The 60,948-nt window shown below is 43.5% G+C and overlaps 1 protein-coding gene across 5 annotated transcripts; it reads left to right on the forward strand.

Moving 5' to 3' along the window:
* Positions 1-10,534: 10,534 nt before the first annotated feature.
* Positions 10,535-56,893, forward strand: SPATA13 (spermatogenesis associated 13). Of its 5 annotated transcripts, none has more exons than XM_032208055.1 (13): positions 10,535-10,591; positions 12,482-14,269; positions 25,949-26,311; positions 28,158-28,302; positions 38,521-38,657; positions 39,094-39,273; positions 40,316-40,501; positions 43,038-43,217; positions 43,915-44,147; positions 47,545-47,674; positions 48,376-48,748; positions 53,352-53,426; positions 55,832-56,893. In XM_032208055.1, exons 2-13 carry the CDS (start codon positions 12,641-12,643, stop codon positions 55,954-55,956), a joined length of 3,756 nt encoding a protein of 1,251 aa, XP_032063946.1. In that variant the 5' UTR covers positions 10,535-10,591; positions 12,482-12,640; the 3' UTR covers positions 55,957-56,893. The 5 variants fall into 5 exon arrangements, with proteins under 5 accessions (XP_032063946.1, XP_032063944.1, XP_032063947.1 ...); XM_032208053.1 differs by having other exon boundaries at positions 54,671-55,898; XM_032208054.1 differs by lacking the exon at positions 10,535-10,591 and adding an exon at positions 11,970-12,202 and having other exon boundaries at positions 54,671-55,898.
* The last annotated feature ends 4,055 nt before the right edge of the window (positions 56,894-60,948 follow it).

Raw genomic sequence — 60,948 nt, forward strand, 5'->3', positions numbered from 1 at the left:
AATAACAGGGTTTAGTTCCATCTGCAATCTGGGAAAATTACTTCCAAAAATGCACCCCCCACCTTCTCTGCTAAGCAGCTCAGCCATTGCTAAGCACACAAGTTCTTTGGTTTTGGTCCTGGAATCACTTGCAAATAGAGGCAATTCAGAGCTGCAGACAACCTGAGCCTGAGACCTGTACTTGAGGTTGGCCAAAGAACAAAGAACAGTTCTGATCTAGGGACTGTTGGAGGAATCTTTAATTCAAATATCAATCTGTGTTAATAGCTATCTTTTCGAAATAAGCTGTCACACTATTGGCCTTTGACCCCACTCCTTCTAGTTGTGTACACGCTTATCTGTGGATTATCTCGTGAGACAGGGATGATTTAAACATGCCAGAGCAAAGAATCGTGCATGTGAAATGTTTGCAAGACTGCAGCTACAGTGATGTACTTTAACTGAAGTCAAAGTATGAAATTGGACTGCAGAAGGAAAAAACTTGCTGACTGCCAGTTCTGTTTTCTCCGAGTAATGGCCAATAGTTCAGCTGCTGTGTGTTTCTGGGGTATAAGCAAAAAAAAAAAAAATTAAAAAAATTTTTTTTTGAGGTTTTAGGATATGGTTATAAACAAGAGAGGTTTCTGTGTAACTTCAAGCACAATTAGCCAAGCTAGCAATACTAAGAAGTTAAGAGTTGTTTACCCATTAAACAAAAATGGGGAAATAGGTAGAAGTTTATGTGACCAAGAGTGGACTGTTGGTGACAAAGAAGTATTTTCCAAGACTTGCAGCATAGGCTGAAGGCACCACATGATCCCCTATAAGAATATTGTGACAGAAAGTAGTCACAAGCACTCAATATCCTCCCTGGGAAAACAGCTCCTGTTTTGGGGTAAATGAGGCCAGGGTTGGTTGCATGATAATTCTCTTTCAGTACGACGTGTGAGCAAGTTTAATGCTTTTTGCAAAGCCTGGATTTCACTCTCATTTAATATCAGGTTAAATCTGCAATAATAAGCTCTCAAAAGCTTAGACCTTCCAGTAAAATGAGATTTGGCTATAAATTACATATTGGTTTCCACTGGTAACGTTGTTGTAGCTTTCTTTCTCTAAGCAATAGAAGCAAGACTGGTAAGAAAAGGGAATAAATATACTTTATTAGCACGTGGGATGATTTAGTAGAAGCTATGACCTCTTACTGCAGACCTTGGGAAGGATTTCTTTCTCCAGAGAGCCTCAACTCCCTCTGTCCCCTTTTCCTTAGACTTCAGCACAATGAAACACATAAGTCAATCAAAATGTTTTTATGCCATTTTTTGCTGAAGGGTTGGGAAATCGAGATGTAGAATATTGCGCGTGGCACACGGTGACAGTCAGCTGAATGTTTCTCAGGCAGCAAGATCTGTAGACCTGGATACTGAATGTGAGCAGTTTATCAGTTGAAAAATAGTAGGATTTCTGATAAATGAAACATCTCTCGGCCTGGTAGGGTACAGCATAAAGCTGATGGTACTGCAGTCACCTGAAACTGGCTTGTTAAAATGGAGCACCTCTGACCCGTTGGTTAAAAAAATATATATTCTGGAATGTATTTGTCTGTGGATCTTTGGGATTTTCAGAGTTAAAGCTTTCGTATAAATCTTGCCTGTGCTAGGAAAATTACCAGATGCTGACAGGGGGTGTCACCAGCAGCTCGGCTCAACATATGCTCCGTATGGCTTGGCTGCCAGGGCAGCACAGGAAGGCCCTGTTCCCTGCTGCTCCCCAGGCTGGTGGGAGCAGGTTTTAAACCACCTGATTTCAGCATCCTACTAAAGGTTAGCCTCTACACATTGCCTATCCGATTATCAGTGAGGCCAAAGAGCTATTCAAGCATAGATTGGCCTACCAAGTTTTCTTCTGTGTAAAGAAAAAGAGTTAGATGACATCTTTACTTTTGGGGGATGCGGTGATCTCAATATCCCTGCAATAAGACCATACTTGTATGATATTTGTGGTGAGGTGGGAATTGAAACTGAACCAGATTAAAATCTCTGTTTACTGTGATGACTGATTTTAATTTCTGAAGGTGACACAAAGGCACTTCATGAAAAAAATCGATTTATCATTTTCTGGAGAAAGTATTTTCCTTCTTTTCCAGAGAACACATTAAAAATATTTCCTGTTTGGGATGTGGCCATATAACTTTGCATGCCTTTGTGTTTTGATGCCTACCCACTCCAGAGCCTCACCCCCCCACACATACATGCACCCTATGGCTGCACAGCATAACACAGGGGGTCAGGCTGTGGGCATGTCCCACAGTCCTTCCCCAGTCCTTCCCAATTCACAGCACTCCTGGGCAGCTCCTGAGACAGATTTTGAGTCTAGAGTCATTTCAGGAGTCCCCTGGTTATGAAAGGTGGAGCTTCCACTTGCTGCCTATGCTTTCTTCCCTACTCTTGGATGCTCTGCTCCACTGCCTGCCCTGTATCAGATCTGATGCGCACAGAAGGGCTGAGGCTGGCAGGGCCCCTGGAGGCCCCTGGTGTCCCCCCTGCCCAAGCAGGGACACCCAGAGCAGGCTGCCCAGGCCCACGTCCAGGCGGCTTTTGGAGCTCCCCAAGGAGGAGACCCCACAGCCTCTCTGGGCAGCCTGTGCCAGGGCTCCGTCACCCGCCCAGCACAGCAGTGCTGCCTGGTGCTCAGAGGGAGCCTCCTGGGTGCCCGGCTGTGCCCATGGCCTCCTGTCCTGGCACTGGGCATCACTGAGCAGAGCCTGGCTCCGGCCTCTCTGCACCCTCCCGTCAGGGATTTAGGGACACGGATGAGATCCCCCTGAGCCTCCTCTTCTCCAGGCTGAGCAGCCCCAGCTCTCCCAGCCTCTGCTCACAGGAGAGGTGCTTCAGTCCCTGGAGGTGGTGGCATGCTCTTAGATTGCCTGAAGCCATCACTTTTGCCTCAGAGACCCAGGCAGATTGAAGATGATGATCCGAACAGCAGCAGGTGGTCCATGGGGAGCAATGGCATCTCTGGCTTGGTTTAGGATAACAGGAGGGAGTGAAGCAGCCATTTCACTCCTGGTACAGAAAGAGAAGGCTTGCCATGGAACAGGAGAGGTGGGGAGAGGTCTGACTCAGGTAGTGACTGTGTTCACCATCTCCTAGGCAAAAGATAGCCCTAGGACAGAATTGGTGCAGACTGGAGCTGGAAACGTAGCTCTCATCTCCAGCTTAGTATATTAATTGTGTGCCCCAGAGTGCTGAGGGAATGGCCACTAAGGTTTTTCTTATTAGAGCTTCTCAACCTGAACCTTAACAAAGCCTTTACAAAAGGGCCAGCGTGACTGACAGAACCCAAAGTGTCCGTGATGCCATTTGCAATGTTTAGGCAAGGACAGCTCACTGACGTAAATTAACTTCTGTAGCAAGGACGCGTGCAATCTTTCCGTTCGGAGCTATCCTGTGCTCTTACAAGACATAAATTGTTGGTCTGACCCGCAGGCTCTGGTTTGGAAGATTAATGGGATATCATCAAAATAGGCAACCGAGTCTCAAAACAGGCACTTTCGTCTGAACTCCTTTCAAAAAAATGGATGCTAGGGTTCGTCCTCTGCACGGGTAGATAATGGATTATTTTCTCCGTGTGTACACTTTTTACAGCTCTCATCACCGTAAGCATTAAAGTGCCAGAGAAGCATTGATGAATTTGTCCTTGCAGGCCCATAGGTTATAAGGTACTGCTCCTATCATCACTTATTTTACACATATGGCACTTAAGCTGAGAAAAGTATGCTGGACTGCCAAGGTCAGAGAGAAACAAAATCCAGAATCCCTCTTCCCCAGCCTCAGTTGGAAAGAGAGCTTTCCTGCCTGGGATGTGGGTTTAATTTCTTCAAGTGATGGACATTACTTTTAGGGCTGGTAAAAGCCCGAGTTATTTAACTGTGACTCGTAGGAACATGAGTCAATGGTCAGAAAGATATCCTGTGGCACTGGCTCCAGCCCCATTTTACCAATTATACCATTTGTACCTTGAGTATATACAGCAAAGTCCACCTCAAGCTATCTGAGTTAGATTTTTCTTCCACCAAAATCTTTATAAACCTTGTGCAGAGGTATGGAAGCTCAAGGAATATTTTCCTTCCTTTGCAGCTTGTCAGTTTTGAAATACTTAGGGTTTTTTGTTGTTGTTGTTGTTGTTTGTTTGTTTTGAATTAACACAAATGTAGGCACACATGGTTTTTAGGAACTCCAGAAGCACAAGTGAGCTGTGCCAATACTACCTAATGCCCTCCACTTGCCTCCTGAATAAAATGTGCAGCTGTAATAACTTACAGAGACGGTCAATATGTGTTATTTGTACTGCTGCCCAGAAACAGATTATAATATTAGAAATAATACCAGGTCGCAACAAGAGATTTCCTTGACAATCCTGCTGATCAAAGATCTAGTTTAGTATGTCTAACAGGACCAGGAAGCTAGCCCAAAATTTATAAACTCATATGTATCTGATTCCATGTCTGGACAAAAATGTTTTCTAGAATTATTGTGTGTTTTCTGCATCTTTAAAATTAATTTTTATTTATTTATTTTTTGTCCTGCCAAAATGAACAGCCAGTTAACTTAAATTTGATCATTCTTGTTTTTAAAAAATACTCCTGATTTTAGTGTTAATAGTGAAGACAGTAGTAAGTTACTACAGCACATAAGAAATAAAGGGATGGGTATTAGCTGACGGTTTATCATTACTTTGAAGTTCTCAGGCAGGTTAAATTCAGAGCACGCATTTCACTGAAAAAGCTTTAACATTACTATAGGAAATATTCCCATCACATAGATGCTGCTGTAGCACTTCATTGGTATCCACTTTGCTCAAATTGGTAGTTTTTATAGCTTTTCTATTCTATGGGATTTTTGATAGCGTAAATTAAAACAAAATCTAGAGGTTATTGACAAAGTAGAGATAAAGTTAGCATGAAGATTTCTCTTCTTTTTTTTTCTTTTCTGAAAGAGAAACATAGTGGAGATAGTAATTTAATCTTCTCACCAGAGATGCACCCATGAACACTAGTTTTAGTTCAGACAGTCACAAAGACAAGTCTGTCAGTGCAAAAAGAAACTAAACAAAGAAAAGTATTGATACTAATAGAAACAAACAAAACAAAGAAAGAAATGAACAAAAAACACATGTGGTTCTTGAAGAGCATGGGTAAAGACAGTCTAGAAGCCGCCACTAATCCACAAACCCCGATACTACCCCAGATTGCTACCTGGTCCTCCTTTCCTTAATCCCTGTGAGGTACTCTCTGCTCTCCCCTCAGGAACATACCAAAAGCTGTAATTGTTCAGGGCTTTCTGCCCTGGCCACCACAAAGGTAATGAAAGTAAACAGTGCCTATAAGCAGCTGGGTATTGCTGTTGCATCATGCTGGGCCAATTATTCTCCTTAAGCCTGTTATTTTATTATAATAAGCATCAGAAGATCTTATATAACTATGCAAAATTTTTCCTGATGTGGCATCGTTCCTGAGGAAGCGCGCCACTTGCTTCACTTTTAAAGCATCTCCACGTTTCCAGTGCCTGACGGACCCTGCATCCTTGTGGTGTTCCCACTCTCCTCAGGTCCCTTTCTGCACGTGATTGTTCTTCCATTCATTTATTTTGGCCTGGCTGCATAACAAGGCACCTCCAGATCCTTTGGAAGGCCGCAGTGTTAAGTAGAGAGGATGGGACGGCAGATGTCAGGAGAACTATGTGGGTGGGGAAAAAGGCTGAAAAAGAGCTCTTAACAGTCACTTTTCCATACTATTATTTCAAGCAAGGAAGATAAATACAGAATGGCTGCGTGGCTGTCAGACAGGACAGTGAGGGATGTGATGTATGAGGGCATGGCAGAAAAAGCAGAGGTGGAGGAGACAGTGAATGGCAGCAGTGTGGGACAATTGCAGCTCTCTGGGGTTGTACCCTTTCCTCTCAGCTAGCCCCTATCACTTCAATGTACTTCCACATAACAAAATCTAGAACTTTTTTCAACAACAGAAAAAAAAATAATATATATATATATATATGTTATAGAGAAAAAGCAAGTTTTTGACTAATCTCTTCTTTCCAATTTCCGTCTTCTTTCCATCTCCACAGTCACTTTCCTTCTTATCTCTTACACTTTGCATGACACCAAATAAAGGTGGAATCCGGCCTTCCTAATTGGTAACTGGGAGTCTTCTTTATGCCTCACACAATGATCTGTTCATTGGGAACTGCTCTTCTGTAGTACCAGCCATCTCTTCATGTCATGCTGGCTGAATAATGCCTCTTGAGGATGGCAAGAAAGAATAGCATCAGAGCTGGGCTGCTGGGGGTTATAAATAGCTTTCTGCCAGGCTGAAAGGCTGAGCCCGTCATTAAGTTGCCTGCAGCTGGAGTGGTGTAGGTGGGTGAGTAAGAGCAACTGGGAGATGGGACAATGGTAACCTGGTACACAAGGGTCATTTTTCCTTGGTGGCGTCATTCCACTGGGCTATTGTGCTCTCCCTAAATTGCATCTCTGTGTTTAATAGAGCTGAGCAAGCTCAGTGAAACGACCTCAGCAAAGCACAGTTAAAAGAAGATTGTGAATGATGAGGGGAAAAAGCACGGTTTGTTGTGCGTTGTGATTTAGACCAAGCCATGCTAAACTTCTGCTTTGCTCAGTAATTGCCTTTATTTGTATTGAACTGGCTGCGAGTTAAGGTCAAACAGAGGAGTAAATGCAGCAGGAACAGGCCTTTAGAAAGTAGTGTCCCAGCTTCCTACACGCTGGCAATGACAACTTTCATTGGGCAAAGGAAGAAGTTAATCCATCAGTTGAACCCAAGCTGTCCTTTGAGTGTTTTCCACAGCAACATGATTCATTTTCTGGAGTGGAATTTTTCAGTGCCAGGATGACAGAGCTCTTGAATCTGGAAAATCCCTTTCGATTTATTATTACTGATTTGGTGACAGATATACACAAATGGTACATTAATTTCCCGTACAGTTTATATATGTCAGACAAAAATAAGTTAGTTTGAGCCTGCTTACACAAGCATACAATTCTTTTCTCCTTTTCAAACTGTACAAGTTGAGATCTTGATCCTTCTCCTATTGAAGTCCGTGGGGGAGTTGTCTTTAACTTCAACAGATATATGGCTCAGTTTAATTCCCCCTGTGGGACCTATCAATGTATAGAGATTCCATGGAGGTTAATTGCTTGCAGGAGAGTCCTTGCCTGGGATGTACAAGGAAGGCACAAAATGCAAAACTGCAGCATTAGCTACATACAGCAGCCTGGGAAAGACCCTGTCATTGAAAGCAGAGAGATTTCTTGTTTCAGTAATTCTTCATCTTAATAATTAAATTCAATCACTCATTAATTTAGGAGATGTCTTAAGAGTGTAATTTCCTTTGCCAGTCTTGCCCAATAGCTGTTGAAGTACGACAAATATTTTTATTTTGTTTTCCTGAAACTATTCATTTTGGCTCTTTTTCATTATTCTTTCAAGAGTACATTTAAAAACAAAATACTATTTTAAAATCATCTTTTAAAAAGTATTTATAAATGAACCAGAAAATGAATAATAAAATTGTGGGACTGAAAAGGAGAATTTATAAACTAAGCAGAGAGAATCGTTCTCATTTAGACTTTTCAGATTTAAGTGAATGATTTTCTTACTACACGAATGTGTCCATTGCTATTCTGAGAAAGCCAGAGGTATCACTAACCTATTAAAAGTTTTTTTTGGTGGGGTGTTTCTTTATCATTAAATATGATGAAGAATATTTTTTCTCCCATGTCACATTTTTTTGTAATCCTTTCCCACCTGTATTACACTTAGAATAATCCTTCTCATTCCTTGTCACATGCCCATTAAACCTCTTTCCAGTTACAGACTTTGAGCTTCTGAAACAAGCATTTCATTTTTGTTGCAATAAGTGTGATGGCCATTGTCAAGTCATTATTAAAAATCTCATGCATATACCAACCCATTTTTTTTTTTCCCTTGGAGTTCTTCTCTTCATAAATTACTGTATGTGGTCAACTTCTCAGTCAGCTGCATCCTCTGTTACTCATCTGGGGTCAAACCATTAGCCTAAAAGTATCAGGGTTTATAGTTCAGTTTTTCAGAGGAAACTGTAAAACGCTATGCATTTGTTCTTATTTAATGTTATATTCCTCTAAGAATGTTTGAAAATATGTAATGTTCTCAAGAAGGGAAAAAGCTGTAAATTTCACTTCAAAAGCACCTTTTTTTCCATTAGAAATTTGGAGGAGTTTTTTTGTTTGTTTGGTTTGTTTTTTTTTTTTTTTTTTTTTTTTTTTTTTTTTTTTCAGGATTGTACAAAAGCCTTTAGGATTGTAGAAGAGCAGAACTAATTTAATGAACTTTTCTTTTGCAACTTTAATGAAACATTTTATCTTGATTTTCTTTGAATATTGGAAGATACAGAAAAGTGCTCTAGTTTATAATCGGATGAGTGATCTATCTGCCTTCTTTCTTGTGGCAGTCCTGTTGATAAACTTTGTTTTGCATCATTTCACTGAACCTTGGTGTGACTGCACTTGAGTACTAAATACAGTTGTAGCTCCCAGCCTTTAAAAAATAATTCAGATTAAGAAAAGATTTGGGTAATTATTTGTCTGCAGTACAGGAAGTTAATCCTGTCCTCAGACACAGCACACTCCTTTAGTGTGCTTCACACTGAATACATACAGAAGATTGTGATTCGATGATGCTGCAACAGTGACAAGTAGGTTTGAGCATGATACCAGTAAAATATCTATTACAAAAAGGTCTCAGAAGATGACAACTACAATATTTAATTTTTGTAACTTAACAAGAGATTAACTGACTGAATACTCTTATTCCTATAATTGTATTTTTCTACATATTCCCTTCATTAATGTAGTGACATTCAGGGAATGCAACATACAATTGTATTTTACCTAATTACCCAAAGTGAGTTTTTAATCTTGGTTTTGTAAGGCAATTAAGTTCTTGTGAGTAAGTTCTTAGTCTCTCAATAGTTTCTCCTGTCATTTCTGTCTCCTTAAGCAGTTTTTAACCATCTGGTGAATTTCAGGTATATTTATGACAAATATTTAGATCTCAAAGTTGTCAGAGTTTCTTCAGCTTCAACATTGTTGGCTGGATAAAGGAAAGACCCAAAGTAGTGCCTTGATTCAGCACCAGCTCATGGCTTTTTTCTGCTTTGTCTTTTTGTCCATCTGGTGGGTAGAAGGCACAGGGGGAACTGGTTCCCTTCTCTGAGGGGACTTACGGATTGAAAAGGATATTCAAAAGGATGGTACAGGAACATAGGGACACAAATTCATTGAAAATTAAGTTTGAGTAGCTCTGCTAGGCGGTTTTTAAGGGATCAGCACAACCCCCTAGACATGCTAGGGAAGCTGTGGGACAAGTTTGCCAAATTGTTGGAAACACTTTTACAGGTAACATCTCATAGACATCCCCACTGTCCCTCAGCCATTTCAGCCCCTTCGCTTCCTTGTCCCAAGATCTGAGGCAGATACTTCTCGCTCACACTGACTTGAACACTTCCCCAGGTTGTTCCCTGTCAGTTCTTCCAGTCTGAATCTCCATTTCTCCATGTCCAGCACTATAAAGCAACCACTTCACCCACTCCTTTGAGTCATTCTTCAAAACATGCTTCTTCCAGAGGCCTGCCATGAAGCTCAGCCCAGCCAGTCCTGGGCGGGTGGCAGGCCGTGCCCAGCACTGTTGGCTTCCCGAGAATCCTGTGGTCAGTGCCAGAGTTATTTGCCACCTCATTTGACCTACACCCCTTAAGCCCATTTGTTTGCCTCATCCACTAACTACATCTTGCCGTTCAGAGGCTGTGCTCCGGAGAGGTAATTACAGCGTGCGGAGTCCCAGCACACCAGGCTCGGAGGACAGGCTGATGGCCTTTGCGACTTCTCCAGGGTGTCTGTCCCACCCCGTTGTCATTGTGCCTCTTAATTGAGTTGTATTTAAAGTGTTTTAGTTGTATCTACAAGTCCAGTCCACGTGCAGGAATATTCTTAGACGTTAAACTGTTGGAGTACGGGGTACTGGTTGTTACGTGCCTTTGCCAGGAGTGGTGACACGGGGCTGTAAGGCACTCTACAACTTCTTTGTGCAGCATATGGGCACTGCTCACTGTGCATTACGGGATCTTAATGTTTGGGGAACAGTGGCAGGCAAAACTGTCCGGCTCGGGGACAGAAAGAGCCTGGGCACCACGTGCAGCTATCTAACACACCTCGCAGCCTGCCAAGCCCTTTTCCCCAGCGTTTCCACCTCCAACCTCCACACACCAACCCCATTCCCCCCTCACTACCGACGGCAGGCGGGCCCTTGCACCCCAGGGGGGCTGCAGAGACCCTCCCACAGCTGGGACCTCGAAGCCAGCCCCTTCTCGGGGCCGTGGGGGGGGAGGCTCGCCGAGCCCGGGGCCGCCCCTCCCCGCCCCGCCATGCCGCCGCCGCCGCCCCCGGCCGGCGCTGCCCGGGAGCGCCGCTCCCCGCCCCGCCGCGGCGGCCGCTGCCATAGCGATGCGGGAGGCGGCGGGGACGGGCGGCGGCACCGGGGGTCCCCGGGTCCCCCCAGGTAAGGGAACCGAGCTGGGACCGGCAGTGTGTCCCCCCCCCGTCCCCCTTCACCGTCCTTCCCCGGGACAGAGCGGGGAAGTCGGTGCAAAGCTGCGTGCCGGGAGCTTTTTTTTTTTTTTTTTTTTTTCAAAAAACCACAGTGTTTAATTATTTATGCTGTCGCTTAATTATTTATTATTATTTAATTATTTGTTATTGCCGTTTAATTATCATTATCATTTAATTATTAGCATTTAATTATTAGCATTTATTATTATTTCTTCTCATTTTATTATTATTCCTTCTCATTCCATTATTATTATTCCTTCTTTCATTCGTATTTTCTCCTTTCATTCTTACTGTTTTCTCCTTTCACTCTTATTATCTTCTCCTTTCATTCTTATTCTTTTCTCCTTTTACTCTTATTCTTTTCTCCTTTCGTTCTTATTCTTTTCTCATGTTCTTCTCACTCCTGTTTCTTCTCCTTTCGTTTCACTCCGTGCTCTCCGCTTCCCCCCCCTCCTGCCTGCTCAGGTGCAGAAAGCCGCTTTCCCTGCCAACTTCGCCGAGAGCAGCGGCTTCTTCTGCTTCTTCCTATGTATTTATTTTTATTTTATTCTTTATTATTCTTTTTTCCCCGTGGAATTGGCGAGGGGTGCAGGCAGGCGAGGGCCGGCCGAGGTTTCGGTGCCTTTGTCCGCGCCGGGCTCCGGCGGGGCCGCTTTGAATGAAGGGGATGGGGGCGATGCGGGGCTGCAAGGCGAGGAAATCCCTTTCCCTTTATCCCCAGCGGCCCCAACAACTCCTGGTGAAGCCCTGCTCGGGAGGGACGAGCCTGCAGGGACCCACCGCCTCCCAAACTCGCCTCTTTCAAGGCTTGCCTCGCCTTTGCCCCGGCCGCTCGCCTTATTCTTATGGTGATGCAAAAACCCCACGGCTCCTTTCAGGCAGCCCGGAGCCGCCGCTTTCTGTGCCTTGCCGAGGGGGAAGGGCTGCGGGGACCGGGGAGGGGGGTGAAGCTCAGCCGCGGGTCCCCCCCCTCCTCTCCTCGCCCCCCTCCCCGTTTCCAGGGGCCTCCCCCTCCTCCTCGCTGCCCTCCGAGCCCCCGCGGCCACTTGGGGCCGGCGGAGACAAAGGCGAGGCCGGGGCTGCCTCGCTCCCTCCGGCGCTGTTCCCTCCCCTTACCCCGGGGCAAGAGCCCTTGGGGGGCTGTGGGGGGTCCCCCGCGACCCCCCGGCCTTGCTTTCATCTCCACGGCTCCCCCCGCAGCTCCTCAGGAGCCCAGCTCAGGCTGCACCCCCTGGAGATGCCCTGAAGCAGGGCAATGGGACTCGGAGTCACTTCCAAATCCAAGTTTTTGTCAGATTTGGGGGTCTTGTTTGGCTCAGGGAGGGCAGCATCGTGCTCTGATGGAGCGCTTGGGTTTGCCTCCTGGGGTGGATGAGGATGGATCGGGTCCGGGAACACCACAGCAGCAAGTGGAGGATAAAATCTTCGCCGGTCCTCTCTGTTTGGGGATGGTTTTTGGATGAAAACTTCTCATGTTTAGCACCGAGGAGGAAGGCTGGATTGCAGTTGTCAGGGTTTTCTCTCTCTTCATGCGTGTGGGGATTGCATTTCGTGTACCAAGGTGGGTGTGGTAATCACAGTGAATTCACTAGCTTATTAAGCTTTAGGAAAACAAGCACGTATTGAAATTATTCCGGTCACTTAAATTGCAAACGAACGCAGTTGTACTTTGAGGGAGTTATTAACGTCTCCTCGCTGCTGTAACACACCTTTGTGCAGCTGAGAGGAACTCCCTGAGCTCATGTGTGCCTTTAAGTCTTACAATGGGGATCAAACTTCCTTTTGTGGGGGACTTTGCACAGGGATTTCTCTAACGGGCGCCTTTGCTTTCTTGATGCAGGCAGTGCAGCCTGAGGAGCTCACCTCACCCAGCGAACGTGGAAGCAAGAGGAGCCAAGGTGCAGCGGATGAAGGACAGGCAGCGAGGGCAGCTGCTGGAGACAGCAGCGTGGCTTTGAGCTGCCCCAGCCTCTGCCTCCATGCGTACAGCATCGAGGGCATGACCACAATTCGGAATGGCGGCGCCACCGTCACCTGTATAGTGATGGATAACAAGGAGCCCCCAAACCTGACGACCTCTGTCAGTCGTAATGGGGGTTACAGCACCGGCACGGGTCTCGAAGAGGAAATACAGGACGAGAAACTCAGCCCTTCCAAAATCATGCGCTTTTTCTCCACCCCTCGGAAACGGGCGAATTCCAGCACTGACAGGCCTCGGTCTCTGATTTTGATGGGCAACTCTTCCACGTGGAATGCTCTGTCTTCCATCAGGAAAATGGGGTCTTTCAAGAAGCTGAAATCGTCCGTTCTCCAAGGGATTCAAGCAAGGGAATGCTCAGATATCCTAAATGAGAACAGTGTAGGCAAGAACATTTCAAACGGGGCAGTGGTGAGAGTTCAGACTAACAGGTACTCCTATTCGGGACCTTTACAGGATTTGCAGAGCACAGTGGATGGTTTGGCTTCTGACTGCTCTGATGCGGAGGAGAGTGATGAGTCTTTCCTGAGGAACACTCACCGCTCTCGCAGCATCAGGCGGGCTTACGGCGCCGGCCGCATCAACTTGCTGGATGCAGAGAAAACCCAGAGCCATCACAACGGCACGAGGCCAATGTCTCCCGTCCTCGCGGAGCCAAAGATCTGTGAGATTTTAGTGAAAGACTCTGAAAACAACAGGATCGTTTATCGAAGAAGCAAAAGTTCGGATAATTTAAACTTCCTGAAGAAAAGCTCGTTCAAACGGAAGTCCACCTCAAACCTGACCGACCTCAAGGCTGCAAATGAAAAACAAATGCCAGCAAGGACTGCGAGTGCTGCTTCTGCTGACTCAGACAAAACCAGTGGGAACCCTGAGAGGAGATCCAAGCGATGGAAGAGCCCCATCAGGGCAAAGGATTTTGACCGAGTTTTGAAGCTTGTCAGCAACGTTGCAGATGCCGCGTGGAAGAAGGATGGCTCTAAGAGCACAGCTCCTTCTCCCAGCGAGCAGTCCCAGAGAACGAGGTCGAACAGCAGACTGCACGATGACTACTCCCGCAGGGTTTCCAGTAGCACTGATCATGACAGAAAGAGATGCACCTCCTCGGTATCTAGTCCAGACTCTTCCTCACCAGGAACACCTTGCCTGCAGAGCCCCGCAGCTGCTCAGGATAAAGAGGCTGAGATGAATGTAGCTGGTGCTGAAGACAGAAGCCTCAGGACGTCTTCAGGTTTCCCAGAGTCTGAGAGCTTGTCACCGACTCTGAGTGACATCGGGCCGTTTCCCAATGAAGTGTTTGATACGGACTCGGATGAACCGAAAGCTGCCCAGCAGTTTACATGGGAAGCCGAAAATCCTCACGTTCCTGTCAGGCCAACTGCTCCAAAACCTCAGAGCCCCAGTGTGGAGAAGGTCAAGTCCAATATGGATTTCCAGTGCCCGGACCATCACAGCACGCTGTCACTGAGCTCAATGGAAAGCGAGGAGAGGGGCGAGGTCGCCGGGCAGAAGCTGGGCAGGAATCCTGTCTGCTTCCAGGACGCCGTGCAAACCGTGTACTACGATGATGGAAACGAGGACAGTGGCATAAGCAGCCACTCTCAGCTGAGCCTCAATTTAGCCCCTGGTGCAGAAGAAAAAAAGGAAGAGGTAAGAAAGAAAGCAAAATTGTTTAGAAGTTATTTATTTACCCATCAGGTTTTGTCTTTATTAATGCAAAACAGCACGAACAATGCAAAATAACCTGAATGCTAATGACTATTGCAGCTTGTTACTGCTAAAATATGCTGACAGCAATTATTTCCTTTAATGTATTCTCTTTGGAAGCTAACATCAAATTATTTTTCCTTTGTACATTAGTATCGAAGAAAGTTTTGGCAGCCAAGCTGTTCACGTACGTTTTTTCAAGGGCAGTTTATTACACCCTGCAGTTATACCAGCTTGTCATGTGGGCTTGTCAGATTTTACTAGCCTGAGCAGGGTCTGGCTGTATTTCTTCCCAGCCGAAAGGTCTCCAAGGAGTCAGTGCACTTGGAAGCAGTGTTGATTCAATGTTAAACGCTTTTCCCGTGGAAGCCTTGCAGAACGGGGCGATGTTTGTAGGGCAGTGTGTTGTGAAAGGTGCAGCGTAGGGGTTTAAACATTCGGTCCTTGCTGAAGTTGTCACTGTGCATTGGTGGCCGTGCCGAGTGCAGGCTATTTGGATATTTGCCCGCAGATTTTGGACAGCAGAGCGTGTTGCTGCTCAAGCGTTGGGGAAGCCACCAGCATGTCATTGTACCTTCATGCAGCAGAAGGGCAGCTGCATTGCTGCACCCCTGAAATAAACGCAGCAATAAACCTGAAGCCCTGTGGAGGAGAGGCACTGTGAGCACTGCCACTGGAGCTGTGCCGATGGTTTGGCAGTGTCGGTGAAGAGCAGGCACACACATCCTGGAAATGGCACGGCTCAGCCCCTGCCATGTGCAGCAGCATGGCTTTGGGCTGCCTGGGGTGAGGCAGCTCTCAGAGGTTTGTTCTTCATTGGGAAACGTGCACCAAAGCTAGGAACCCTCTGGGTCTGCTTGAAAACCAGTTACAGAATTAAACTGCTTTAGCTTTCAAGCCACCTCAGTTTGAATAAATGTGTCGCATGCCTTAGGTCTGAGAGAAACAAAGGTAATTGTTGCAGTTGTACACACTACAGCCTCTCATGCTTGGTAGTCTTATGTCCGTGAAACCATATAACTTTAAAAGCTTGGCATTTTTTTTACAAACTGACTGGAGATTGCAGTTATTGCCATTCTCATCAATGTTGCCATCCTGCTGGGGAAGAGCAAGGTTGTTTATTGTCTGCGGCTGTGGTAAGGTTGGAAAACTAGCCCAGTACCTACAAACACCGGGGCTCTGGGATCATTCCCCACCGCAGAGTCCCAGGGTTGCCACAGCCACCCACCCGTCTTTCAGAGCTCTCCCATAAAGGTGTAGGCAAGGAGATGCTTTCACTGCCAAAGAGGTGAGAAGCCCTGGGGGTTGATGTGTCAGCGGTGTTTCTCGGGAATGAAACGGGAAGAAAAATCAATGCTCCTCATCTACCATCTAGTGGTGATCTGGGCTCATGACACAAGAGAAATTCAGCTCGTCCCTCCCCTTGGTTCCCCACAAACCAGTGCTGCCTTTCAGAGGTTTTAAAATGAATGTGTGCCTTGGGTGGGTAAAAGTTACTGCAGTTTTAGTTTTAACACCACATTCTGTTATTATCTAGCCTGCAATTTAAACTTTCTCTCTATCTTATCATGTATTTTAGGTTATTTGTGAGCATGTTTCAGTTGTCTAAACGGGCGCTGCTTGGAGTGGTCTGTGTGCTGCTGCATGGCAAAACAGCTGTGTCCACCCAAACGGTGCAGCTGCACCCAGACCTCTGCTCTCCAGCTACATTTTTGGAAGTGGTGGTAGCTGCAGATTGGAAGCAGGAGCTGTGCAGGACTGTGGCTACCTCTGTCTTAGTGTGCAAAGGGTGTAAGCACTGCCCTGTCTTCTCTCCAGACCTTCTCCACATCTCTTGAGGGTGTCGTTGTTCTTTTGCCCCTCCTCTCTAGCATGCATGGAGGTAGCGTGGTACCAAAGACGCCAGGTATTTTTTAATTGGAATTTATGCAGCCTGCGGGCTCTTCAGTGAATGCCACATACTCACACAATGAGGTCACTGGGGTTTGAACTTTTCACTACAATTCATTTTTTAATTTAACTTTACATCCCTGTGTTACAGAACTGTATCCACCCAGAGAATTGTTTCTGTGACACTCTAGTGCTTGGTTCGTTCTCAGCAACCCTTTGAGGAGTAATGCTGAGCAACGCAAATCCAAAACTTGAAAGACTTTGTCTGCACCTTAAGTACACCACGTTGACGGACAGATCTGCATACATTCCACATTCCATGCATCTTCTTTTTCATGTGAATTTCATGTAAAAGCCAGTATGTATTCCAGCATAGCTGCTAAAATCTCTGTGGCTCGGAGACATATTTCACTACAAAGCTTGCAAGGTACTGAAAGGCCAGGCTCAAACATGTTCTCCTCTAAGGACTGGCTGCAGTAGCTGGAAGCAAAGCTATTTTATTCCCTTACCCACTTGTCCAGACAATTAGAGTCTGCAGATGAAGTCAGTGGGACCTGGTCCATCTCCGTGCATGCCCAAATGCAGAAACTACCCTGCATTAAGTACCATTTCACATTTGGACTTGACTTTCCTGAAAAAGAGCCCCATGTCAGTGTAAGTAACAAAACCTTAAAGCCTTTGCTTTGGACTGGCACATGGCAGCCACTAAGGCTGCATAAACAACGCAGTTTGGGACAAAAAAAAAAAAAAAACACAAAAAAACAAGGAATTATTTGACGTCACCTAGTGTTTCCCAAGCTCTTTGAACACCTGCTGTGTAAGGTGCCTTGCTGGCATCTGGCTTCATGGTACACAAGACCTTTTATTACTTAAATACACATGTTATCTGCATGACTCTAAGTGATTATAGTGAAGATTATTATAGATTATAGCGAAGAGGTAATTCTGTACTGAGGGCTGAGTCCCAGTTTATCTGTGGATTGTACTTTAAATGCTCTAGGATCAATCTCTTGACTCATTTATGTCTGTGCCATGCAGTCGGAGGTCCCACCTCATCCACGCCGTGCGGTCCCCAGAGCTCAGCCCTGTGCAGTGCTGACCTGAGGTAGCACACAGTAAGGCTGGAGCTGCTGCTCTCGTCATTTCCTTACAAGTCTCTGGGCTCTGAATATTGAGCACACACGGCTTTATTTTGGGGGTAAAACTCCTGGAAGAACTCCTATGAATTGCAAGTGCCCAGCACCTCACAGGGTCAGCTGCTCTCAGCTCCCTGAGCTGTTGGCGTTGGGTTTATTCATCTCCAGGTCATCCACATGCGATTCGGAATGTGGCTTAATCAGCTTAATCCGTGTAACTGAAAATCTGCTAAACTGGGAAGGATTAAGTAAATAAGGGTGGGAACGTAAACTGGGTTTACTGCTCGCAGCGGGTCCCAGCACTCCGGTGTCACTGCTGGTGCCACTCTGACCTGGGGACAGCAGCAGAGCACCATCAGAGGTGCTCAGCAGCATCTCATCTGCAGATTTCAATGAGCCCAAGTGATGCTGGATTTGCTCTGAACTCTCTGGGCTGCCTCAAACAGGACAGGATACCTCTGCACGTTGCTCACATGATGACTTCCAAGAGCAGTTGTGTGCAGAGCTAAAGCAGAAACCGCCATGCCTTGCAGAGCTGAAATGATAGAGCACGGAGCCCTCAAAGGACGCCCTCCTTCCTGTCACAGCAGCAGCTCCTCCAACTCGCTGCAGCAAAGCTTTCTGCCATTCAGTGCAGCCTGCAGTCATTTGTCACTGCATCCTCTGGTAGGCAGAGGGGAAAAAAGGCAGTGGGGACAGGAATCAGGGTTCTGGGTCAGGTTAGGCACAGCCAAGTGGCTAGCCCTTGTCAGTAGTGATCATACCCCTGGCTGTGGAGTGGCACCCTGTGCACAGAGCATGGTGCTGACCTGCTGGTGCTGCACATCCATCCCAGCTCCAGGAGGCTCCCTCTGAGCACCAGGCAGCACTGCTGTGCTGGGCGGGTGACGGAGCCCTGGCACAGGCTGCCCAGAGAGGCTGTGGGGTCTTCTCCTTGGGGAGCTCCAAAAGCCGCCTGGACGTGGGCCTGGGCAGCCTGCTCTGGGTGTCCCTGCTTGGGCAGGGGTGGCAGCAGGGGCCTCCAGGGGTTGCTTCCAACCTCAGCCACCCTTTGAAGCTGTGAGGCCATGATGCCCACACTAAAGGAAGGCAGCCGTGGGGTTTCCTCTGAGCCACCTGCGCTTCCCCTCGCTGGCATCCGGGGGCTGCATCTGAGCCCCCCTGCATGGTGGAGCACAGCAGGCTCGGCTCCTCCGAGCCCCAGCTCAACCGCAGCGGCCTCGCCCTCCTGCCACGCTCGAGCAAGTAATCGTTTGCAGACGGAGAGTCGCCCAAGGCAGCTCCACCCGCTGCAGGCTGCAGGCTGGGTCCGCTCCTGGGACCTGCCGGCGGCTTGGGCTTGGGCTTGGGCAAGGACAATGAGGCTTTGCCCAGGAAGGGTGGGGAGAAGGGGAGCCAGGGGACCTCCTCCTGGAGAGACGGGTACAAGGCTGACAGCTTTTTATGTTGGGCTTTGTTTGCAGAAAGCTCAGCTTTCAAATCAGCTGGCTTTTGAGGTTTGCCAGCGGATGTTACAGAGACAACAGGCAGCCTGGAAAACGTTGTTTGTTTGACCAAATCAGAGGAAAACGAGTATTTTCAGTCCTCCTACATGCTCTGGGCTGTCCCGAGTCTTGATTTAGAAATGACATAGGGATTATTTAGGGGCTGTTAATGCCTCTACATCTTCTGAAAAGACTCTAAAGATATCAGTGCTACTTTACTATATGCTACATGCTTGCTTTTAATTTAAGATACTGAAGTAAAGGTGAAATACCACTAGAGCATCATCCCCACAGATCAAGACACCGGAAAAACTGTTTTCTGTTTTTAGCCCTCTTGCATTTTGTATGTCTGATGAGATTATTCTGCAAAGCAAATGCATGTCTCTGCAAACTGCCCTCTGCCCGTCAGAAATCTGCCAGCTGCGTTTGGTTTTGGAAATGAGTAAAATGACAGAGGAGAGGACGAAGGAAATCCTTCAGGCCGAAGAACAGTCACGAGATCCTCTGGTCATTTCCAGCTCAGCTGTGCTTCCTGTGTGATTTGAATTGCTGAAGTGCTTTGTGTCTGCGCCTTATCTGTGAAATGTGAATGTTACGAAGGTGAACTCAGTAATCTTTGTAAAGCACATTGCTCACAGGGAAAGCATTAGGCTTTTTGATTATGATAAGCACGCTTTCAAGGCTCAGGTTAAATGAAGTAAGCCAGCATTAAAAATGCCGTAGAAATATATGGTCAAGTTTTGTTTGGGGTTGTATCTGTATGGCTTATCTGTATAGATCATCCAGTGGTTTGGGTTGGAAGGGACCTTAAAGATCAGCTCATTCCAACCCTCAGCCCCATAGGCAGGGACACCTCCCACCAGACCAGGTTGCCCAAAGCCCCATCCAGCCTGGCCTTGAGCACCTCCAGGGATGGGGTATCCACAGCTTCTCTGGGCAGCCTGTGCCAGGGCCTCACCACCCTCTGAGGGAATAATTTCCTACTAACATCTAAATCTCCCCTCTTTTAGTTTAAAACCATGTTCCCTTATCCTATCACTGTCTGCCCATGAAGAAAAATATAGTTGCCTCTGTCTTTTTATAAGCTTCCTTTAAGTATTGAAAGGCTGCAATGAGGTCTCCCCAGAACATCCTCGTCTCCAGGCTGAACATCCCCAGCTCTCTCAGCCTTTCTTCACAGGAGAGGTGCTACAGCCCTATAACCATCCTCATGGCCCTCCTCTGGACCTGCTATAACAGCCCCACATCCTTCTTGTGCTGGGGGCTCCAGCCTTGGTTGCAGCACTCCAGGTGGGTCCTCATCAGGGCAGAGTAGAGGAGGACAATCACCTCCGTCCACCTGCTGCCCATCCCTCTGTTGGTGCAGCCCAGGATGCAGTTGGCCTTCTGGGCTGCAGGCACGCACTGGTGGCTCGTGTTGGGCCTTTTGTCCACCAGAACCCCCAAGTCTTTCTCTGCGGGGCTGCTCTCAATGAGTTCTTCTCCAAGTCTGTGCTCATGTCTGGGATTGCCCCAACCCACGTGCAGCACCTTGCACTTGGACTTGCTGAACCTCATTAGTTTCATGTGGGCCTACTTTTTCAGTCAGTCCAGGTCCCTCTGGATGGCATCCCTTCCTTCTGGTGTATCAACCGCACCACTCATCTTGGTGGTATCTGCAAACTCGCTGAGGGTTCACTTGAACCCGCTGTCTGTGTCATTGCTAAAGATATTAAACAGCACCGGTCCCAGGATAGATCCCTGAGGGACACCACTCAGCACCAGCCTCCACCTGGACAGAGAGCCATTGACCACAACTCTCTGGGTGTGACCTTCAAGCCAATTCCTTATCCACTGAACGGTCCACCCTTCAAATCCATCTCTGTCCAGTCTGGAGATCAGGATGTCATGTGGGACCATGTTAAAAGCCTTGCAGAAGTCCAGGTAGATGGCATCGGTCAGTCTTCCTTTGTTGACTGATGCAGTCACTCCATTGTAGGAGGCCACCAGATTGGTCAGGTATGATTTGCTCTTGGTGAAGCCATGCTGGCTGTGATCACCTCCTTGTCCTGCATGTTCCTTGACATTGCTTCCAGGAGGATCTGTTCCATTATTTTGCCAGGCACAGAGGTGAGGCTCATTGGTCTGTAGTTCCCTGGGTCCTCCTTTTGACCTTTTATAAAACTGGGAGTGCTGTTTGCTTTTTTCCAGTCACCAGGGACTTCAACTGACTGCCAGGGCTTTTCAGACATGATGGAGAGAGGCTTGGCAGCTCCATCAGCCAGTTCCCTCAGGACCCTGGAATGCACGGCATTGGGCCCCACAGACTTGTACCTGTTCAGTTCCATCAGGTGGTCTCAGACCTGCTCTTTGCTTACAGTGGGAGGGACTTTGCTCCTTTAACACCTGCCTAGAAGTAGAAGGACTCGAGAGCCCCACTTCAGAGCCAATATTGATCATGTCCATGAAGCATAAAACAACCTTTTAACCTCAGTTAGTAGTGATGATAAATGATCTTCAACTAGTGTTCCCCAGCTGCTATTTAGCAACCAGAAAAAGTGCAAAGGTTACCTTTTATCATGTACCTGGGTGGAGACACTCTGCCTGGACTTTTACTCAGTTAAGTGAAGGTGATAAAATTATTTATGACCACGAGGTCATGAGCACTTGGTCCTTTATATTTTTGCTAGCTTATATGGACTGAAAAATCCGTTCTAATCTTACTGCTGAGTTATGAGCATTTGGCAATTCCTGTGTTATAAGTGGCAGTTCCTGTGTTACACAGAAATGTCAGCTCTGTAATAGTCACTGTTATAATGCTGACATACAGCTGTCATTGTTAGCATAAGTTTATACATTTTATTTATGGACTCCCAAATGCATATGGAAGCATGTACTCATAATCAAAACACACAGATATCTACACGAAATAGCACAACTGCTGTGAATTTTCCCTATAAATACTCCAGTACCTGCTTTTAAGCCTTGCCATTTACAGAAGACCAGGACTGATTATTCATCACAAGTGTTTTCAGGAAAATAAAGAGATACCAAAACAAGAAGCAATGCAACTTCTTTTGGAGCTAAGGGAAAAAAAAAAAAAAAAAAAAAAAAAGCAGGTGGTGGGAATTGAGGTGGAGAAGACAGATGGGAAACACATTTCTAGGAATTTAATTGTCCCCTTTTCTGTATGTGGAAGTTAGGAAGCATTAATTGTGTCAGTAGGACATATAAATACAAATAAAAAATCCAACTGTGTACTGGTAGGAATGCAGCTGGGTGGGCAAGGAGTCTCCGTTGTATTACCCAGGCACCAACATATTTACAGAGCTGGGATTTTATTCTCATTGGGGAGTTTATTGGCATAACTGCATTATCAGAAGCTCACATGGGATTGTTTGTCTGTTGTCAGTGCAGCAAGTGTACCAGCAGCAGGCGTGTGCTGGGTCAGTTTTATAGTTTGGGCTTTTTCTGCACTCAGGTGTGTCTGTCTGGTATGGGACGTTACTCCTGATTGATATAATTGTGCCAGTCATGCAATTGTGCCTACATGCAATTTCAGGTACAGGCAAATTACAGCGATATAAGTTGCATCCATATAAGTTGTATACATATAAACATCACTATCAGCACTGTATAAATCTGGTCTTGTTCTGATGTGGAAAGTTATCCTTCTCTCCTTGGACAACACTCCCTCTGGAGGCAGTTTTTGGTGCCAAATTTATAAAACACACCAAATAATAATTGCAAAACTGGCTCTCATCTGGCTACCAAGGCTAAGTTAAGATTTTAGTGCCTGACCACCTGATGCTGATCTTGCTTACATTGGTATTAATGAGTAACAGGGAATGCCAACAGCAGCAGTGCTCTCCTGAATGTAGCAGAGTTGTACCTATGCCAGATCGTGGTGAGCAGGAACAGAACCGAGCCCTTGAAGCTGCTTTATTTGGATTGGGAAATTAGTCTGGGCCACGCAAAGGAACAGTTCAGGCCAGCTATGCTCGGGCTCCGTGGTGCAGGTGCCTGGGAAGCTGCCATTGCAGCCACTGGGATGGCATCCTGGTGGGTGCTGTAAGGGGGCTGGGGAGCACACTCAAACAGCAACCCAGAACTGGCACCTGGAGCTGAATCTCGATACCTTAAAGCAGCTGTCAAATGCTTCAGGATGGCCCAGGCCTCCTGTAGGTCCAGTGTCATACTTGCATGACGCAGTAAAAAGAAAAAAGGTTGAAATACAGCAATTTAACAAATACTGTTGGAGACGTTTGGCTGTCTGGGTGAAATTTATTCATCTGCATTGGTATAAATATGTAGATCTGTTCGTGGTTGCAGTCTCATCTGAATGAGGATGCAGCCTAAAAGACAAGATGAATGATCTTGACTGCTAGCATTGGTAATCCTGTGCTGTCGCTAGATTAGCAGGTGTGAATTTCAGAAAACTCAATGTAGGCTTGGCTTTAATTAGACCTTTACCTCTTGGGAATCTTGAAAGTGCTTGAAATTTTTTGACCAGCACTTACAATTCTGGAGTCAGTGCATGACGTTTTGATTTTTGTCCTGCATGAAGCGCCATGCGTATCTATACCCATGTCTGTAGATTGTAGAACATAAACCCAATTTCTCTTGATAAATCAGGGGAAGATCACTTGAGGTACATCAGTATAAACCTGGTGACAAGTGGAACTTGCTTCAGTGACTAAGTACAGGAGCCTATGAGTTACACGCAGGGTATTTTATTCCTGGTAGTCAGCGTCTCTTGGTCAGGTCCCTCTTGCTTGATTAGGTCAATTAGAGCACCGTAAGGTTATCAGTCTTGTTTCCTCTGATATTTTGCTCGGAGAGGATTATCCTTTCTGTTTTATTAGTTTATTATTCAGTGCAGTTAAGGGGCTAAGCCTAAAAATATATGTCCTTCAGGAGTGTTTATTGCACAGCAGAGACAAACCTCACTGTCATTTGGATAGGCTACTGTAGGTGGAGTGCTACAGAAGCAGAACAGTCCTCTCTTTGCAAATGTTATTGCTCAAGATAAGGGTGTAAAAAGCAGATTAGGAGATGACATGTGACGTGTCCTTCCCTCAGTCTAAAAGTACAGGAACATGGGATGAACTTTGCCTGACTGGTTACGCAGGGAGGTTGTTCACGCTTGTGGCTCTTACGGACAAGACACTGAAAAAGAGAAACAGAAAATGACACTAGTGAGCTCCATTCTCAGTCACTGTGTGTGTGGAGACCCTTTACCCGTGTCTGATTCAGAGGTAAGGACCTTGCTTAACCTGTGCTTTTGCTGCTCTGACCTTGAGGGGCTGCGTTTGACAGCCAGCTTCACCCGCTGGGCTGCAGGGAGCCGTGTCGCTGTGCCAGCCGGGTGCTCGCTCCTGCTGAGCCTCTTCAGCTCCTGAAACTGAGGCACGAGCCAAAAACTGCAGAGAAGCTGAAGCTTTCTCGAGTGGCAGGTGTGGCACTGCAGAGTTCAAATCAGTGCAAGTGCTCTATTCAGATGAAATTTCACGTTGTAAGTGGAGGAACTTAATGTAGAACAAAGGAGCTGGATCATTTTTCATACCTCCATTGCAGTAATCATGTTAAAATGCTGACTGTTTATTAACTCTGCCTGCTAGTTAAAGTGGTTTCATACAGGGAAATTTCTCTTAATCTGTCTTTCAAATAAATAGCAAAACCTGCCCACTCTATCAGGTGCATCAGGCTAACTGGAGTTGTACTGGCCTGGTTGAAAATGGTATGTGGAGCAGAAGGTGACAGAGGATGAGAAGTCTTGTACAGGCTTCATTGTAAAAGGCTAATTCTGGGCTAATGGCTGCTTTGACAATGCAGCACCTGAAATGCCTTCATCTGGTCTAAAACAGAGGAGAAACCTGTAGCCAGAGGCAATCAAAATGTAGCCTCTCCTTTTGGAACGTTTATTAGCTTTGAACATTGTCATAAATGCACTTGGGCAGTCTAAAAATATCTTGATAAAGATGTTGGCAGATTTTTTTTCCAAAAAGTCAGAATTAGTTTGTAATTCACAGGAGAAATTACAGCAGGGTTCCCTTGCTCAGCAGTGAATTGGAGTTAGTTACTCACCCCATCAGGCAGTCGTGCAAACCCAGCCTAGAGACACTCCCTATAAAGAAGCCAGGAAAAGCCAAGGAAACGCTGAGAATTTGGAAATTGGAGGGAAAAGTGAATATAAATTTCTATGCGCAATATTTTCTTTTTAAGAACTGTGGGAGTTTTGCTAGAGAAGTTTACAGCAGTTTTACCCCAAGTACGCTGAAATCCTTCTAAACATTGCCTTGGATAAGTATTTCAGTTGAGGCTTTTATTTCTAAATTTACAATAGTACAATTGTGATAGCTGTAGGCATTAACCTATAGGGCCAAATTTGCTGCTAAATACAAATGACATGCTTGTTTTCCAAGCTTCCTCTCTGAAAAGATTAATTTCCCCCATATTTGTGTTGTAGTGTCGTATCACTGGTTCTGTTCTGCTTGACTATAACCTTCCTGATCAGGGAGAAAATTAATTTCTCCCTTCCAAAATGAATCAGCTTGCTCAACTGATTCACACAGGGCCACGCAGTCTCTAGATCTGACATAAGTGAGGGTGTGTGGGTGGGTGGGAGGAGGGAGCACGACTGCCTGTTGTGGTATCAGCTTACAGTTACCTGGCATCAGCAAACCATCCAACTGAGCCTCACTGCTCATTTTCATCACCAGGTAGAGGTAAAGCAGAGGAATATGTGTAGGCTGCTTTTTTTTTCCAGAAGTTATGTGTCATATTACTTGTGCACATGAAGACCTGAGTGCCAGACCTGATTTGGTGACTGTAATGTTTATGATATGTCCTCTTCCTATTGCAGAGGTCGTAGGTGAGATATTAATGGTATTAGTGATGTTATTTGCCTAAGAGGTGCTGACGAAGTAGTGTTAACCTTACTTAGCACAAACAGTATATGATGTAACTTTGCAAAGGAAATACTGTCTTCCTGAGTTGTCAGTTGTGTTTATCATATTTGTGGTAACACTTTCTCTTTAGCAATGTTAAGTTGATCTGCCGTATGAAAAACTCACAAATGATTAAGTATAAGAAAATTTTGTGGCTTATTTGACTTGTTCACATTTAAAAAGGTTGTTTCTGATGACCACTGGAAGAAGTCCTCATCCCAGGATGAAGAAAAGACAGACACACAGAAGGTCACACCCAGGAGATGGAGCTCTGGAAAAAGGTCTCGGCCCAGACCTCTCTCAGACTATGGCCAAATGTCAATCAGAAGTATCTCTATACCTGAAGATGCAGTTGCTGTGGAGTCACAGAAGACAGACTGCACGGATGGAGAAAATCAGCCACGACTGGCTTCTGTTGGGTCTGCGGTCCAAAGCAATACAGTAGGCTACCACAGAGGGCGAAAAAGAAGACCCATCTCTGTAATAGGTGGGGTCAATTTCTATGGAAGCGGTCCAGCAGAAGAAATTGAAGGTCTGCTGACACAAGTAAGATTAAGAGATGTGCTCTCTGCAGACTGCAAAAGACCCTTTCACTTCCTTGTCTCTGTCTTCAACGTAGAAAATAGAATGGATGATTCCTTTTCTTCCTTCCCTTTTGTCAAGCTGACTTCATATACTTACAATTCTGCTTTCCTTGTCACTAATTACTTTGTCTTGTTGTTAAAAAGCAAACCAGCATGGAATAAACCTGATACTCACTTTGGGATAATCTTTTTTGTATTGTAAATTACCTTGTTTCTTTCTTGGAATGGTGATTACTTCTCATATTGGTTTATAAGAGCTCACCTATGTGTCATAAATCTGTGTATTTAGTAGTGATGGCCCTGTCCTGTAGGAGGTTACAGGGCTTCGGGCTCAAAGGCTTTTGTAACGCAGTGCTGGTAAGGTATCCTCCACTTTCTATAAATGCTGTAGGACTCCTTCCTAAAGCAGTTCTCAAGTTAATGAAGCAACAAAAGAAGAAATTGCTGTGGTCAAAACCAAAGCTATGGAGCGTTCCCAAGAGGGACACATTATCAAGCCAAATGGTGGCCTTCCAGGCCTACCACTGAGTAACAGCACTGGGGAAGGAGGAGTCTGGATTAAAGCCTTCCAAGAAAATATTAATTGCCCAGACTTAAATAGCTTTATTGTTTAATTGGCCAATTACTTGTCTACAGTAATTAGCATTACTTCTATTAGCTATTTGATGCAATATATTAAACTTAACTCTTTGTTGTTACTTAGTGATAGGATCCTGAGATATTGCTAGAGTACTGAGGAGATGAATGAATCTTGGGGTTTTTGGAAGTCTTTAGTAAATTTGTAGCTGAAATGAAAAAACAGGAATAATGAACTGGGAATGCATGTGTAGAAAGAAGTATTTTATATGGGATTTTCAAGGACTGATCTTCACCTTGCTGCTTTTTTTTTTTTCTTAGCAGCTTTGAATACCCAAGGGAATATTTTAGAAGCATAATGTTAATTCTTCCTTTGTTGTGTTTTGTTTCATCTGGCAGCTTAGGTGTGAGAAATAGTTTTCAAACAATACTAAATCATTGATTTCCTAGCAGAGTGTCAACAGGTCATGAAAAAAGCCTCGATGTTTCAGATTACTCGATAAAGGGCCTATGAACAGTAATGGCTGAAAGATAAGGGAAGATTAAAGATGTGTTTCTCTGAAGTTTATATGATGAGGTTTTGCTGTTCAGCATGGAGTTGTTCAGGGATGACAAAATTAGACTGAATTTGCAAATAGGTACAATCATAATTAAGCAAATGAATGATATGATAAAAGAAAATGTCTTCTATGTAGTTATAAGTAAATTAAGTATTACCTCTTTTTAATGTGAATCCTGGGATCTTCAGAGCAGGGGATCATTTAGGCAATTATTTTGGTCTTGTAAAACAAGTTTATTTCACTTGAAAGCAATATGTTTATTTGAAGTAAGAAAGCATCCCAGTAAATGAACACAACTTCCAGCTGTAGAATTAATTGTTGGTTATTCTGCCATTATTCAGGTGGGTGTTTACAATGTCAGCCTGAAATTGGTTAGATCTCAGAGCATTTAGGGATGGAGCATTACAAGATGAAAATTATAGTGCATACCTGATTGTAAGAGAGGGCAATAGCGTTTTTAATTTAATAGAAAGCTATAACATTATAAAATATTTACCATGACGATGGTGGGTACATGATCTGGTGTTTAAGCACCATCACAGGTGCTTGAAGTAGGAGTGTTCGCTGCCTCTGTAACTAGCTGGACTACCTGAAGGGACTCTACTTTGCACCCAAGCTGGACTGGTGGGTAGGTTGTTTACTGAGACCTGATTTTCTCTTGTTTCCCTGCAGCCTGCCACACGGCCACCGGTTCCTGCACACCAGGTGCCCCCCTACAAAGCTGTCTCAGCCAGATTTCGCCCACTCACCTTCTCACAGAGCACCCCCATCGGCCTGGACCGCGTTGGGCGACGGCGGCAGATGAGAACATCTAATGGTAAGACGTGCAAGTCCTTATAACTCTTTCTGGGTCTTGGCTTCCTGTGCCAGCTTGGTCAGCAAATAGATCACTGTGGAATAGGAAAGGGTGCAGACAAACCCTTTGGCAAAGCAGTACATGGTTACGTGGCTCGGTTCTTTATCTTTCTCATCAGTAGCTTAGCCTGCTGTGCCCATGTAAAACCTGTTTTTCACACTTGCTGTGTGACACTGCTGTAGTTTACCATATTGCTTGTGCTCCTGTATTTTCCATCCTCAGTGTTCACATACTTGCCTACAGATAATAATGGAACATGAAGGAAATAAGGTGTAATGTGCTCGTGTTCATAGGCACACCACATGTATTTTACATTTTTTGTCATGCACTTGGTTTAACTTCCTAGGTAGAAAAGCCTTAAATAATGCAACAATTTGGTTCAGAGAAGTGTGTGCAGCTGCAGTTGCTCACTCTGGGTAAATGCAGCCCAGCCAGGTTTCAGGTGCATTATGGTGTTGTGGTTTAACCAGATTTAACAGATTTTAACAGATCTGTGGTTTAACAGATTCTTGGAAAAGATTGCCTTTTCAGGGAAATTTAAGCAAAAGATTGCTTAAAGAGCAGTACTCTTTATCAGCCTCTGATATGTCCTGTGTGCTTTTTCTGTAATTGTTTACTGTTAGTATGCAAAGCTATCTGGAGTTAATATAAAGTCCTGTCTAGTATTAGTGGAACATTTTTTGGCAGATGATATGAGAAGAGTCTGGGGTAGTGCAATTCGAGTTCTTTCACTGTGAGCGTAATCTGAACAGTTACTTGTGCCTTCCTGAAGAGTGTCAGAAATGGCAAAGTGTTCACTTTAGATCCTTCACTGATAATAGTGAAAAAAGCATTGCTGGGAGCCTTCATTCTGCCTCCCTGTGCACAGAATCAGTAAAGATGTCTGGATGAGGACTTGCTATGACTGAAGCAGGGAACCTAACAAATAGCATTTTCAATGTTTCTGTATTAAAGTGATACATATGTTTACTTGGCTTATATGATTCTAAGTTTTAGTCTAATAATATACAAATTCTGCTAAAAAAAATCTGTCAACTACAAATTAATTTATATAGGAACATTTTGAAACTGCATTTTCCAGCCCAAAATAGAGCATGAATATTAGGCAGGTTTTTTTTTGGAACATGCTTTCCAAGAAAAAGAGTTCATAATTTCTACCTATAGCAATGAGATACATTATATATACAATATTAGTGTTTTCCTTTTAATTTATATTGTAGGAAAATATTGGGAACTGCTTTAAAACCCATGTCTGGAATGTGTCCTTGCTCTAGGTACCTTGGTGTAATTAATGATCTAGATTAGATGTAGAGTTAAATTACATCTAATTCTGAAACCCTTGCTTCTCACAGTATCTCAGTCCATGATTTGAGAAGGGCTACCCACAGATGACCAGGTTTGTCACCAGCTTGTTTAGAAAAAAGAAATTATTTAACTATCACAGAGTAGGAATTTTATGTTTTTTATTTTTAGTTTTCCTGTCCATTTTGTATTTGGAAACCACATGAAATGATATTAATTAGCTAACCTTAGACAACTGCCTGAGAGAAGTATATTTCCAGGTATGTAGCTTTAGAATAACTGGTCTTCCCAATGTAAGCATCGTGATGACAAATGCACAAAGCAAGATTTCTGCCGCTTTTCAAGACAATGAAGCCAAAGCAGTCCTGATTATACTAGATGTGACTTTCATGACTTGTTACAATAAACATAGGCATTGAACAGGAAAAGCTTTTTAAATCAAAGCCCTGAAGGCAAATGGGGAATATCACGGGCTTCACAGTTTAAGGGCAGTTGCAGAGATCTTTTAAGTAGCTCTAGTAGAAAATAATAAAGTGACCCGTGACACACATTCTGATCTCTTTTCCTTTTTCTCTTAAATTCACAAGGCATTTCCTTGTCTTTGAACATGTGAGAGTTTTTTGTTTGCTCATATACAGTGAAATTTGATAACACAAAAGCCCTTTATTATAGGCAGAAATTCTAAGCCCAAGCCTTGAAAACCAGTGGTATCTTATTTTAGTGACTTGCTAAAGCCTAATATATTGTATGGCTACTTTTATAACAATAGGAGGTAGAGTTGGAGATATAAATTTTTAGAAAACGGCTGTTACAGGACAGCAAATCATCAAACTGTAGGAGACAAAACCAGCCAGCACCTAAGGGAAAATTCCCTCGAGACTCATAATGCTAGTCTTGTGCTTACAGGGTTACAAGTTTAAATTATATTAAAGAGGTTACCAATTTATCACAATAGAGGAAGTTTGTATAAGCATCTTTAAAACGATGTCTTTTTCACATTCTGTGGTGTGGGACTTGAATTTGGCTAAATGCATCCGTGAACTTTGGATAGCCTCAGCTCCAAGTAGGAGGGGTGGAATTCAGTTTACGTCACCTAAATTTAGTCTAAATATGGGTACCTACATAAGAGTTGCACTGTCAAACTGCCATCACAAGCAGTGGTGGTCTAGGCCTTGATTCAGTTTCCCACCCCAGGTGTACAGTACTGTGTGGGATACCCGAATATCTGCATAGGGCTGACAGATGTGGCAGAGGAGCCATGGGAGACCTATTACTTTCTTCAGTGGCAGCTGGAGGCCAGTTGCTGTATTCTGCAGCCAAGGTGTCTGAAAAGCTCTGGGGACCAGAAAGGTTCATTGACAGGAGTTTAAGGGGCATCACACAATCCATTCCTACAGGTGAGGCAGTCGCAGTGTTGCAGAGGACAGAAAAGCCTCTGGAGTGGAGGGTGATGGCTCTGATCCTTTCAGGAATGGGAGTCAATTGACTCCAGAAGGTAAAATCTATGTTGGTGGGTGATGGAATCGTTAGTTGCATAGATACCTGAGCTTGGTGATGCAAACAGGACAACATCTGTAGGGAGGAGCTGGTGTGTCTGGGCAGTCCTCAGGACTGTGGAGGGGAGCTGGTCGCAGTGAGCAGGTGAGTGCCCTGGGGATGGACACGCTGGAGGCAGATCTGAAGCTGTCGGGTAGAAACTAGAAGACCAGGAGCCCAATGGTAAAGTTGTCCAAAATGCTGCCAATACCATGCTTGGTGTCAGACAGAGAGGCCTTTGTACCTTCAGGCACCTTCCTGCAGAAAATGGTATAAAAAAGAGGGAGATTTAGATTATTTATGAACTGAGGAACATTTGAAATGAAAAGATCCTTTGTTTTGTAAGCCAAAACAAAAGCAGGCTGCTGACATGCAAATCACAAGATTATAGAGTAGTTTCTAAACAAAGAATTAGGGGAAAACTGGCAAAGTGAAGTAATACACAACGGGACAACGCATCCTTACAGGTAATGTCAATGATCACTTCTTCCTCAAATGAAGGATGGGGCAGAAGTTAGCAAAACTGTACAAAATAATCATGAGCTATTGGACGAGTGTTGTTTAAAAATTATTTAGAACACCTGGAAACTCTGCCAGTTGTAGTGGAGGTTTAAAGAGGTTTAAAGAGTGAGATGGAGAAATACACATATTTTAAAGGAGCTACATGGCATAATAGGTATATTGTAAATGTGGTCGAAGGAGGATAACCAGTGGAGCTTATTATCGTTGTGCAAGTTTTATAGGAATAACAGAAAAAGTTGTGCCAGTGAAAGAGTGTTTCTAATGTATTAAAGGAAAACTAACAAGTTAACTATATCAGCAAGTGGCACAGGATCCATGGTCTGGAAATATTCAAAAGTATAGTAAAGGGATTAAATTATGAACCACCTGAGATCACACTAATGATGACAAATCAAAAGTAAATGTGACAAACTAAGGAAATCTGAGAAGTGTCAAGGGCAGCAAACATAAAACCAGACTTAAATCACTGCTGTTTGCATTAAGCAATGTAATGGGGCACAGAACTACATTTTTAGGTGTACCGTAAATAACTTCTTGGTGCAGCTAACCAGGAAACCTACAGGAAGGGAAACAATTCTTGAATCATTCCTGAGGTATGTGTGCAGGATCACACAAGAGCTACTCTGCGAGGGTGGGATGCTTCTACAGCTGAGCTTGTTGACCTTGATTGGAGGACACAGAGAATTTGGGGTGCAGTTTGTTGACCAAATTTAGACAGATATTGAATCTTGCCCTCTGAATCCATAATGCACTCTGAACCAATATCCTTGCAGGAGTGAGGAGAGTAAAAAAAATCCAGTGCAGTATGTGTTTTAATTTAAAAGAAAGGAAAGGAATTAAAAATGAGAAGTCACTCATGTAGCAAAGGAATTTAAAGGAGTAGACAAAAGTGGTGAGTGCTTGCAGGCAGCATGGAGAGTGTTCAAGGACTGCATATTAGATACTTGGAGCAAATTCATGCCACTTGTCGAAACAGAATTTGGAAATACCAGAAAAGGGTTCTGTCATTAAACAGAGGGGAAAAGAAACAATGAGAAGAAAAAGCAGGCATCCTTCAGATTGCTGAATTGTATCCGAATAGAAAAAATAAACTGGTGATTTTGGTGTACAAGTACATGAAATTAGAAACAGTTTGCTACAGATATAAAAATGAAGTCCATTTTCAAAAATGTGAGAACCCAGCAGACTGCCAGACAGCTTGAAGGCCTTGTCAGTGAAATAAAACCTGAGCTCAAATTAGATAGCGATCTGTCCTAAAATGTCAGTAAAAGTTTTAGAGTAACTAAATGAATAGTAACAAATTGCCAGAACTCGTCAGGGATTTAAGAATGACATTGCAGAGCTACTGTCTCCAGCATGCGATTAATTGCTTAAAATTGGCTTGGAAGGCAGGGGGAAGGCAGCGATGGGATAACCGTTCATGAAGTACCAGGAGGGAGCCAGAGAGCAGTAGACCAATAAGCCTGACATAATAGTACATAAAATATAAAAATAATGTAATTAGAACCTAAATAATATAAGAGAGAGTGACCAAACAGTGGTGGTTCCTTAGGATGAAGAAGAGTCAATGTGCATTATGTAGAGGGAAGTTGTGCCCCATGGATTGATTAGGTTTTCTGAAAAAATCATCAAGGGTATGACTGGGAGACGCAGTGTGTGTAGTTTACGTGGGCCTTCCAAAGGCCTTCGACATGGTCTCTTAATAGAGGCCTGGGATGAGAAGGAAGATCCTCCTGCACAGGAAGATCAAATTGATGAAGCACTAAGAGAGGAGGAAAGTGGTTCTTTTTCTTAAGGTGAGAGGTCACAAGTGGAGATGTGAGGGACAGAGCTGGTGTTCTGCTGTTAAGCGTCTTCGCAGATAACGTGGGAAGGGAGGGAGGTGCAGAATGAAATTACGGTTTTTGCTTGTGGGCTGAATTATTCACAGCAGTGAAAACATAAGCTGCTTGAACAGTTGCAGGAGGATTTCACAGTAGGAAGGCACAGCTCTTTTCACTGGTGGCAGGTGACACTCGGTGTTGATAAAGGCGAGGTAGCGCACATGGAGGAAAAGAAGCCTGGCGTGCGTACCGACGAGTGGACTTTGAACTAGGTGCCTTTCAGGAGAAGCTCTAGCAATTGTAATAGATAACTAAAATGTCATTTCAGCGCATAGTAACCGTCAAAACAGTAAATAGAAGGGCAGGAGTTTGTAGGAAGGGAACAGAGAACAAAGCAGAAAGCCTGATTGTGCCGTTGGTGTGGTGTGTGGGGGGCCATCTACCCGTTCCTTTCCACCTCATAAGGCATTTCTTACAAGGGACGACACAGAGAAAGGCAAAGAGGATAAGAAAATCTATTCAGTGTCTCCGTGTGAAGAACGATTAACTAGGCTTGGGCTCTTCAGCTTGGACAAAAGAACAATAGTGGAAAAAAATGTCTATACACTGATTGGCATAGGAAAAATGAACAGATAATTGTTATTGTTTCCAGTAATGTAAGAGCTTAATGAAATTGCCAGATAGTAAGTTCAAAACAAAAGATGGTTTTCATATTCTGTAAAATTAAACTACGAAACTAATTGCTACACATGATATCTCGGATCCCAGAAGCTTGCAAAAATTCTGAAAGTGATTTGAAAAAATCGTCTCATTAAACACCGAGATATCACTTCTGCCCCAGGAGGAATCTGCCTCTGATCTGCAGATAGCTGGGCTGTAGGAAAGTACATCAGAAAAACCCCATTACATGCCTCGTCTGGTTTTATGTTCTTCCCTGGGCATCTGCTGCTGGCTGCTGTCAGAGGGAGAGCAGGGGGTTGGAGGGACCTTTGGTCTGCCCTGGGATGGGGACATGGCATTTTCATACGTAAAGCCTCATTTGAAAATTGAGGAAGGAATAAAGCAGGGCTTATTACATGCTCAGAGTGATGTTAGGATTTATTACACGTTCTGTACTTCCTGCAGTCTGCGCAGATTGTTTTAAGACAAACAAAAAGCAGTGTTTCAGCTTCCCATGCTTGCTCTCAATCTGCTGAGCTGGGATGGGTCACCAGAGGGGTATCTACAACCAGATATTCACCAGGTGGTGAATTAGCTTTTGGTATTTTAGTGTGTACTCTCCACAGCCCTTTCAGCATCGGGCAAGGCTGCTCAGCGTGCGTTTGGGCACGGTAGCTGGGCTGCCACTGCCAAGGACAGCCCGCGCCGCCTGTCCCCGGCCGATGGGGCGAGGAAATGAACCCTCCACCAGCTCACCCCAAGCGAGCACTTTGGCAGCTCCGTTTAGGGCCACACAATCGCTAGCTGTGAGCGTGCAGAGGAGGCAGAACAGCTCTCCCTGCCTGGCAGCGGCCCACACGGTCGCGCTGGGTGAGTCATCGGGCAAACGCACCCGTTCCGCTCCAGTTTGCGACAGTCAAGCCACAAGACTGGTTTTCACAGATCATTTTTAATGTCTCTTCTCGAAGAGCGGCGTGGCTTTCGATCTGGTTTTCCCATGGCGGTTCAGACGTTTTTTCCCCTGCAAGTAGGGTTTTGACATGGCTGAGGGCTTGTGTTGTGGCCGCTGAGACGCGCGGAGCCTTCACTTGCAGGTCCCAGGGTGGTCGGCACTTCACAGTGACATACACAAGTGTTTCTTTAGCTGGTTCCTGTTTGTTCAGTTGTGTTTTACCGATTCTGAGAAGAATGTGTGGGTATGTGAGTAAGCATCTTGTAATACGTAGTAGCTTACTGTGCGATCCACCAAGCCTGCCTGCAGCAAGAAATAACAGGGAGGTTGGGCAGTTCAGAAAGGGATTCCTCCCGGTCCCCGGTCACGGGCAGCATAGTCTGGATTTTTGTGAGAAGATGGCATTAACATTGCCGTGCGATGCTTGGCCTGTCAGCCTCCCTCCGAGGCTGTGGGAAGCCACATGGCTGTCGGTGGGTGTTGAGAGATGGCTGAGTGCAAAAATGGCTCAGCCAGCGTCCCGCTGGAGGGGGCAGGCCCCAGCTAAAGCACAGGCTGAGGTGAGCAACGACACAGCGTGCAGGTGGAGGATGATTCATGAAGGTGGTGGAGCTTCCCAGCTCGTCACTGGAGGGCTGTGACACGCGTGGAAAACCTCCGAGCATGGGGTGCAGTGGGGGCTGCGGAGCTCCCACATCTGCTCACCCACCCACAACGGTGAAGCAGCACGGAGGTTTGGGGGTAAATGCTGAGCTGGGGCAAGCAAAGGAGCTGAAGCACTGAACCCTTGCTTCTAAGGCACCCTGTTTTCTCTCCCTACTTGAGGTTCGTGTGAGAAAATGCCTCCACCCCCCCTCCCCTTTCTCCCGTGGGGCACTCTGCTGCAGCCTTGGCATTTCTGCTGCCCGTGCCCTACATAATGACACAGCATTTAGCAGCACGGCAGAAGTTTTAACAGCCACACAAAAACACGATCAAAAAAAAAAACACAACTCCTTTGTTGCTCCCTGCTGGACTTGTAGCTGGCGTAACGAGACAGAGACGGGCTGATACCCACTGCTGCAACACCAGGAACACCCCACACCCCTCCGGCTGTTCCCGTTGAGTGGTGGTGGCTACACCCGGCACCGAGCTTGCCCTTCTCTGCCGACAACCCAAGGCCCTCCCCGGCACCAGGGGAGCCGCCTCCTGCTGCCTTCCCGGCCCTCCCTCCCTGCCAGCACCCGGCAGCCTCCGGCAGCCCCGCAGCCACATCCCATCCGTGTCGCCCCCAGACCCTCCGGGCTGGCCTCCAGCGGGGTGAGGTGAGGTGGCTGTGGGGGCAAAGCGAGACCCTTCCCTGCCAGGCCCCAGGCGACGGCAGCATGGTAGCCCGCGGTGGGATGGCGAGGTTTTGGAGCCTGGAGAGCCTGCAAATGGGTACGTGTGAGTATGAAGTGCTGGGAGCACTTTGCTTTGTGGGTTGAGGGGGTCTGCTGCGACGGAGGGGGGCTTGGCGGCGGTGGTCTGGTGACAGGGGACATAGTCGGTCCCACATCGTCCCTTTAAGTTTTGTGAGTTTTTGCATCCCGTCTCTGCCGCTTGCTGGCAGAGGAACAGGCACAGGGGGGCTGCGGTTCGCTCGAGCGAGACTACACAGACAATGCAGGCATGTGGGCTCGGTGAGGAACAGCGAGCAGCGATCGGTCCCGAAACTCCACTCGTTTTTCATCTGGAGCTAAAGGAATTAGGGCGTTTTGATGTGCCACCGGTACTGGAACAAAACCAGCAGGCAGCACTGATGGTGCAGGGAGGATGGATAAAGAATCACTGGGGTGATTTTTTTGTTGTTGATGATTTACAAGCGAAAAATCAATTTTTGTGAATTATTTATTTGCAGATTTTTTTAATAAAGCAGTAGCAGGAAGTTTTACGGGATGTATTTGAGAAGTTTGTCAGTGCTCAGGTTTATGAGTCTTTAGGGAAAAAGTTTTTTATTTATTTATTTTTTTAATTAGGGATTCGGCATCCTCCCCGGTTAGGTCATTATGCCATTAACGTGAGTGCCTGTGTAAAATGCTGAGGGGTAGAATGGAGCAGTAGAATCGAGATTATGGCATATTTTTCCACTTTTAAAGAAAACAAAAATCTTTTTAGTTAATTTGTGCAGCTGCCAGCTTTGATCTCTTCCGCAAATGATTACAGGGACAACCAGAGATGCTAGCAATGGTATGAGCACCTACGAGGCGGGGGGTGGAAGTGGTTCTGCCCGTAAAGCAAATAACTGACAGGCTGCAGCGTGTCTCTTGTGGCACAGTGTGGGGCACAGCAAAGCCATCTCCCTGCCATGTTCATGCTTCTGGAGCCCAGAGTCAGAGCACCGGCACAGAGCAGGGCAGAGAGGCAGGGGCAGGGGGCGGCGGCAGGTTCAAGAATGCATCTGAAAGGTCCCTTCCCCTTGAAAGTGAAGGGGATGCTGTGCTGGCTGGTCCACATGAGAGCTTATCTGGGATGCCACAACCATTTAAAAGGGAGTTAAGCACTAGCAGCATATTTTGAATATTATTTGTGATTGGAATTCTTGAGCACTGTGCGATCTTCAGACAATGTTTATTTGTGGCTTGGGCCAGCTGCAGGAATAGACCTTTAAGGATAAATTGAGGGGGACCAGAGGGTGCACTCAAGCACTGGGCCATGAACACCTCATGGTTATTAGCTCTTCCCCAGATCTGGTTTGGATGTTACAGCTGGCTTTCAAAGGCAAGCCTGGTATAAAAGGGTCTAGCACTGGGTGTATGGATCCGAGTCAGATGGTATTACTTCTCCCCACATCAGTCCTTCTCATTCGATGATATTCGATGGCTTATGTGGCTGTATAGACATGATGAAGCTCATCGTAGCTCTGACCTGTGCTTCTTTACAAGGCGTGGGGTGCCCACCCCTTACAATCCCACTGTATCCCTGTGGGAATGTGCAGAGGGATGTGACAGAGCTGGGGGCTGCCAGTGGCCCCCTCTGGCTGCCGGTAGCCCACAAGAGCTCTCACGTGCTGTGCTGTGGGGAACTGCACCAACACCTCTCTTCTGGTTCAGATTGTTTTACATTTCCTCTGCATTAAAACAAAAAAAAACAAAACAAAACAAAAGTTTGTAGTTCTATTTTTAACACAGACAAAAGAGAGTATTTCTGTTTCATCCCATACAAAATGAGAAAATTACAAAGAAGGGTAAAAAGTATTTCACGAGAGAAAAGTGGCTTTCCTGAGAACCCTACACTTTCATTGTTATTGTTATACTTGTAACAACAAAGGCAACTCCTAAGCAATTCCTTTCACATTATTTTGTTTTTGGAATAGGCGCCTGTATAAAAATGATTGCACAAACAGCTGTTCCACCTTTGTTTTAGCTGCTGCAGATGGTGGGACCGAATCCTCGGCGTTGGTGGATGACAATGGCAGCGAGGAAGATTACAGTTACGAGGAACTCTGCCAAGCCACGCCGAGGTACCTGCAGCCTGGAGGGGAACAGCTCGCTATTAATGAGGTAACATCCTGGGCTGCAAGCTGCTGTGGGGAATCTTTGCATTGTTATTGGGATGGAGTGCATGTTTTCCTCAGGCCTGAGGTTTTTTATTAATAAAAAGAGTAATGACTGCAGGCGTCATGATGAAGTATCCAGCAGCAGCGGCATCCTGCCTCTGACAGAGTCCCAGAGCAGATGCCAAGGGAAAAGGATGCTGACTAGCACGTTGCTGAGACCCTAACTTGTTAGCTATCTAACTGCTCTGGAGTAGGACTCTGATCATTCTTACTCTAGTAAATGCATGCATGGGTTTCTGAAGATACAGAAGTTTTAATTTCATCTTGTAAAAGGATTAATCTCAGGCACTCTAGTGAGACATTTTTGTCTTTTTAGGAATTTATAAATAGTTCGTTGTTTATCCTTTGTCCTTCACATCCTCTTTCTCTTCCCATCTCAGCTGATAAGCGATGGCAGCATTGTCCATGCAGAAGCTCTCTGGGACCATGTGACTATGGATGATCAAGAGCTGGGATTCAAAGCTGGAGATGTCATTAGAGTTCTAGAAGCTTCCAACAAAGACTGGTGGTGGGGAAGAATTGAGGACAAGGAAGCCTGGTTTCCAGCTAGCTTTGTCAGGGTGAGTAACTCTGTTGTTTTTGCACCATTGTCAGGCAAGGTTCCTTATAGTAGAATGGAATGAAGCAATGACCATGGCATTAAATCTAAATGAAGGGCCTGATCATCAGCATTTTTGCATCTGAACATCAGTGGTGTAACTCCTAATGACTTCACAAGTTATAAAGCAGTAGAAAATCACACCACTAGCTCCTGACACCTTTTATTCTCACTTCTTCTTTTGTGTGTCCCATTTGTAACCAAAGGAGTTTCACAAGTAGAAATGAGGGCAGCAGGAAGCTCAGCCAGAAGCAATCAGTGTATACAGAGAGGACACAGCAGTTTGTATGAGAGATGGGAAAGCTGTGCTGCGTGGTGCTCTCTTCTGTTACTTCAGGGATTTCTTGATGAAACAGGCAAAATTTATTACCACATAATTCTGTAGGAGTCTGAACTCCTTAGTCAGACATAACGTAACACTGAAATATATTTCACAATTTATTTTACTTTTTGAGAGCCCATTAGGAAACTTGGGGTACAAAATATTAAGTACTACACAAAGTGCAAAATGTGGCTCCCGCCTTTACTATTCCTAGTTCTTCAACCAAAATGGGCAATCAGACAAAAGTGGACAAAGGAGGTGCTGTTATCCACATTGTGCAGACAGGCAGCTGGGGCAGAGGGGAACTATTTAGAAGTACTTGAATGAATTGTCTACTTTTGAAATTTTTGCTTATAAGCTGAGTTGGCCAAAATAATACATAAACTGTTAGTAAGGGAGCAAAATAAATCTGTAAAATACACAGGCAGCACAACATTATCTCTCAGAAAATGGGAGTAGGAAGCCATTTATTTAGCCAACTAGACAAATCTCAGCACTTGATTTGAATACCCAGTGAGTATAATGAGATAAATCCTGTTGCAGAACCCCCCCTTGTAAGGCAGGAATGGGAACATTTGTGTCACATGTCCTCTCTTAATTGTAACAACTTTGTAACAGTCTTGTCATGCTCTGTAGAAGTTGGCTGTTTTACTCTAGTTTGCTTTGTTTGTTCTGGCTGCAGCTGCGAGTCAATCAGGAAGAACTGCCGGAGAATTGTAGTAGTATCCAGGATGAAGAACAAGATGCAGATATCAGCAAGCATCGTCAGAAAATAGCTGAAAACAAGGATCAGATGAGAACCAATGTTATACAGGAAATTATGAACACAGAACGAGTCTATATCAAGCATCTCAAGGACATCTGTGAGGTACATGCTTTAACCTGAAGGCATTCTGCTGACCTAGTGAACAAAACATCCTATCTAAGTTAAGAACTGGAGTATTTTTGCAGCTCATAATATTCCCAATTGCACTGCCAGTCAGAACCTTGTCATGCCCTCATAAGGGTTTCCTCTCCACAGACTGCCACAAGGCACCACTTCCTTTTTTTTTAAAAAAAAAATAAAAAAATCCACTTCTGACATGGAAAAAATAGTTCACTTGTCTGACTGCGAATTTCCATAAAAATAAGTGAGAGGAAGTGTAGTTTATTTGAAACATTTTATCACTTGGTTTAGATAGAAGACTTGCAGTAATTAATAAAATCTGCTACAGTTCATAGACTAAGCTCTATGAAAGTATCATGCAAAGAGAAAGTTTGCTGGGCAAGATTTTTTTTGTTTTCTCCAGCAAAGAGACTTTTGTTGATGCTTAGGAGCTATGAAGTCTTTCAAGGTGTTCTAGAACTAATTTCCTTGTTTGAACTGTGAAATAGCAAGAACACAGTGATTTTTCTTTCTTTTTATTCAAGCTTTCTTGGAAGACTGCACTCAGTCAAGAAGAAGCTTCTTAATACTTTTCACTGATACTTGCCTTTTCTGATGTGGACTGTGATGCATTTGCCCTGTATTTGACGTGTACTTGTGCTGACCATCTGAATGGGTGCTAAGCAACCTATCAAAATATTCTTTCTACACTTGGTTTACTGGTTCTCTCTCTGTATTAGTCATGTTGTCATCCTTTAGTCCGCCACTCATTAGATTATTTCATGGACAGCAAAGTAGACATGACAACAGTGTTGTTTTTCTTTTTCTGTTTTGTTTTTCCTTTTCTTTTTCCTTTTCTTCCTTCCTCTTTGTGGATCAGGCCTTTTTAATGCAGTTTGAAGAAAGACAAATGGGAAGACAAGAAGACAAAAAATTGTTGCTAGCTGGCAGGTTATTTAAAAAAAACCAAAACATTAAATCTAAGTTTTGTCATCTGGATTCACTATTTACATACGCTATCAAGTTTGACTGGGTGCCTAGAAGATGAGGGAGGAATTTGTACACACAGCTGCATTGCTGCCATGGTTAGCTGAGTTCTGGGACACAGCTTTCATATTTTACTGACCTATTAATTTTTAGACTGCTATTAATGATTAAATCTCTCTAATATATATCTTCTATATCTCTTCTTTTTAAAGACATGCCTCTTCAGTTCAGTTTAGTACAGAACAGCAAACAAACTTTCCAAGTAGAGAAACGGTGCTGCACGCTCAGCATGTGGGGTAGAGGTGGTTTGCTTTCCTCTGAGTGAATTTGTAGGGTGGTACAAGCAGAACACTGAAAATACACTCAGGTAGGGCTGGGACTGAGCCAGAAAAGCTACTGCAGATAATAATGCAAATGTGCCAGGCCTGCACTGGAATGAATCACTAGGGCTGGTGCAGTCAGAATCACAAAGCTGGTAGATACCCAGAAAAACCAGTTGTGTTCACGAATTGCCTGCCATCCACATTGAAGAGCTGCACAGAGGCTCCTGCTTCTTGCTGGAATTATCCTCCTGATGGTGATGGTTGGCATGCAGTGTAGCCACTGCACAGCACTCAGAGCAGATGGCTGTGCAGGAGACAGGGATGTTCCTAACAGCACCAGCAGTGCTCAGGGATGCTTCCTGGTAAACCTCACTGGAGCAGCTGCAGGCTTTTTACAGCTGCCTGCTCCCAGAGTGATTTGGGAGAAACCTGGAAGCAGCCAAATGGAGGAGCCTGGCACATAACCCCCATCATACCAGTTACCCTGTGGGCACATCTGCACCCAGGCACTGTAACTGATAGGGGAATCTGAGCACAGCTGGTGCTCCTCCATATCAGCTGCTGTTCTGCATCCTCCTCTCCCCTCTCAGCTGTGTGGAGCAGGTACCTGAGGACTTCCCGTCTGTGTGTGGTGGCAGCTGCTGAATGTCGGAGCCTGTAAGAGGCCCCTGACCTCATCTTTGCCTCCTTGCTATGTGGATGCTGATAGGATCTGATATTGGTTACTGAAAGCAGAGTAGAATTTGCTTCGAGGGCATTTTCGAAATGAAGGACTTGGTTATGCATCTGCTTACACTGGATACAAAGGAACTGGACCCATGTGATGTTCTTGCAAGTAACGAAAATAAAGGGAAAAAGGAATCATATTTTTACACAAGTCTTGCTGGTATTGTTACCTCTTCACCAGTACTATCTGGATTTGACAACCAGTAGCATTCTGGCAGTATTATAATATGTTCTTAATTGTGCTTCTATGGCTTAGACTGGGTCCTGCCATGATGCAGATATCTGGTTCCCTGATGCATTTACTGTACTGTGAGACAGAAATTGGATTGGAACAATCAATTTGGGCATAAATCTGAAATTGCTTGTCCAGGCATTTATGCATGGCTGGGAAACCACTTGTGCTTGCAGATCACAGGGTTTTGCCAGTTCAGTGGGATGCTACAGGGTAGAATCTGTTTTTGTATCTTCAAACTAAAGAGTTTTTTTTTTTGTCTCATTTCTAGGGTTATATTCGTCAGTGTCGCAAACATACAGGAATGTTCACCACAGCCCAGTTAAGCACCATTTTTGGAAATATTGAGGATATTTACAAATTCCAAAGAAAGTTTCTGAAGGATCTTGAGAAACAGTACAACAAAGAGGAACCTCATCTGAGTGAGATAGGATCATGTTTTCTTCAACATGTATGTCGCAAAAGTTGATTTTAGTTATGAAACAAATAAAACATGATAAGAAAATGCTCTTAGGGTGTTAGGAGGTTTGACAAGTGCCAATCAAATACTAATCTAAGTGTACTAATCTTACATTTTAGAATGTAAACTATTTAAAACTAAGTTAAATAATTATTTAAATATTTCAGATTTTTCCTTATCTTTAGCAAGCATGTATCATTGTACACAATTTTAGGTTTTATTTTCAAAACTGTAGTGATCACAGATGATTTGGAATATCTACAATAATCTTAGATTGCTTAGTTGGGTATGCAACAACTTCCTAAAGAATATCAGGATAGAAAGTGGTGGGGAGAAAGTCTTAATTCGTGTTAGACACCTGCTAAACCTATAGCTGTTGAGGCCTTTTAACTTCCAAGATTTTTCTGAAGGCAAAGTATTTCTTGAAGTACTGGGCTTGATTATTCTGACTGAACAAAGGCCTCTGTCTCTGTTCATACAAAGAAGGTGCATAGTTTTGACAGTTACAGATTAGATTTCTATATAGTTTCAAAGCTGTTTGTTACTGAGTTTGGATACCACATAGGAAATGGATTAATTAATATAACTAGATATAATAAGTATATTATTGTATTAAAAAAATTCTCTTCTTTATAGTCAAATACTTTAGTTGAAGCTTTGATTGTTTTTTTTTCTATTTTTCCTGTAGCAAGAAGGCTTTGCTATTTATTCAGAATACTGTAACAATCATCCCAGTGCCTGCATTGAACTTTCCAAGCTAATGAAACAGAGCAAATATCGTCACTTCTTTGAGGCCTGTCGCTTGCTCCAGCAGATGATTGACATTGCCATTGATGGTTTTCTTCTCACGCCTGTACAGAAAATCTGCAAATACCCTCTGCAGCTTGCAGAATTGCTCAAATATACCACTCAGGAGCACAGGTGAGAGAATTAAAAAGATAAATCTTAAATCAGTAATAACATGTAATTATTGAAACCTTCTGGGTGACACAATACAGATGGGAGCTCCTGATGGCATCTCGAAACCATAACAATATTAACAAAAACAGAATCTGAAACGTAGCGCAGGGGACTGTCAGTGTGTAAGATGGAATGAGGAATAAGTGAAAGAGGGAAAAGGAAAGGAGGAAGGTGCTGAAATAGGATGGAGGGAGGGATTTGTAAATCAGTGAAAAAGCCATTGTGTCAAAGAGAAGAAGGAAGTCCACAGAAGAAAGGGAGAAGCTGCATAAATGTTGTGGATACATGAAAAGGCAGAGGGCCTTAGAACAAAAACACAATCTGAGCAAATTTGAGAGTAATGTTTTTTGAAATTTACTAGTAATAAACACTGCAGAGGAAAGGTGTTATAGAATGAATTCGTTCTTGAACCACTAGAAAATGTAGTTACAAACTGTGAGAGCACAGGGAGAACCAAGAGGGAAAAAGCTAAGAAAGAATGATTAATCAAAGGAAACAGCAAATAATGTTAACAAAATTTTATAAGAACGTGTTAGCAAAATGTTGTTGTTCAGAGATTTCCAAGGTATTTTTGCATTTGTTGTTGTGGTCTTCTGACGAAAAGTTCTGCTAAATGTAGGGTGTACTTCCAGTAACTTGAAGACTAATGCTTATTGCCCCAAAATAAATACAGAATACTTCCCCAAGATCAGTATTTCCATACCAGCTCCATTAAAAACTTGCTGTGAGGGTTCTTGTAATCTACGCTCTTTGTAAACTTCTTCCTATCTGAGCTACTTCACCGTGTTTTCTGAATACGTGCTAGATCTACTGTTCTTTTTTTTTTTTTTTTTTTTTTTTTTTTTCTTTTCATCTCAGTGTAAAGATCCCAGTCTCTCAAAACTGAACTTTTCACTAGACCCAAGCATAATGTTCCCTTTTACCTCTCTTCCCAAGGTGGGTCTTTACCACTCACTGTAATAATGCCAATAAAGAAAATCAGAGAAAAATATAAATCTGGGTGGAGACCTTAACAGGACAGGAGATGTAGTGTGGAGGAACAGCTTCTCAGAAAATAGAAATTATCAGTTAATTAAAGAATTCTTCCATTAGAGTGACACATATAATAACCCTTGTTAGACAGTTAACCTGTAGAATGTGTATGATGACTTCAGATGTTACATGTTCTAAGTGTTACCACAGACCAGGAAACCAAAAGTATTATTCAGAATGGGTACAGGGCACATTGTTACTGTAACGTCTGCAACTCAGAATTTGATTTTTTCTTTGAGATATTTGTTAATTTAAACAATTAATGTTTTTCTACTACCTGCAACTGTAAATTGTAGCTGGTAAACCATCTGGGATTGGCTATGTATGAAGAACACAGAAACATACAAACCTGAACTGATATCCAAGTGACTAGATATATTTTGAACCCACAAGAAATACTTTTTTGTTTGGTGTCTGCTAGGAAGCTTGCATACTAGAAGGGGCGATTTATTTAGGTTCCTCCAAAACACTTGTTTGCGAAAAAGAAATGTTCAGACATTAGATTTTCTGCTGGGATAAGTAAGAACTGATGTTGCAGGTAATTAGCCTTCCTAGTATACCCCATGGCTGATTAACTCTTTGACTAAATTAAGATTTTATCTTTAAATGTCTGCCTATTTACCTGGTACAATTGCAAGAAAAATGTTCCACTGTGACCCCTGTGCTCGAAGTCAAGGCACAGCCTGAGGCAATGCTTCATGGACCGAAGTCTGCAATTCTTTAACCTTGAGAAAATTCCCCTTGGAAACAATGGTGTTTTTGCTAGGGACCTTAGGATTGTGGACTTTTGACGTTCAGGGGTTCATTTCTGTAGCCCCATGGAAAGCCCTGCAATGACAATTGAGACAGCTATCAGTTTCCCAGCTGCTAATTTCCGAAAGCTTATTCCATGAGTGACTAAATCCGTAGGTGGAGTGTCAGACAGCCCTTGCCACCTTCCACCCACAGTGGCCACCCTCCTGACCTGTGACCCAGCAGGCGGAGGTGCCTGCAAACACGGCCGTGCTCCCGGTGTCAAGAGATGCTCGCCTGCACTCATGCAAAGCCTTGGCACAGCTCCAGTCAGATTATTCTTTTGGAGCTTTTTGTTTTGTTTTAAGTAGCACGACTGAAGATGTGCACAGCCCTCTGTGAAGGCCACAGTTTATGCAACAAGTAAGGACTGGTGTACACACCCACAAAGGAGGAACTGAGATAAGAGTAGCAGTGTGGCTATCATGCGGTCACCCTGTGGGACATCTCCCTGACATGAGACGGATCCTGTTATTGTTAATCTCACTTTTTGTATACAGGGTGGCAGAAAAGGGTTTCCAGAGCTATAAACAGAGAGAGGAGAGAGCAATGTGCAGATGTAGAAGGGAAGTGCATCCATCAGCAGTGGCAGATGAAAATAGGAACCAGGACAGAAGCAGATAAAGAGGACAGTGAGGCTGACCCCCTGGCTCATACTGTTTTCTACCTCTGGCTCCCTTTTCTGCAAGAGTCACTGTGATAAAGGATTGAAGACAGCTGGGACTCATAAGGCAAGAAATAAGTCTTTCCTTCCCACTTCTCAGAGATTCCATCTGAGGAAGGTGAAGGAGGGAGAGAAGTTATACAAAGGGGAACCAGAACCTGCCTACAGGCTGGGTACAGTCAAAAGCAAATGAGGAGCTCAGGGAAAGAAGGAGGGAAGCAGGGCAGTGGAAAAAGTACAGGAGACTTGCATTCCATCTGGAGCAGACAGGGGAAGGTGATGGCCTTGGCTCATGCACACTTGTTCCATAAAATTGGGCTACTTTAACAGTACTGTCTCCTTTAATTTTTCTCTTTGGTGCTCGTGTTCTTGGGTGCCTTACTCACCCTGTTCAAGGTTGCTGTTGGTATCTTTCCTGCATAAGTTCTCTGTTCCCATTTGTTGACACAACCTTTGGAAATGAGAAGGAGAAAATATAGGTGCTAAACACGATTAAAGGGATGTCCTTCACAATAAAATCCCCATCAGATTTTGTTTTTAAACAAATTATTTTGGTGAAATGTGGGAATCACTGAGGTGAATGGGAGTTTTACCATTGTTTTCAGTAGACACAGCATTTCTATTAATTGATCTACTCTTTCTGCCTCCTTACAAGATTAGTAATTTGCTCCTGCACAAAATACATCAGTACACTGAATTCTACAGACTGTTAGGTGAGCTTGAAGATAGCTGAGAATCAGCTGTTTCTTATTTAAATACTTTAAAAAGAGCGATAAATGGGTAATGCAGGCCGATAGCACCATGTCACAGCTTCTGATTGCATCATTCCTATTGCATAAGTGATCTTTGAAACATGCCTACATTTCACAGTGATTATAACAACATAAAAGCTGCATATGAGGCTATGAAGAATGTAGCATGCCTGATCAATGAGCGAAAACGAAGATTGGAAAGCATAGACAAGATAGCGCGCTGGCAAGTGTCTATAGTAGACTGGGAGGTAAGTGCCTGACCCTTTCCTGGTCAAAGGTGCTGTGTACAGTACTTCATGTCCTCTATTGGATATATCTTTCTGCGTAGTAGGTAGTTTATAGTGTCTACTTTTCAGCTGGTCACTGCTCAGGTAAAAGTCCTGTCGCTTTCATTTGCAGTGATTGTGTTACTGATTACCTTGTTTGGCTCGGGAAGAGCAGCACATAGTATGCGAAAACATCTTTGAGATGATGCTGGAATGTAGGAATCATAGAATTGTTAAGGTTGGAAAAGCCCTCCAAGATCATCTGGTCTAACCATCCCCTTACCATCAATGTCACCCACCAAACCATGTCCCCAAGCACCACGTCCAACCTTTCCTTAAACACCCCCAACGATGGTGACTACACCAATAGTTTTTTTTTTTTTTAATGCTGGTGCTGTAGAATCTTACTTGGATTTATGGTAGTTTTATCAGAACTTGAACCCTCTTTAGTGACTTTAATAAGTGTCCTTCAGATTTATGCATAAATAAAGCCGAACGGAATCACATTCATTGAGTTTGCCTGTGTAAAATTGTTTACATTCTGTAGCATTTTCAGATCTAATAATAAAAGTACAAGAAAATGGAATACAGTTAAGACTTGATTAGTAAAATGAGACTGGTTAGGCACATAGTAAGATCTTGAAATATTATTTACTTACTACATGTATAATATATCTTCTTAGGGCCCAGATGTGTTAGCCAGGAGCTCAGAACTCATCCACTCAGGAGAACTGACCAAAATATCAAAGCAAGGCAAAAGCCAGCAGAGGACTTTCTTCCTTTTTGACCATCAGCTTGTGTTCTGTAAGAAGGACCTATTGAGGAGGGACATCTTGTATTATAAGGATCGTATTGACATGGATGAGATGGAACTTGTAGACGCTGAAGATGGCAGAGACAAAGACTTTAACATTAATGTCAAGAATGCCTTTAAGATAATAAACAGAGCAACAGAAGAGATTCATTTGTTCTGTGCAAAAAAGCAAGAGGATAAGAAGAGATGGATGGAGGCATGCGAAAGCGAAAGGAGGAGAGTTCAAGAAGATAAGGAAATGGGTGAGTGCAGGGATTTCCTCTCTAAAAGGTGGTAATAACAAAGAGGGAATATTGCTGTTTTTCCACTCCTTTTTTATGCTTTGTGCAGATGTGCACTCTGCTTTCCGGGACTGTTGCCTCATTCTTACCTGACACGGCTTTTAGCTGTGTAAGCAAAGCCTGTTCAGGTGTGTTTGTCCTGTCATTGTGGGCCAAAGGTCCAGGGCAGCTAAAAATGGTATCTGAGTTACAGTGTAACCTATGTCATTCTAGGGCATTGTGGAGTACAGTGATATGTAGGATATGACAACAGGCAGCTCACAAAGACCTATCAGTAAGAAAAATCCAACCAAAATCCCAGCAGCTATGTCTGAGTTATTGGCTCAAATATCTGTTCTTAAAGGGCACTGTATTAGTATAGCAGTAGTTGTAGATTTGTACTTTTCTTTTTTATGACTTTACCTTTATGTGGAAGAGAGTGGCATAATTCATAAGAAATGCTCTTCAGGCTGTGGATGGCAGCAGATTAGAGTTGGAAGTGCACTGAAGTGGATGATACAATTCAGAAATTCGTAAAATTTAAACAAGATGCTAAAATCTCATGTTCCAGTTTCACTCAAAACATCTGGCCACAATAATAGGAAGACAGGAATAAACCTTAGGTTGCAAATGTAAACCCTTTAATCTTAGAGGATTTCTCCTGTTTGATACTGTTGTAACAATGACAAAAATAAGATCTCGTCCAAATATATTGTAGATGGTCCATCTACAAGCTAAAAAAAACACTTTCAAGTTTACCAATTCATATTCTAAAACCAATTTCAACTTGTTTCTGTTGCACCAGCTGCTGCAATTAACCCCAAGCACCTTGACTCTGGACTAAGTAATGAAGCAGCCACAGCTAAACTTCTCCCAAACATCTTAAAACAAACTTCTCTTGTGCTGAACATCAGGGGTTAACATCAGCACAGAGTTGTAGGGGTTGGAAGGGACCCTGAGAGATCATCGGGTCCAACCCTCCTGCCAAAGCAGGTTCCCTAGAGCAGGCTGCCCAGGTAGGCGTCCAGACAGACCTTGGATATCTCCAGAGAAGGAGACTCCACAACTTCCCTGGGCAGCCTGTCCCAGTGCTCCGTCACCCTCACCATGAAGAAGTTCTTTCGCATGTTGGTGCGGAACTTCCTGGGTTCCATCTTGTGGCCACTGCCCCTTGTCCTGTCCCCACAAACCACTAAAAAGAGGTCGGCCAAATCCCTCTGTCTCCCACAGTTAAGATATTTGTAAACATTGATTAGATCCCCTCTCAGTCTTCTCTCCTCAAGGCTGAACAGACCCAGGTCTCTCAGATCTTCCTCATAGGGGAGATGCTCCAGGCCCTGTTTCATCATATTATGGTCCTGTTGGGCACAACACAGATGACTTTCATGAGTTGCTCTGTGTAGAGCTTATTCACACATCTTGTGCTCCTGGGAGAGGGTATTGGCTGCCTTTACCAGTTCACCTAAATGGAACTTTAAAATCATACAGATATTGCAAAAGGGTGAAGGTTGAAGATGCTAGAGTAGCACACAGATGATGCCCAAACAATCCCTCTTTTAACAAAAATTATTAAAAACCTCAGCATCAGCATACAACGTGATCAGTAAGCACTGAATAAATCACAGCTCTTGCCCTTTGGTGAAGAGGGCTGAACAAAAGAAGATAAAATTTAAGCATTTTTCATTCCTATTCCTTCTGAGGGATGCTCCTGAGCTCTTCAAATCTTTACACCTCTTCCTGCAGTGTTTTTTTTATGGAGCACTGGGCAAGTATGTTGATGAGGCTGAGTGCTGTGTGTTGGGATGCTTCTGAGGTTCACTCCAGTGCTTGCTGGTGGCAGCAGTGGGTCTGTCTTGTGCAGCAGTGGGGTGTTCCCATTCCATTTGTGGAAGGCCACACTTCCAGAAAACCCCAAGCATGGGGAAACTGCAAAGGTGTAGCAGCTGCAGTCATATAAATGTCATTATTCTACTGGGATCTCATGAGATTCTACTGCGGAACTCATGAGAATCAAGATACGACACTCGGAAGGGGCAGCCATTCACCAGTGGTGGCAGTGATAAGGATGAGATTTGTCATTATAGCACTAGCCCTTATTTAGGGCAAGGTCACAAATCTCCATGGTGCTGAGAGCAAAGATTGCAAGGGAGGGTCCCCAGTGCTTCTGTTCTTAAGGCACTGACTGCACTATGGTGAAGACACGTGCGTGTGTAGCCTTTTCTGCCCATGTAACATCCATCCTGCTGGAAACTTGCTTTTCAAATTATACTCATTATTCAGATTTAGTCGTACCATTTTTGGCATGGGTGTCTTGAACCAGAAGAAACACAGCTGAGTTGTAATAGCCAATGTCCATCCGGTCTTGTGAGTTTCAGTAGCTTGGATGTATTCTCCACTACCCAGAAGACTGCTTGTTTTCCATAAAATTTCTTCTTTTTGGCATAATTGAACATTTCCTTTAGCCAAAACCAGTGGAAAAGCTCCAGTATTCTCAACCTCAGGTTTAAATTTATCTTGTTGATTTTGTGAGCTATCTTGCTGGAGTTTGCATAAAGCCTCTAATCTAACCACTCTGAGAACAAACACATACTCTTCAAATGGCATTTTACTTCTATTTTCAAAAACACTTTGGTCAGGTCATTGTCTCCCAAACCATATCTAGCTTTTCTTAGCTTTTATGAATACATGTGAAGAAAAGGCTGTGGCCAGAAAATCCTTCTCCAAGCCACTAATAGTAACCCTACGACAGTGGTCTGATCTGTGCTGATGAAACTGCTTTCATTTCTTTTGTCCGTTTCCTTGTTTCTATAAAGGAAAGAATTGCAGAATAAAATAAAAGAAACTTCTGCTACCCCAAAATTATGGCTGAATGCTGTTGTATTTTAAGTTAATAGGCTGATTTAGATTAGATATAAGCAGGAAATTCTTTACACAGAGGGTGGTGAGGCCCTGGCACAGGCTGCCCAGAGAAGCTGTGGATGCCCCATCCCTGGAGGTGCTCAAGGCCAGGCTGGATGGGGCTTTGGGCAACCTGGTGTGGTGGGAGGTGTCCCTGCCCATGGCAGGGGTTGGAACTGGGTGGCCTTTAAGGTTCCTTCCAACCCAACCATTCTGTGATGCTATCATTTGTAGTAACTTCTTTGTAAATTCATGTTAAAAAATTAAAGGAATTTTAAAAGTATAGAGATATGCAGGCAAATGCAAAATGGAACCAAATCATCTTCTTTATTCTACTTTGGAGTTGCAGTTTTTGTGTTCTTTGTGTGTATGTGAGTGAAATGAGTGAGAGTCCGTGCACCCCGTTGTCTGCTTGTGCTAACAAAGGAGATCCATATATCGCCCGTGTCTTGTACACAGGGAGAGGAAAGCAGAATGCCTGTGCGTGGGCTCCAGATGACACCAGACACTTGGCTACCTTTCCTAGCAGATGTCTGGCTTCTCTGTACTCAGCACGGATCAGTCACACTTGTCATGTGGTAGCATATAGCATAGGGTTGGCCACACACTATAGCATCATATAAGTCATGCAACTATGCAAACAAGTACTTGAGAAACCAGAGTGTGGGATCCAGCCCCAGTCTGATGGCAGCCATGACCACATCACAGCCTGCTTTGGTGTCTGGCAGAGGACGTGATGCTGAGTCCTCTGGGTTGAGGGAATGCTGCCCTCCGCAGCCTTCTGCTGTGTCTGTGCTGCTAACGGCAGTTCCTTGGCATACACTGGGCACACCATAAACAAGATAATGTCCACCTGGTATCTCGTTCACTCGAGGGTTGTGCAAAGTAGTTACAACAATTTCTGCTTTATGCCCCACAAAAGTACAGAGTTTATGAAGACTGATGTGAGATAATATCGTGGAGTTTGTTCAGCCCACAGAAAGCTTTGCTAGTTTTTTTTAAAATCAAATCTTTTATTCCATGTGGATGAGCAAATAAATACATTAAACACAGAGGGTGAAGCAATGAGAAGGTGGAAGGAAAGTAGGTCGCATCCCCTTACAGAACAATACAAGGTTTGCCATAAGACTGAGTATTTCAAACATAAAGATATTAGGGGTTTACTTGGACCAATTTTGTACTACTGCAGTACCAGTGACTTCAGTTTGTTACCCCAAGTTAGCTCAAATTGCCTGAAAAAAGAAACAGAATCTGTATTTGTGCTCTACTGCTGGGTGGCTTGTAGCTTTCAGAAATGCTAATTTGCTAATTTATTCTTTTTTTTTTTTTTTTTTTTTCCCATCTGTAGTTATCTAGAGTTATCTGTAGAAAGAATTTTTTTGTGCACTTAGTGACTACCATTTATGAATTTGTAAAGCAAACTTTTGCTATTTATTTACTGGCAAATTCATGTTCTTATTCTTATCCCAGTGAAACTGGCTAAAATTACATGGTGAAGTAAAACATAAGTCTAAAAACTTTGGGTTAAAATTTACCCAAGGATTTACTTAGAATTACCAAAGTTAAGATTTACTTGGAATTACTAAAAAACGGTTAAAATAGTTTACCTATTAGTTTTGATTTAATGTAATCAAACATTAGATTGAAATATTTTTATACCATTGCCCTAATTTACTCTTTTGCATAGGAATGGAAATCTCAGAAAACCAGAAGAAACAAGCCATGCAGAATGCCCGTAAGTCAAGGCATGGAAAAATGAAAGGTGAGTATTTAAGAGCAGCTTCACACTCCTATTTTATTCCAGTGTGTTTAGTATTGGGGAAAAGTGCAATGATTGAATTCCTGAATCTTTTAAAAATTTGTCTTGGGTTTACATGGAGTTCAAATTATTCAGAGTAGCTCATATTTTAATTTCAAATTCAAATACCTTTGTAAACTATCTATGAAATGAGCTTCCCCATCTCCTTCGGACAGCGAGTATTATCACTTCACTGGAGAAGAAACACAATAGGCACAGCAAGTGTTATATTTAAGGCTGTAAGAAAGTGCTCGCAGAGATTAAATTCAAAATGAGGGTTACAGTTTCCTTCCTTTGCTTTTACTCAGACAGCTTTTTCTTCTTTAGTCATACCATGCTTTCTGTTTCAAATGCTCTCATGTCCTTTCTGCTAGCTGCATGTTGCTGAGTGCATGATAGCACACTCAAAATGGCTTCTTCCTATCCTCTCTTGCTAATTTGATAAAAGTGTACAGTAATGGATTAGAAACTTGTTTTTCTGGAAACCTTTCTTTTTTTCCTCTCTTAGAAAACGTGATTTTTGTCTTTCCATCTTTAAGTCACATTTGGGTAACCTCTAGGGTAGTGAGAGAATAAATAGAACAAGTGGGAACAGACCAAGCCAGGATTTAGGAGTAAAGGACTTAATTTATCCCTACTCTCTGGGATTAATGCTATCAAAGCATTTTCTCTTTTGCAATCACACCATATCTGTAAAAACCTGTCTTGATTATTAGGGGAGTGGCTAAAAATTGTGATCAGTAGATTCTGTTCAGAATATCCAAGGTCAAAGTCTAAGAACCTTAGCCTGCAGAAATATTTTCCAAATTGAAGAAATGCTTTTTCATTGGCAGCAGTATTTTACCCAGCCTTATCCTAGAACTAACTACAGTAAAAGGATGTGCTTTAAAAAATGTTTTTCCTTTGAAATATCAAAATTTACCCATGCAAACATTGTTGTCAGGCTTTGTGAAACTGCTGCCTATTTTTTGGTAATCCTGTAATGTTACTTGTACTGGTGTTACTCTCTTCTTAAGACAAATCAGCAATTGAAAAGTGTAATGGCAGAAAAGGTAACATCTAGTAGCACTTTCATTTAACATCATGGCAAAATTTATTCTGGCTTTACTGACTATTGGCTTTGTTCCATGCTGCCATGCTGAATTTCCCCCCATATTGGTCACTGTGCTAGCTGTCTCATACGCTTTCTTAACTCCTTCCCGTTGCAGGTGTAAGCTATAACGGGTGTCCTATGCCTCCTCCACACCAAAGCTTGCATCCCATCCATCAGCGCCACATCACCGTGCCTACCAGCATCCCGCAGCAGCAGGTCTTTGCCCTGGCAGAACCCAAGCGGAAGCCATCCCTCTTCTGGCACACCTTCAACAAACTCACCCCGTTCAAAAAGTGAGAGGCCGGGGGCCTGGGAAGGACACTAGCACAGGGGGAGACTTATTCCAAGGAAGGACCTTGGAGACACAGTTAAGCTTATTTGAGCTCCGTGAATCTCCAGTTTTGGAGGAAAAACCTTAGGCTCCCTTGAGCCAGAAGTACCACCTTTGTCTAGAAGAAGAATGAAGTTCCTCAGCACTGCTCTGAAGTAAATGTTGCCAGGTGCCAGCATTGCTGATGAAGAGTGGTTCCCCTTCTGACAAAGACAACTTGCTGTTACTCTAAAGCAGCAGTATTGGATCTGTTTCTTAGTTAGGTTGAAGTAATGATGGAATCATGCAGGTCATTGCAACATTTCATTTTTCTTAACCTTATGCTGATGGCCAAATTTCGGACAGGGAGGAGTTTTTCTTTAAGGGTATGTCAGCAAGGAACCTTGGGAGAGTTTTCTCCTTTTGGAGAACTGGGCAGGGGCCACTTGTGAGAATCGGGTGGACAGATCCCATATGATTAGCACAGTGATGCAGAATTTGGTGGACCCTAACCCTGCCTTTCTTTTTCTATTAAATTGCCAAATGGCAGGAGAACGTCCCACAAGGCCTTATCCATATTCCAGATTGGAACGGGGAAATTTTATTCTGTCATGTAGAAACATGGACAGAGTGCAAAACGGACTGCAACGATGTGTGCATTTCTTGCATACAAGTGGAAACAAGGGCATCTCTGATTTCTTTCAGTCAGAGCAATGTACTGCTTGCATGTATGCTCTTCAGTATAGAGCTTTTATATCACTTTTTGCTCACCTCTTAGCCTGGAAGACGCTTCTTTGTATTTCCAGTATGCTTATTTCTCTGTGAAAAAAAAGTATTTTTTGTTTATTTTTTTTTTTATTGGAGATAATGTGAATGTACAAAGTCGGAGTTGAGACAGTACGATCTGACCTCTGACTGCTGCCTGTGTTGCATAGTTCTCACGCTTTATACTCTTTATTCATATAGCTTCACTTAGAAAATGGATGAATGGTAATGTAAATATCTCCATTAAGTTCTTGAAGCAGTCTGGATCCATGACTCTTCTACATGGGCAATCAACAGTGGGTTGTGACCAATTATTTCTTCACTAAGACAGAGAAGTTCTTACTGGGAGGGACCTGCGATGGATTTTTGTGTCAGAATCATCAGTCTGTGTTGGAAGGGGAAGGACCTGACTTGAGCAAGGTCAGCTCTGGTCAGCGTCTGCAATACCTGATCTGCATCGAAATAATTGGCCCATGATATGAAATTGATTTGGTAGACTAACTTTTAAAATGCCACCAAGAAGAAAACAGGATCTCGGTATTTTCAGCACTGATCATTTCTGCTTGATAACTCACTAAGGATGACAAGACTGCTGGTAATATGGAAGGAAAGAAAAACTCCATATGTTTCAGAACTGATTTGTTATGAATGTCTTTCAGATATCCTATGCTGCTGATTAGGGGCATTATTAGATGATAAGGATAGATCCAAGAGTATTCTCTTGACAAGGGACACAATCAGCTTTGTCATGAATCTGTAATATATGAAGAACAAACAATGGGCTAGGGGCCAGGCATCTTAAAAATGATGTAAAAAAAGCCTTATTTTAAACATGTATTTGTTCCTACTACTATTGTTACCTCTCTATTTTTATTTATAGTCAGTGTTGTGAAGCCCACTAGTCTGATGATTTTGTGATTTAATAACTATGTGGCAACTTCTGCAAAGCCCAGGTTTCTAGTTTTGATTTTGACTGACATCTTTGACAACTGTACATTTCAAATGCCTTGTGTATATAGCTCAGCAATAATGCAAAGTCTGGTGATGCTCAGCCAAATCGTTCACTGCGTAGTGAACTTAGTTGCTTGTGCTTTTCCATAGCAATGGAAGATGACCTGAAACAGCTAAGAACTGGAAATATGCACTGACATTTTCAATGACTCAGCTTAAAGACACTGCACAGGAAAGTTAGTGAAAAAGAGCTGTCTGGGTTCTGTTTTCCTTTTCATTTTTAAAACAAGCCATCTCCTTTCAAATTTTTTATTTTTATTTTTAAGATAATTCTGAATACTTAATTTAAACAGAAGAAACAGACTTCCAAAAGCAGGCACGGATCCATGCTCTTCCACTGAAATGAGCAACCCTTTTGTGTTTCTTATATACTCATTTTTGTGGGTACTTGCCATGTTCAGGCCTGCAAATCAAAGTGGTGCATGTACCATGGAAATGGAGACTTTGTTTTGTTTTGTTTTTCATAATCCCATTTTGAAAGATTTCTTTTAGGTTTTAAAAAAAGTTGGATTGCAGTGCACACCCAGCTTGACCTGAAGACATTATGAGATCCACACATACTTAGATATTTGTCTTTGAAAAAAAGATTTTCTGATGTATCTTCTGACATGTCAGTGCCCATAAAGGCTCTTCCCATGTAGTGCTGGTGCCTTAGCCCTAAAAATGAACAGAAATGTTTGCCTATGGTTTTGGATGCAGCAGGTTTTTTCACAAAGAGAACTTAATTTCAGAGAAAAAGCAAATGTTTCGTGTTGCAGATTACTCAGGACCATTTTATAAGTAGTGCCCTACATATAGATGTGGTTGTTTCATAATATTCTCTGTGTCTTTCTTTGCAGTCTGATCTTCGATAGATCAAGGATGCCAACACAATGTGCATTTTATTGGGCTATATGTTTATTGGTCAAGGAATGTGCTGGCTATGCAGCAAGACTGATAAAATATGATAAGAACAGTCAAATTTAGACTACACCATTATCTTTTAATCAAATTATAATTAAATGAAAACACACAATTAAATTATCCAACAATTAGGGCAAATATTTACTTGGGGGTCGGCCTGACTTCAGAGTCTCTGGGGAAAAGAGTTGCAAATAAAATGTAAAAGTTTGTATTCTAGCACCTCTTCCCTTGAGCAGAACATGAAAGTCCTGATCCTCCTGATGACAAAACTTTTCAAAAGGTGTCTTTTCCTCTCGCTTTTGCATGCTTTAAGTTACTGTAAAATATTCTAGGGCAACTACTAAGCATATTTGTGCCTCGTTTAGCTAAAGCACAGCCAGAGCCTTCCTGATGGCCTGCTGAGCAGAAAACCTCAGACTTTTTGCATGAGATGCAGTAAAATATAATTGTCCTCAAATGTGTTCCCACTGAGTTAGGAGAATGCCAAACCATAATTGCATCTAACTCAGAGCATTTGATGTATAAAATAATAAGATTGTTTTACAAGTGGCTCTTGCCATGCTAAATTTCATGTTGAGTTTTAGTGGTCAGTGTAATAAAGGAGTTCAAAGACAGACTACTCAAATGTTCCACATTTTAGTTGTCTTTTGAAAATAATTATAACAGAGTTTTGGAGCCAAAGGTCTTTAGCCATAACTAACACAGTATCTTTCTTTGACTGCCTTTCTGCTTTTTTTTTTCTTTTTTTTTTCTATATGTGGCATTTGTTTGTAGGAGATGCTTTCTGAATGATCTCTAATTTAAAACAATTGGTTGTAAATACTAGGGATGACTTGCATATGTATTTTATTTTGACAAGTGTTTTGTAACATTTTATCTTGCATCCATTGCTTTGTGCATCTTACCATCTGTGTGCTGTTACACGTTGTAAATCAAATGTCCTGGCTACAGAGCAGATGAATTGGCTGTTGACGGCTGAAACACTATGTATAGGACTGCAGTAACTTGATGTGTATTTGTTCTGAAGTAATTGCATTACAAGATTTATTTACTCTTGGAACATTGTCAAATGAATCTATTTTCTGGAAATAAGTACGAACTTACATTCCCATTATTTTTCTCTTATTGTACATGTTTTAATTAAATAATGTACAGCTGAAGTTCCTCAGCTGGGTCTTATAAAACTTTATTGTACAGTTTTAAAAGTGTTGGATTTTTTTTTTTTGTCTACAAAGTCTCTTCTGCGAGGCAAACATGCCTCAACTATCATCTTTATTTTATTATTGTAAAAAGAAAAAAAAAGTTACACCATCTTCTGTTGATTTCCCAGTAACAGCTACAGTACTTCCCAGCACAAATACAGTTTAGCAAACTACCGAACCCCATTCCAGGGTTGAATGCTTTAATATTTAGGCAAAACCCATCCTTGTTACTGTCCCAGCAACATGCAGCTATTCTCATTGTGCTTTACCTTGTCCTAGCTGTCCTCTTCTACAGTACCCCTTGGCAGTAAAAGTTGGAGGTTCAGCTCGCTGCTCTGGCTGGTGGAGAAAAGTCCCTCCTGCTGAAGGCTGTGTTAAACATTTTTGTTTCACTGAGACACAGTAGCTTCAACAAAATAACATATTTTGCTGAAATCTTTTCACGAAAAATGTTTTCATGAGCTCAAACGCTGGTAGAATAATTGGACTTGGGCTTGGTGACTCGTTCTCCCTCCTGTCAGTGTCCATGCTTTCACCTCACAGCTGGGAGTTTCACAGGCCTCTAAGTGCCATTGCTGCACAGGTTTGGTGTTGAGTGCTAAGATATCAGAGCAAAAGGCACAGTGATCACTTAGCGAGGTTGGATGTCTGGAAAAAACACCTTGAGCAAATGCTGGAGTACAATGTCAAGGCCCGGAGGCTTCCTTGACCCCATGGGTTGGACCAGGTGACCCCCAGAGGTCCCTTCCAACTTAAACCATTCATCTGGCCTCAGTGACCTCATCTGTGCATTTTATTTAACATTCCTGTAGACAGTGCTTTTAAATTCTTCAAGAGCTGATCTATCAGGTGGAGCTTTTAGTTCATGCACAAACAGACAGCACTGCTTGTCTTTTTTCTAATTTTTTGTTACTATTTTTCCTAAAAGACAGTAAAGGGCACTATGTGACCTGTGCTTGCTAACAAAGATGAGGATTCAGGCCTTTCTGTGTTACAGTATCAAAGCAGAAATGAAAAAGTCATCCATGCAAAACTGCGTGTCATGTAGTCTATAAGGAAAGTGCACGAGTATTCAGTGTGTTCCTGCACGTTCTTCAAAACTCAGTGATTCTCTCCTAACTAGCTGGAGAACATGTAATTGTGAGAAAGTGTCCAAACTGTACAAACTGCAGCACAACTGGGTAGGGTTTTGTTCTGGTTTTGTGGTTTTTAACCTTATATCTGTGTTAGGTTTAGTTCACTGCAGCCAGGACTGACTTCTCTTCATCCAGGTGAGTACGTAGGGTTGGAAACTCACATCTGCTATTAAATATTTAGGCTCTGCTTTTAAATAAAGAAACATATCTATTTACACACACCTCTCTTTAGACTTCGTGTGGCATCCCCAGATAACATCTGCTGGCACTTAGGGTGGGCAGCACCACACAGGTGACCCACGCCCACCGCACCTCCTCGTGTGCCTGTGTCACACCTTTGTTACAGTTGTGCATCTTCCTGCGGGAGGTCTGGGCAACATTTTTTGGTCTGGGGTGGGTTAGTTTAATATTTTAGGCATTTAGAGTGGGCCAACGGATGGGATGGCTCTGCAGACAAGCAGAGGTTGAAACGCATCGGCACTACTGGGGTCTGATGACAGCAGTGTTCAAAAGGGGAGAGAAAAGGGGCACTGCTGCCCTTCAGGGGCTGAGTTTCACTTAGAAGAGAAGCCCAGGAGGATGTAGGATTTATTGACTATTTCTCCTAGTGATTTTAGGAAAGACAAAATTGCTTCAGGAGGAAGGAAGAGCTCCAGGTGCTCCCGAGGGACTTTGCTGACAGAACCAGGGACACTGCTAATTCCTCCTTGTTTCTGGGACATGGGGAATAAGGCAGAAGGCCCAGTATGTGCACCAAGGTAAACTTTCAGTAGGTAAATTAGCTAGGAACAGTTAGCTTTGGCCTGATCCTGTGAGCGTACCCCAGACTTTGGAGATACCTGCTTGTGAAGGGCTGATGAAATATCTAAAAGACGCACTGCTAATACAGCTGGATATAGCTTCGCTCAATAACCACTTATCTCATGGTCATTACTGCCATGTTCAGCTCCTAACAAAGGTAACTAGCACAGCTATCAAAACAAAATAAAATGCTGCTATTCCTGACATTCAGATGCAACATTATTTAAGAGAAAACGGTGAACTTTTGCTTCTGTGCATTTATTTC

Source organism: Aythya fuligula, chromosome 1, assembly GCF_009819795.1.
Source record: "Aythya fuligula isolate bAytFul2 chromosome 1, bAytFul2.pri, whole genome shotgun sequence".
Lineage (NCBI taxonomy): Eukaryota > Metazoa > Chordata > Aves > Anseriformes > Anatidae > Aythya > Aythya fuligula.

Coding starts and splice junctions, on each gene's coding strand:
- SPATA13 (XM_032208053.1), top strand. CDS start 12,641: ATGACCACAATTCGGAATGGCGGCGCCACCGTCACCTGTATAGTGATG. Junction 39,274..40,315: donor TTCCAGCTAGCTTTGTCAGG/GTGAGTAACTCT, acceptor TTCTGGCTGCAG/CTGCGAGTCAATCAGGAAGA. Junction 40,502..43,037: donor ATCTCAAGGACATCTGTGAG/GTACATGCTTTA, acceptor TCTCATTTCTAG/GGTTATATTCGTCAGTGTCG.